This window comes from Lissotriton vulgaris, chromosome 3_1 (genome assembly GCF_964263255.1).
Source record: "Lissotriton vulgaris chromosome 3_1, aLisVul1.2, whole genome shotgun sequence".
NCBI classification, from domain to species: domain Eukaryota; kingdom Metazoa; phylum Chordata; class Amphibia; order Caudata; family Salamandridae; genus Lissotriton; species Lissotriton vulgaris.
In genome coordinates this window covers 877,084,021-877,156,109 of record NC_141689.1, presented here as the reverse complement: position 1 = coordinate 877,156,109, position 72,089 = coordinate 877,084,021, and positions in this window count along the sequence as shown.

Sequence of the window (72,089 nt, the reverse complement as noted above, 5' to 3'; positions counted from 1 at the left end):
CTTAAGAAGCACAGCCTCCGCCTTGGACGCAGCCAATTCTTGTTGGTCCACAACCAGAGCCCTCAACACATCATCCAAGGTGGCCATATGTACCCCAACCGGACCAGGCAGAATGCAATTCGTGGGTTCGTGATTCTGTCAGACCTCACGCTGCAGGATCCGGTTGTAGCACATATGACTCCACCTCCCTATCTCACCAACACGCCAGTACATATAACACAGCGGGTTCGAGTGATAGAGCGAGGGAATAAATAAGAAAACAAAACAAGGAGGGGACGGAAGGGGACTGCAGGGAAGGGATGGCTGAAAGACAAAAAAACAACAGGCACACCGGTTATAAATGCTCACTGAAAATCCCTACTCTTGTATGCCTTCTCACAACTGGTAAAAAGAGTTTCACCTTTCCTGAAGCTATGCACTCCACCTTCCCCTGTGTTTTCTGATATGAAGAACAGCAATGATTGTCCCTATGAAACAAATAACATCCGTTACTCACAGTTACTCATAAGATCATGTGGTTAAAGCCCTCTAGTATTATATACACCTACCCCGCCTTGTGTGTTTCAGTGCTCAAAGAAAAACAAGTGTCAAGTTCCAAAATTGTGAATCAAAAACCAAAGTCTGTCCCTTTAAGGCTGATTCCTTCCTTCAGGAATGCCCAAACTATAATCCTTAAGAAAAAGCGGTAAGTTGCAGCTTCTTACTACTGACTTCCGATCTTAATTATAATATCACTCTCCTTGGATAACCAGCTCCAAACACGGCAAGGTGTAGGCTTATCCCACTGCCCTCCGCTTTGGCACTTGCACAAATAAACACTAGTGTTACTCTTCGTAACGGCAGCGAGCAGGAGAAACTCCCACTACACCCCGCTCTCACTTTTAATCAAAAACACGATTCGCCGTGCACAAATGTCCCTTTAGGAAAGTCTGCTCAATTGTTCGAGCTGCGCGTTGTTTTCACACACGCCGCTCGTTAACTCACAGTTACGAAGCTGCTTTTTTGGCGTCTCTGTCCGTTGTCCGCTCTTAGCGAAATGCTCTCCTTTCTCGTCTCCGTTGCTGGCAACCCTCTGAAACTCCAAGGAAACCAAAAAGGAATACTCCAGATGCGCGTCCAACGCGCTACTCGATCAAAATTCGAGTAAACAAAATCCCAAGCTTTCTCCTCTTGCGCAGGCAAACAATAACGCAAGGGAAAAAACAAACTCTCTATAAACTCTCTCTTTGACTCCCCGAATAATCCAGCACCGTATCTCACAGAGGTGGCTCCAAAGTACTGTGGTTACAAAATCACGAACAAAATGGGGATGGTCCTCCCTACCTATATAGAACCACGCCCCTTCTAAGGATTCTGGGAGATGTAGTTCATTGGTAGGGTAGGCGCTTTTAGAGGATCCTGACATACACTGCCCATCCCTCAAATCTACCTTCTCTTTTTCAGCAGCAGTTGAACAGTGCACTTTCTGCGCAACTGCACAGTCCCCAGTGCCATCAAGCCTGCCCTGCCTGACTTTCCCCTAAGAGTACCAGTACTCTCCTTGGCCAAGGAACATTTCCGGTACTGAAAGGGAGAAAATCAAAAAGTGGCGGTACTCGATACCTGTGAGTACCGGCCCATTTAAAGCACTGGTTCTTACAGACAAAGGGTTCCTTGATGTGGAGTGTCTTCAATTCTTTTCAGATATGGAGATGAGATGGAACTTGATAAAGGTGAATCGGGATGGAGGACCCCTTATTATTAGGTCTCACTAATCAAGCGCCCATGCACTGTCAGCGAGATATTTAGTAAGCCGCTTTTGGAAGTGCTTCCAAAGCAGCGACCAGCTTAACCTCAGGCGCATAAGAAAGTGCGCGTGTGCACAGCACTTTTCTTCGTCGCACACGAGCCTGCTCACAACTCACGTTTTTAAAAATGATTATTTCATTTCGCGGCCCGGACGCGCGGCCAATGCTTGTTTGCTGTGTCCTGGCATATTTTGAGCGCTCTGCGCTCCTTGAATTCAGCTCGCCAGATTTATTTAGCACGGGAGCCGAGGCCGACTTGAACTGTAGATGTCCAAGTTCACATGCTCGTTTCATTTTGTGTAAGAACTCGCAGAGGTCTTGTTTTTGAGCTCTTTCTCTTGTTTACTTCTCCCCCCCTTTGGGCGGCTCCCTGTCGCTGTGTACTTTTCCTCCATCCCCCCACTTGCACTCGCTCATGGGCTTCTTAGTGTTTTAGCGGCCCCTAGTGTTGACTTGGTGTACCCCTGCCTCCTCAGTGTTGCTTCCGCATCTCCTTCCCTCCCCTTGTTGCTTCAGTCTCCCACCACTGCCCCCCGTATTTCTTTGTCCCGTCTGCCCTTCCCTGTGCTGCTTCCGATACCCTGTTGCTTCGCACTCTCATTGCTACTGCTTCCCCTGCCCGTTTAAAAACAAAACACTTTGCACGTTTTATTTTTAGTTACTGATTTGCCTCAAATCAGCAACTAAGGGGAAAAAACAAGATATAAAGGCCAAGTTAATTTGTAGTGGCAGGCATGTGCAGGTGCGCACTCTTGCAAAATGATAGACAGCAGTGTTTTTTTTTGGTTTACCTTGGCGATGCTGTCCAGCATGGCTAAGAGTTATTGATTTTGCCAGTGCTTGTTCTTTATGCCTCCTTTTGGTGGTTAGCCTTGAAGATAAAACCATAAAACACCACTGTGGTCTATAAACAAACCAGTGCTACCTTCTTCCTCGCATGGGCCCTGCAAATGAAGCTATATTTAAGTGTTGTCTGCAAAAATACTCTTTGTTGCTTTCAACATTGAGATTCCGTGCTTGCCTACCTGCTACAATCTCTTGAAACCTCACTCCAAACTATTTAAAACGGAGCCACCAGCCTCATATGTGGTCTCCAGTACTTCATACCTGCAAACACTGGTCTTTACACCCTGCAATAAAGGGCAAGAAGCTCCCCATGCAACTAGTCTACTCAGATGCAGACACTCTCTTTATTTATTTATTTACTTATTTATTTATTTTATAGCATTTATAAGGCGCACAGCTACCCACAAAGGGTTTCCCGGCGCCGAAATCAGCAAAGACACAAGGCACACCTGGAGAGAGAGCAGATCCTAAGGCAAAGATTATTGATCAAACAACCAGGTTTTCACGCTTTTTCTGAAACTCCTGTAGTTTTCTTCTTTGCGTATTTGGGTAGGCAGTGAATTCCACAGAGTTGGGCCCAAAAATGCAAAGGATCTTCCGCCCACTCTAGCCCGTTTATACCTTGGTACCGCAAACTTCGCAGATGTAATTGAGCGAAGATTGCGGTTTGGAAGGTAAGGCTTGGCAAGGTCTTGAAGATATTTGGGGGCAGTCCCAGCTTTAATTTGGAACAAGTAGCTCAGGGTTTTAAAACGGATCCGATTTTCGACCCTGAGCCAGTGCAGGTCTCTGAGATGTTTAGTGATGTTTAGTTCACACACCCTTCATCACTTTCACACACGCACGTAATTTGCACTAGCATAACAAAGCTCAAAACAGGTCTCTACGCCTGTCCTTTTTATTAACCCCTTCGCTGCGGTGGCTATTCCGCCGCAGCGCTAAGGGGGAGGCAGGACCGCGCGGCGGTCCCGCGCTGGTGACAGAACCGCTCCGTCACGGCCCACGGGTGAGCTGAGCTTGTGACGGAACGGTTCCGTCACGGCCCGCCCGCTCTTTAGAACGTCAGCGTAGGTGCGGAATTCGCGCCGCGCAGGCGCGGCGAGCGGACCGTGACGGACCTGTTCCATCACCAGCACAGCCCACCAGAGGCTCGTGACGGAACGGTTCCGTCACGAGAATGGGAGGGGTTAAATGCGTAAACATGAGAAGCCTTGCTTTCTCTATTTTTGCCTCTCCTCATCATTTTTGCTGGTTTAACTGTCTTGGTGACCCTTTCGTCAATCAGGTGATATCTAGATTTTCTGGAATAAAAAATGACTTATGAGGGGCCAGTGTCAACACACCCAAACCCCCAGGCCACAATGGGTGCGGTGGAGGGGAATGCTCATTGGGTCTCCCCTTAGTTGGATTTAAGAAACAAAATACATTAAAAAAGAAAAATGTTTGTGTTCGGGAGTCTGTTTTCTGAATCACAAATCGCAGCACCTAAGATGGCGGTCCAGGCCATGGTTTAAAATGTTGGGCAATCACAAGTCAAAAATCCATCTTGCAATCCTAAAAGCAAGCTTCAGGTATTGATTGAATGTGGAAAATAATATTTCAAAAAAAGAAAGTGACCAAAGTGCAAGCACCGTGGGTAAACCTTTGATAATTGGCAACGGGTCAGGCCATGCTTGAGGGTGTTGTTACCCACTAAAGGCCCAAGCTGTAGGTCCGTCCATGAGACCAGCCCCTTTTGTACTTTGTCGAATGCTGTCCACTGCGGAGGTTGGGCAGCCATGGTGCGTTGGATGGAGAGTCTGGCCGAGGTAGGCCCTGCACACTACCCTCTGCACACAGCTGTTTTTTGGAGACATTACATTTAAAAAAAAAAAATCCACAGAACAAGCATCGGCATAGCCAATAGGTCTCGCTTTTGGGACCTTATAGGTGTTTAGTTATGCAGCACAATATCCTTGGTGCAACAACATCAACTGTTGCATGGCTAAACACTTATAAGGTCCCAAAGGCAAGACCTATTGGCTATGCCAATACTTGTTTGAATAGCAAGCAGTAGGCTTGATTTCTGGGCCTTTCCTTGCTGCTTTTCCCAATAGTAGCTTTGTGGGTCGGAGATGTGGCACTTCAGCTAGAGCTGTCGACCTTAGAACAGGGGAACCAAGGGGGAGATTTACAAGCCCCTTGCGCCACTCTTGTGTCACTTTTCCCATGTTCAAAATGACGTAAAAGTGGCACAAGGGGCTTGTAAATCGGCCCCCAGGTGAGAATACAGCATCAGCTCAACATGCTGTGATTCTTGGCAAATCACACACACTCCTCATAGTCTCCAAAAAAGAAAAAACATGAAAAGGTGTTGCATATTTTGTCTCTCTTGTAGCCCAGTGCGTGCTACATGAAACTGCACTGAAGAAAAGGGGACTCCATTGCTACCTGTGTTGAGCTTTCCAGTGGACATTTTAACCTTCTCAGGGAAGCATTTTGCCAAGTTACAGTTCAATGCTTTGAAGGTTGGCACAGCAGATCTTAGAATATGGTGAAACTAGGACTGGGAAGTCAATAGGTCTCCTGAAACTTGGGGGTGACTTGATGGTACTTTTTCTGTCCTTCATTGAATCGTAATGGATACGTGGAAAGTGCAGGTTGGTGTTTGGGTAACAATCACTAGACCATTGCGCTTGTCTAAATGGGAAAGAAACAGTGATTGTAAAGCCTTTCTGAACTCGGAAAAGATGGGCAGTAACTATGAGTAATTTCCACAGATGATGTCATTACAAAAAGTTGCTTTAATTATTTTTTTCCTTTATTAACATAAAGAAATCTAAGACCCTGAACCTGCTTTCTTGTGCCTGCCCCTAGGCTCTTTGGTTTAATTTTGTTTTGTTTATTTCTGTATTTGATTCTACTTTACATCTTTGTGGTAGTAAGTCTGCCGTTATGGCAATATCATATCCTGATAGCCTTCTTGTATCCCAAATTCTATTGAACCTGTTGGGCAGTGTACTGTCTAAGATGGACGATCCCTGAGCCCGGAACCTGCCTCCTACGAAACCTTGGTCCGTCCTCTATGTCTACACCGCACTGCAGTTTCACGGTTTTAGTTCTATCACGTTGACGTCGACTGCTGTGTCACTGCCTTTATAAATTCGAGCCGTCAGAGACAACGGAACCTGATTGGCGACCAGTTTGGGACCCGGAGCAGATTTGTCGTGTTGTTGTATGTGTAGAAGTTCGTGATTCCCACGAATAACCACTGGTAAGTCGACTGAATTATCTCTGTCCCTTATATGAGGGTCTGCCTATACCCTACAGCCTTGGAACCTCTGCTTTAGACCATCCCCGACGCGGAGGGTACATAATTGATACTCGTGTGTGGTGTCTCTCCTGTTTGTGCCTTATATTATCTGCATGAGGCCAGGGGTACTGTGCATATTCTGGAGTTTCGGAAGCCCGTTTTTGGATCTATGGTGGTGCGGGGAACTAAGTTGTAATATCATTATGAGGGAAGGCCTTCTGTTCCATCCGTTCATTATCTGTAAGAGGCGAGATTTGCCGGGTTGTTTATCTTTCCCCAGGCTGTTGGGTAGATAGCCATTGTAGCAAAGTTTTTAGCATACTGACAGGCACGGCGATAGAATAATTTAGGTCCCCATAGTCTAGTGAATACAAAAAATACAGCAAGGTCAGGCACAGATGTTATATCACCCCCCCCCCAAAAAAAAACCTTGTCTGACCTTTTACAATGATTTACCTTGTTAATAGGGTTGTGTCTAATGAATTGTGCGAGTGAGATATTCTGTTCAATTTTTTCAGATATCCGCAGTGTACTGTGATTATATAATCTGACCGTGGGAATTTGTTACTGAGTTCGCCCGGCTGTTGCGGACCTACTAAGAAGTGGAACCTCACTGGATAGGACCCTAAAAATTCTCGGTGCCTAATTTAACGTATCGGCATGTCTCTCCTGCCCCATAACTGGCTATCTTTCCACAAACTACACAGTGTATAAGTGAACCTTTGGCCCTCACATCCCTTCCCCCGCTCCCTTTTTGTTTTCATTAGAGTTAAAACGGAAGCCTTTTCTTATCCGGACTGTACCGGTTGACGCCGACATCTGCCCCTGAAAAATTGAGTTGCCGCCTAAGTTTGACAATGGTATTTGCTAAGCCGTACTGAAATATCTTGCTGCATGTGGAATTAGATCACCTTGGGATGCTGAAGCGCCATATATTTATTTTTGGATTGTACTCTATGTTTGGTGCACAACTACCACTCTTCTTTTTTGGTGTCCAATCACTTCTTTCACTGGGTTTGAATCCTTGGCATTCTTTGGACTCTGTCTAAATACCTGTATTATTTACATCTGGAATGTTTATCCCGCCTGAAAGTTTTATTTTCGTAGTTTATTGTTTTCGTCTATTATGCTGAAAAACTACTTGACTTAGTAAATATGAATCATGCGGTGTCTCCTTTTTAATTAATAATGACTAGCTACCTTGATTGCCCTGAACCACATATGTTGTTCTTTGATTTTAAAAATATGTATGTATTTCTTTCACAGACATCCTCCCCCACCATGCCTTTGTATACTCCTGCCCTGATGAAGGTTGGCGTTTTTTACATCTACATCTGAGTGATCTGGGATTTTGTTCCAATTATTATCTCCAAATCAACCATTGGCAATGATATTTGTGTGGAGTTGTGTGTTGATTGTGATTAGAATTGAATGTGTGTTGGTATGAAAGTGTTGACTGGCATGTGGGCTGTTGTGAGGATGTGATTGAGTCTTTTTTATGTATAATTTCTATATCAAATGATTTACATTTTATGCAATGATTCTGATTATAATCATGTCTTTATAAAAATAACTGTTGTCTTATCTAATAAACTCTTTATAACTTTGTCATTTTACTGTGAGATTCTCATGTGTGGTTCAAGGTTCAGTATAAATATATTAGGACCTCCCTGAGGCCTACACTTTGAATTTTTCGGGCAGGTAATTCCCCTTTGCCTTGTTTCTTACTTTTCCCCGTCTACCTGCCTTTAAGTGATGAGGGGTTCCCCTTCTTTGTATTAGTGCCCCTAGGCCACAATCAGGAGTCCCTTGTCTGTCCTCTTGTCAAACAAGCAACCTTTGCACCATTCAAATGTATGTACGACATAGATAGTTTGTGAAGTAATGCCTATTGACTAGCTCCCCTCAAATGGGACCATAGATGCAAGCATCATATCTCTGAGCTCATGCCAGCTGCACAGTGGAACTCAGCCCACAACTAGGTGCACACTATACAAAAATCACCTACATATGTTACATTGATTTGACAATTTGTATAGCACTCAAATTCCCGGACGCAGATTGGTATTGCTTTACACAGAGATCTGATACCTTATGCTCCACACTGTGGCTAGTTATTGAAAAACCAAGTTCAATGTCTTGATTGCTCTTCAGCCAGAGGTAGATTTCAATGTTATCAGCTTCCATATGGTTTCAGTGGTATTGTGGCTTGAGAGTCCTATCTAACAGATTGCGTACACATAAAAGTGTAGAAGCAGTGTCATGGAGATAGGCTTTGCCTTCACACTGGGTTAAGTTATGAGGAAAAGTATTTTTCGATCAACAATCATTCTTAGCAGGACTCCATTGGTTTTTAACATTGCCATCTCGTAGCAAACACCTTCACAGGACCCCCTGGTCGTTTTTCTTTTGTACAAGGAAAATTCTATCAGCACGACAATAATCCATTTTTGTAGGCCTGCATTTCTGCCCAGGAACTGTCACCCGCCCAACCCTCTTTTCTCTGCAGTTCATCAGAAAGCCACATGGCCCTCACCCCAAGTTAACGACTCGTCTTTCCTCTCCTGCTCCCAGCCTGATAACACATCCTTGACATCCTGATCAGGTTATCTGGACAATGATCTGACTGCTGGCTCCTAATCAGGGTGGGTAAACAATGACTTGAAAGACCCGGCTTTAATCAGGCAGTTGAACAATCGCCTGAAAGAAAGAGCCCTGCTCAAAGCAGCGTGGACAATGCTCTGTGTACCAACTACAAGCATAGAGTGGATAATGCTCTGTGTACCAAGCCTTGACCAGGTCACTAACTACAAACACCACCTGGGTCCAGCTAATCAACAACAAACACTGCCCTGATTGAATAATGGACTAACAGCTAAATGAATGTACTAAGAAACATATAAAAGGCATTTAAGCTACAGAGTGAAGTAGAAGCCTCCTTTGCACTGTCCTTTGACTCGCTTGGGACTCTGTTCCATAGCCCGGGCTATTGAAATAAATCTGGGTTCCTCCTGCAGACGAAGGCTCCTGTGTCTCCTTTTTATTAAGTATGCAAGGTATGGAAGACTAGGGCGGTTCCCCCGTCGCAGAGACCCCGTGAGTGGGTTATCCTGGTTCTTCAAATGGCGCCCGAATAGGAACTCCACGAGTATGGCGGTCAGGCCCGGTGGATGTGAGAAGGTGCTCAGAGAGACTCCGACGGAGGGAGGTACCCTACCCGAGGGATTCTTGTGTTCCGGTAGACCGAACGACTCGCTTGCTGTTCCATCCCACCCGGTCTGGGCCACTTGACCGCCTTCTCGCTGTAGTCCCCTAGCAAAGAATTTCTGGAGCAGGACACAGCCTGACGTCTGCAGAAGAGAACTACCCCTGTAAGGTAAGGGTGGACTGATCATCCACCAAGTCTGTATGAATCTGTTATTGACGTTCGCAAAAGCCAAGTGGTTATTGACTTTTGCCAAAGCCAAGCAAGCGAGGTGAAGTTTTAAAAACCCGCTGGTGTCTGTTCTGTATAATTCTGCTATTATTGTCCTTTGCAAAAGACAAGCAAGTGAGGTGAGTTTTAGGAACCCGCTGGTGTCTGTTATTAAGCATGCCAGTCAGTAGTAAGTTCAAAAGATTATGTTGTTGTATGTATACTCAGGACTCCCAGCTGGAGGCAGCCTGCCCCCTCCCTCCAGAAGGAACCCCTGGCCATACCATGTATATAACATATGGCCCTTCTGCCATAATGTTTTCCTCATTTTCGGTGAAATACACCAAGAAAAGTAACGCAGAGTTACAGTGGCCACTTTATGACTCCTTTGATTCCCAAGTCCTCGCCAACTTAGAGGAACGAATAATTAAAAGAAAAACGCGTCCGTCCATGTTTGAATCTGTCCGATTTTGGAGGAAAGAGATAGAACAGAGAGCTAGAAAACAGAAGGCGCAAGAAAGAAAACAAGAACGTATGCCAATGGCCGATCACGCCAGAGAAAATTTACAAAATCGAATAACAAAATCGGTAGAAATAGCCGATAGGGAGCTTGGGGCCCGGGTACAGAAGTGTTATCCAGTCCGTGAAGAAAAAGGAAAGGTCCATATAGAGGGGGAAGAAGAAAGTGATTCATTGCTTAATACCATGCTAGAAAGTCCTCTTGCATATGCCCCAATGTATCCTGCCCTGACACCTCACACCTATGTCACCCTACCACCACCCGCTTCTGCCCACACTGCCCCTCCTACTGTTTCCCCTGCTGCACCAGCACTCCTGACCTTTCCCATGACACCGACCACACACGTTAACGCTGTCCTCGCCGAGGGAATGACAACAAGTCCCCATCAGTCCAATCCTAGCGGTTCTACCCCTACCCGTCCTCTTCTTGCTTCCCCGTGGTCTACAGTTAAGCAAGACTTACGTAAATGATTGAATTCCCCCCGATTGGCCTTCTTGCGCTCAGCGGTCAGCTTTTCGTCCCTTCACGAGAAAGACCTACAATGGCAACAGTGTGAATGTTGGATAAATAACAAATATATTTATTCCTTTAAAGAAATATGGTCCACCTTTTCTCAATGGACAATTATGGAACAGACCACCTGGGCTGAATACAAGTGTGCTTTGCTCATGCAAAAATTTGAGAATGTGTCTGTGCAGATACCCACCGGATTGATGGACCTTAGGTCACAAGTAAAAAGAGGCGATGTTCAGGGAGAGGGGATGTTTGGTGCTATATCCGTTTTAGTGGAACAACACATTTGTAGGAACAATCCAGATTCTTTTTCAGCACACATTTGAATTTCTTTACATTGGTTTGCAGTTCTGTTGCCCAGCTCACAAACCTCTACCAAATTGGGAAGGATTACAGCTGCACATATCCACGTAGGATCCGGCGTAAGGGCAGCATAACATACAAATGTACAAATGAATAGTAGTTTCCTGCGAAATAAGGTAAATGTTTCAAGGTTAAAAGATTGATTTAAAAAGATTATTGCTCGCATTGCCTATTGGCTCGGGACCTATTGGGGTTGCCACACTTGGAAAATACATATTAAACAGAAATGTTTCAGCTACCATGTTTACTGGGATGTTACACGATTCTTCCAATGAAGCCTGTAAATTAGTGGTTTTACTGGTTTATGTGATTTTAAACTTACACATATTTTGCACATCAATTAGAAGCGTTAATTGCTGATAAAAGAATACATTTAAAATGTAAGAATTTCTCGAGTCAGAGCAACGTAGGTACTTCCTGATCTAAATTAAGCCCGATGACACTAGAACCCGAGGCTAACAAAGGCGCAATCAGTGAACAATTGATGTCAATAAAGTGCTTATCGGGAAAGCTTCCCAACTCTGATAGGGTTACCAGCTACCAATGAGGCGCATGCAGGCCAGTAAGTTATCTAACAGATTCGCCGACAAGATAAACTAAATGAAGTTAAGGAGACCGTGACCCAAACACCAGTCTAGGGCGGGATCCCACTGTCTTCAGAATTGCACAGAAACTCGGAAAAGGTAAGGAAGAGAGAGGGCGGGCAAGAGGGCTCCCCACAACAACAAACATAAAACCTCAAGCTGGGAGCGCTACTAATATCGTCATTGTATTCGATGGGACTGAAGTTGATTAAGCAGGTCACCCCCACCAGACTAGCACATGTGCGATCTGGTACATTAACAAGATGTAGGTCTTGTTACGTTTTAGCCAGATTTTGAGACACAACTTCATAGAATATTTGGCAAGCGAATAAGATTTTGAGACCCAGTGGCTATGGTGTTGCCTGAGGCGCCTCAGTGGAACACTTGTGTCGAGTGGAGGTGCTGGTTATTGACTTAAGTGCCTCGTTTGTACTTTCAATTACGTTGATCTGGGTTATTCGAACTTTCCTTTGAAAAGTGAGCACAGGTTTACATATATGTGTGTTAGAAAACCTCGGGAATGTTGAGATATCCTCTTGTCTCTGAGTCAGCAAGTGCCACATGTTAAAATTACCAAATAAAGTTGCAGCTGGAGAAAGGAACAGTAAATACAGCTCTCCATGAAAAAGGAATTGGCAGCACTTTGTGTAACGAAGTTGAGTACCCTTTGAGTGTTTGGCCTTAAAGGCGCAGTAAATGCTCCAAGATGAATAAATAATGACTTCTATTGTGCTAATTCTTAATTTAAACTTTATAATGGATATCTGGGGGTACTGCAGCAGCCCCACACTTCTACTCCTAGCACCACTGACTCGCCTGTTTCTATTTACAATGATTAGCAGTTGTATGCAGGGTGAACCATACTCTAAGGTGTTGGAGCACTTTACAAATGGAACTATAAAATACAGAGGAGATAGAATTGCAGTGTCATGCAATGAAATATGGGAATAGAAACAATACACGTTGAAGCAAGAGGAAGCAGAGTAACATGGATTGTGTGCGGTAAAAAGACTTAGAACAGCAAAAATAGAATTCTAAATACTCAGCAGTTGCCATTAGTATTAACAATGACAGTCAATAGGCAACATGATGATCTCTACAAGATCATCCTCTGCCTATTATGTTCCCATGAGGAGCAGGGTCAAGACTGATTTGCGTGTGGCTGGGTCCAAACTGGGGTGGCATAGTGAGAAAAAGCAGGATGGATTAAACCCAGATCTCTTGACTGAGGGCGATTGAAAAGTTTCAGCACTCCGTCCATCACCTTGTTGTGTTTGATATTAACCTCCTGTCAATCGTAAAGCCTTTTCCCCATCTTCAGTCTCCATCTTTAAAAGTAAATATTCTATAGCCATGTTTTTATTGTGTGAGATCGTTGGTGGTTAATTTGTAATAAATAAATAGCTGGGCCACAAATATCTTGATAGGATGAATGCTGGGGATGCAGGCCTTCTCTTCCATCAACCACTTTTATGTCACGCGGTTCACTTTACTAATAGTCTGGGAGGGCAGAAGCATGTACACCATCTGGGAGAGTAAACAATAATCATTCTTAATAGAACAAGGAGAGACAGTACATTGCATGGTCAAGGATAACCATATTAGCAGTCCACGTTTTGTTTCCATGACCTTAGTGAACATAAAAGTGTGACTGATCTGTTGTTTCCTGCTGCTGGAAATTGAAGCCGCTGCAGACCGGGACTGTGAGGAAGGTAAAAAAAGAGTCCTCGACCCCTGAAACAAGTGTGGATGGTGCCCATTGGCAACCTTGTGCACAAATTAAGGAGCAGATTTACTAACTTTAATGCAAAGCAGCAAGGCAAGTTGCTGCACTGTTCTGTAGGAAGGGGAGAGAGCTACACTACACTTTGTGGAGCCTAGTTTGCAGGGTCAACCCCAGGTTTTTGCCTTCTGTTGCTGAACCTGCTTTTGTTGGCATTAGGGCTCTGTGCACTTTTTCCCTGCTAACCATTGGTAAGGTCTGTGCGACCTCTCGCTAAAACATGGTACAATTGTCATTCACCTGATTGGAATGCCTAATTTACTTTTAAAACCCTAGTAAATGGCACTATATGTACCCAGGCCTGTAAATTAAATGCTTCTAGTGGCCTACTGCACGCCTTGAGCATCCACTAAAGTTCACTTTTAAAACATATCTCAGACCTCCACAGCTTCCCGTAGTGCAGTTTTTAACTGCCATTTCGACCTAGCAAAATAAACTTTTTGCCATGCCTAAACCTTTATTATTAATAAGTCAAGCCCTAAAAGGTCAACTAGATTCCTTGGAACTCCACGACAATTCCACACTCCTACAGTATGTAGATGACCTCCTCATTGCTGCAAATTCTACCCCAGCATGTAAAGAAGCTACTCTCTGTCTGTTACGCCACCTTGCCCTCCATAATCACAAAGTTTCTTTGAAAAAGTTGCAGTTTTGTCAAGAGAAGGTGACCTATTTAGGCCATCTCCTCTCGAAGGAGGGAAGGCAGCTCACCGCTGATCGTAAAGCCATTATAGATGCTATGACGGCCTCACGAACACAGAAGCAGGTACGAGCTTTCATAGGCCTAACCTCATACTGTAGACAGTGGATTTCCAATTTTTCGGCCATGGTCAAACCTCTTCTTGCCCTCACCACTAAGGACATATCAGACAGTTCCTTTCCATGGACTACAGAGCATACGCAGGTCTTCCAAGATTTGAAGAGGGCCCTGTGTACTGCTCCAGTCCTCGGTACTCCTGACTACAGCAAACAATGTTTTCTTTTTGTACATGAGACAGACGGCTATGCATGTGCAGCCTTGACCCAGATGTTTGGAGGTCACCAACGACCATGGGCCTATTTTTCAGCCACCTTAGACCCTGTTGCAAGGGCTCTCCTAGGATGCCTACGGGCGACATCTGCGGCCGCCCTCATGATCCGTCAGAGTGCGGGAATTGTCATGAACTCCCCTCTGACTCTGATGGTCCCTCATTCTGTAGATATCCTCCTTAACAACACCAAGACACAGTAACTCACTAGCGCACGACTTACAGGGTATGGTCTGACACTCTTTGCCAGCCATATTAACATCAAAAGATGCACTGCACTAAACCCCACCACATTACTTCCACTGGACACTCAGGATGCCCGCTTAGACCCACATGATTGCATATTAAGGACAGAGGATGAGACAAAGGGACGGGTTGACTTACAGGATACGCCGATAGCAGAACCAGAAGGTACACTGTATGTAGACGGACCATGTCTCAGAAGGCCAGATGGTAACACCTCAGCTGCCTATGCATTCATGACATTGGAAAAGATAGTAGAAACAGCTCAGATTCCGCAGTGCTCTGCTCAGGCAGCAGAACTAGTGGCCCTCACTAGAGCTTGTGAGTTAAGCAAGGGTAAAACAGTAAATATCTACACCGACAGCCAATATGCCTTCGGGTGGCCCACAACTTCGGGAGGTTGTGGAAAGAAAGGAATTTCCTTACTTACCATGGGACCAAGATTCAACATGGCCCCCTAATCACCGACTGTTAGACTCCCTGACACTCCCCAGAAAGGTGGCCATTATAAAATTTAAGGCCCATAAAAAGGTAACGGATGATGTTGGGAAAGACAATGCTCTGGCTGACCAAATGGCCAGACAAACAGCTCCTAGAAAAAGGGAAGCAATGTATGTAGGAGGTCCCGCTAGGTGGGTGGCAGACGAGGGCATGGTTGAAAACACAGTACAGAGTATGATTGATATTCAGTCCCATACTACTAATATGTCTGTACAGCATTGGGTATAAAAACTGATTGTCTGTACAGTCTAACTAAGACCTTTTGTACTCTTTACAGAAACAGTCCTGACGTTTGTCCCATTCAACGATGCCAGACTGCATTCTACATCTACGGAAGCAGAGAGTGAGAGCATACTGAAAGGATGGGTGGAACCCTTCCTTAACTCTGCTCAACACCAAGAACAATTATTTTGCGCCCCCGAGGGAAGGCTTGCCCTTGACTTCGCCAAGTACCGATAGGCTGTAAGGCTGTGATCTTCCCCGGCTGAGAGTAGTGCTGGTGTGTCAGACTGAGTTAAGCCATTAGGGCCCTTGGCACATGCGCATAGTGAAGCAACCACCAATCACAGACAGCCACTAGGGGTCCCTGGCTTAGCACAATGGCTGCCATCCAAAACACCTGAATTCAGAAACAAGATGTCAGCATGAACAGTTCCAACTGCTGGGTGTGTGGACTGATGCCGCATTCCATGATACACCCTGTCCCATTCTTTCCTTACCCATTTTCCAACTCTGGGTCTTGCCTTGCATGGTGGATGTTGATGCAAGAGGCCTACACTGCCAAAGGTACTGCCCATTCTGTCCTTGGGACATTCCACAATGACTTCCGGCGGAACAGATCTGGCAATACCAGTGCTCCTTTTTGTCCAACCAGCTCTTCCACATTGCTACTACCACCAGATAAACTCGGTGAGATGATAGTATTCAACTCAACCACTTCCTCACAGGCTGGATCTGGGGTCTTCTTTCCTAGTGGCGTTGAAGGGTCCTCATCTTCCTTGCCTTGGGAGTAGCTGTCCTGGTCCCCTGCCATCAAACATTCACAACTCCAATATGATGGTGATGATCCAGCAAGAAACAGATGGCCTTATGAACATTGACATTTCCTAAAGTATTTGCCACTCTATGGCAAAAGGAGGGTCTGAGGAAAAGCATTTTCGATCAGCAATCATTCTTACCAGGACTCCATTGGTTTTTAACATTGCCATCTCGTGGCAAACACCTTCACAGGACCCACCTGGTCGTTTTTCTTTTGTACAATGAAAATTCTATCAGCATGACAAAAATCAATTTTTGTAGGCCTGCATTTCTGCCCAGGAACTGTCACCCACCCAACCCCCTGTTCTCTGCAGTTCATCAGAAAGCCACATGGCCCTCACCCCAAGTTAATGACTCATCTTTCCTCTCCTGCTTCCAGCCTGATAACACATCCTTGACATCCTGATCAGGTTATCTGGACAATGGTCTGACTGCTGGCTCCTAATAAGGGTGGGTAAACAATGACTTGAAAGACCCGGCTTTGATCAGGCAGTTGAACAATCACCTGAAAGAAAGAGCCCTGATCAAAGCAGCGTGTACAATGCTCTGTGTACTAAGCCTTGACCAGTTCACAAACTACAAGCATAGAGTGGACAATGCTCTGTGTACCAAGCCTTGACCAGGTTACTAACTACAAACTCCACCTGGGTCCAGCTAATCAACAACAAACACTGCCCTGAGTGAATAATGGACTAACAGCCAAATGAATGTCCTAAGAAACATATAAAAGGCATGTAAGCTACTGAGTGAAGTAGAAGCCTCCTTTGCACTGTCCTTTGACTCGCTTGGGACTCTGTTCCATAGCCCGGGCTATTGAAATAAATCTGGGTTCCTCCTGCAGACGAAGGCTCCTGTGTCTCCTTTTTATTAAGTATGCAAGGTATGGAAGTCTAGGGCGGTTCCCCCGTCGCCGAGACCATGTGAGTGGTTTATCCCGGTTCTTCAGTGAGCATGAGCTTATTAGAAGTTTAAATGCCATTTTTCCTTTCTGCTGCTTCTGCACATGGCACATATTGTTATTAATGCTTTGAGCCTAGCAGAATATTTAGCTTCACACGAGAATAATATGTTTTCCTATAGATCAGCTTTGCTTGGTAAGCTATGTCTGAACAGTGAGTGCTGAGGCCTTCAAGGTTATTTCATCACAGTGGTTGTTGTTCGGTCTGATCAGCGCACGTCCTAGACATAACACATATGCAGCTGTGACCAACTCTGGTTTTGGCACGTTTAATAATGCACTGCGCAGAGCATGCACACACACTTGATGAATATTTGCATGCAGAGAGCTGGTGTAGAAGATGATGTGATCCCTTTCTACTAAGACCAGATATATGGGGCCGCCCTTCTAAAACCCAACAAGACCTTCTTTAGATATACTATAATATAATATACTAGTAAGGGAGGGTAAGACTGAAGTGTTATTTAGCCTTCTTCCCTTCAGCATTTTAACATGCTTTCTCCCTTTGTATTTTATGGAATAGTAACTATGCTGATAGCCTTGTTGCTTATAATATGTTTGCTTGTATTAGCTAAGATACTGCGCCTGAGAACACGGCATTAGAAATAAATATTTCAAACTTGCACGTGTCTTCATTTACTCCTCGTTTTCGACTAGTATGATAGTATAACGAAAGAGTGTTCATGTGTTCCACGTTACCTGAGGTGTTCTAAGTTCATGATCTGGGTTGTCTGATCATTGGGGGTGAGTAAGAAACAATGAGACACTGATTGGTAGTCTGGTAGGGGATTTTGGCTACTAAGGTGAGTTTTGGCACATCCTAATTCACTGAGGTTCCAAGTCTCTATGCACAGTTCTGTGTAGGAGCAGAATCCTTGCGACATGGCGCCCAACGGTTGGTGGTCTTATTTCATGACACTCGAGTAGTACTTCATTCATTTCTTAACCCCTTCGCTATTGTTTCCGGATAACAGTGGTGTCGGAAAAACCTACCTATATTTACATAGGTCTTTTCAAGCTTGAATCTTTTCCAAAGTTTTTTTTTAATTGCTACCCAGTTGTGCTACGTAGGTTTTTATTGTACCTAGTTCTTACTGTGTCATTATGGCTGACGTTGACATACCGCAGCATAGTCGTATTGCGGTTCGCAATAATTTGCAAACTTATAACGTCGGATTGGATGGCATGGCAGTTATTATGGTGATGAGTGCGGAAGTAGCTTACACTTTCGAGATTTTCTACTTGTGGGTGACCTTCCCTGCTGTGAACGCAAATGATGGTGTGTTCGACACTTATGCTGCCACTGCCGTGCCACAGGAATATGTTCCGTATAGCACACAGGAAGTTCCAATTAATGCTTGGCAGCACCGAGTTTGGTTTAATGGCGCCCTACCCCACACTTTGTTAGTCACAAGGTTTGGTCCTTTGTCAATTCCAGGCTCTACCTGGCCTGTTTTGGCTGGATTTACACCGCATCATCGACATGGAGCGGTTCCCGTTGCAGATTTACGGCTGTCGCGATTAGTGGAATTCGGTCGTTAGTACAAACCATTACCCGCAAATCTCTGAGGTGGTGCCCCAGGTGTTGCAGCGCTTCCAGCCGGACCGAGCGGAATGAAGCTTAGTCCTGTCATGGTCAATGCAGTGATGGGCAACTGCCCCCAGGATAAGGATGATATGCCTTTCTGGCTTGCCGAAAAATTTGACCAGTTGGAAGCAGGATTTCCTAACACGACTCCTGTTAAAAAACACAGGATTCTGACAATTAGTTTTCTGAAAGACTTGATACCAGAAGCTGGTGACTGTGAGTCTTGGGGTAAGAGTTTTGCGGCGGTGTATACGAGGTGCTTCGGCACTCCATCAATGACCGTCCTACCCTCGGTCATTAAACGTGTTCAGGATGAGCACAGACCTGAGGCAGCAGTTGAATTGGGTATGCGGCTATGCAGCAGTTTTGACGTAGTTTCTGATCTCGTACTTGCGAATGTCAAGGGAGTGGCAGTAAGCTTTCAGGTGTCTAATGCTTTGCAGGCTGTTCCCGATAAACCCCGACAGTTACCGAGAATTATTACGGCGGCTTATAAGACCGTGGGCCGTAATAGTTTGGGTGTCAAGCCTTTCTCTACAAAAGAGAAAAAACAACCCCAAGGGCAGAAGTCGGAAACAGACGACCAGCCCAAGACTAAAAAGCAAAATTGGCCGAAAAAACAGAAACAGGCTAAACAACAGCAACAGAAACAGGGGTCACGTCCTGCATCACCAGTGCCTGCACCTACAGAACGTGTTTATGAATTGCGCGATCGCGCGACGATAAAATCACCTAATCGTTTTCAGGTTTCTGAACAATGCTCTCCTCGTTCTTTTCAGGACTCATCGGCCTCATCGACCGGTGGTGGAGGAGGCGGCAGATGTAGGGGGGGCCAGCAGGGACGCGGCCAGCCCCGCCCGAAAGACTGTAAAGGCAAGAAGAACGACTCGACACCGAAAAGACCCCAGTTTCAGAAGAAGAAAGTTGCTGCTTTAACAACGAGATATGCCACAGATAGTGAGAACGCAGCTTCGGATTCAGACATGGGTGCTGAGATTGTTGGACAGCGCGGTGGAGATTACCATAGTGCGAGAGGCCCTGCGTCCACTACTGAAGGTGACAACGACTGACCAATATGTTGTTGTGGAGACAGCTGATACCAGAGTAGCTCCCCCTGATAGACTTTATAAAATAGTCCTTTTATTTGAAGGTGACATACAACGTACCATAAAAGGGGTATTTTGGGAAAATCTTACAACTACCTATGACATTTTATTAGCGGAGGCTGACTGGCCCCCACCTTTTGTTCTCGCGGTTCCGAGAGAGGAGGAGGTAATCCTCCCTAGTTTCGCGCACACAATCTCGTAGGACCATGCGCTGAATTTTGCAGAAGAGTGGGCTAAGGCCCTTGCACCGGCTCTGTACCGTACACATTGTGGTTGGGATACATTTTCCCCACACCACGAGATTCCCTTGCGGTCTCTGCCACAGCCTCAACCTCAATATCCCATCCAACGTGAAGCTAAGGCTTCCGTTGCGGAAATCCTTGAACAATTGGAATATCAAGGCGTAATTGAAACTTGTGTGTCACCGATGAATAACCGTCTTTTTACAGTGACCAAGCCAGACGGCTCGTACCGTTTGGTATTGGATTACCAGCATTTGAACTTGCATTGCTGTACCTGTGCAGTACAGAATACCCATGGCTCTACTCTTGTAGATGGTCTTGGGCGAAAACGGTTTAAAACCACACTTGACATTTCCAGCGTTTTTTTTGCCCACAATTTGGATGGTCTAAGCTCCCAATGGACCAGTTTTACCTGTGGCGGCAAACAGGGCCAATTTAAACGCCTAGCGATGGGTTATAGGAATAGTACAGGCGTGTTTGCTGCCCGTATAGTCTCTCTCTTGGAGAGAGTCGACACTGATGCGTGTCCGTATGTGGATGACATATATCTCACAGACGATGAGCTTTGGTCGCATCTGTGTCGCGTTCACAGCATAATTTGTAAGTTTGTGGACTTCGGTTACGAATTCAACTTTGCAAAGGCTCACATTGCAGAGTACACAGTGTTGTTCCTGGGCTATGAGCTCAACAATGAAGGTCGAGGATTGGCTCCTCACTTCTTGGAGAAATGCACACAGTTGCGCGCTCCTACCACTCTGAAAAAATTACAGTCCTTGCTGGGATTTATGAATTTCGGGCGTACTTACAAACCCGAATATTCCCAGCGTATCAAGCCTTTGTATGCTTTGATACAACTCAATTTTACCAAATCTTGCTGGCTGCCAGAACATTCAGCTATTTTGCAATCTTTGCAGGCTGATCTCCTTGAATCTAAATTCTTACTGACTCGTGATTACCACACCAACCTGGTGATAAGAATCATCCCTGGGGCAGTGGGGTTCACTTACCTTACTTTTAACGAAGGAGACACAGTACCTATTGCTTACAAGTCACACTTGTACACTTCAGCTGAAATGCGGTTTTCCTCTGTGGAAAAAGTTTTGACAGCAGTGCAAATGGCGATTCTTAAGGAACGTGCACTGTGGCAGTGAAAACGCATGTTGGTTGTTACCCCGTATCCTGCACTAGAGGCAGTGATGAAAGCCAGTGTACCAAATTCTAAAGCTTTGCACCCACGGTGGATACAATGGGCTGCATCATTGACGTCTTCGGATGTCACATTTGTTTTTGATGCCTCCTTGCAGTCACAAGAGTTTTTGCAGTATGAGTTTGTTCATCCTGCACCATTGACTATGCGGCCTTTGGAGGATTTCCATTGTATCATTTACACTGATGGTTCAGCGCAAGTTGCGCATGGTTCTAAGCACGCATACGTTTCTGCTTGCGCCATTGTGGTAGGTACCATGGTGAATGATGAGTTCAAGTCCGATGTCGTATGGGACTGTACCGCAAAATTGGCAGAGCTCCATGCTCTGTTGCTTGCAGTGGAGTACGCTGATCCTAGTGTGACTACTCTTATTGTGAGTGACTCTTACTACTGTGTCCAGTCTTACAATGAAAACCTATTCTTTTGGATTCAGAATGATTTTCGTGATTCCAAGGGTAGCACAATAAGATATAAAATGATCTGGGTTCGAGTGGCTGAACTTAAAGAGCAGCTACCACTTGTGTATGTAATTCATACTCTTGGTCATCAAGATGTGGGAGTTCACGCTGTTGGCAATAGTTTGGCCGATGAGGCCGCAAAAACAGCAGTATCGACATATTTAGTTGCAGCAGCTACACGTTCCAAAAGTAAGATTGATGATGACATCTTGGCGGCTTTTGCCGCTACAGAGAAGGGAAGTAAATATCCTAAGGGGTTCCCTTCAAAGTATTCATATTACTTAAGTCCTATTAAAGTTCCTTATGTGAAAATACCGGTCGTTGGTGAAACATTGATTCTCAACGCGGACCGCAGGTCAACACTGATTACAGCTGCCTATGAGGGTGTTGCGTCTGCGCATGCAGGTGTTTCGGCTACTGTATCTCAGTTACAACAGCGTTTCTGGTGGCGGGGATTGTGCAAACAGACATGTGATTATGTCCTTCAATGTGACATTTGCCAGCAGATTAAGCCTTCGACTGCTACGCGTCCGCCCCAGACACAGTTGTACATTTCTAATAGACCACTTGGTTGTGTTTATTTAGATCACTGAGGTCCTTTTTCCTCTGAAACTGCATATAAGTACAACTTAATTGCAGTTGATTCTTGCACACGCTTTGCTTGGGTGTGGCCACACCGCAGCGCTGATTCGCGAACTGTCATAAGAGACTTGCGTATCTTGGTAGGAATTTTTGCCTGTGGCACTTTCCATTCGGATCAGGGTCCGTTGTTCGCCTCTAAGGCGTACAAGGATGCCATGAGTTTGTTAGGGGTCCAAGTCAAGGTTTGATCTCCAAACAGACCTGAGGGTAATAGTGTTGTGGAACGAATGAACTGAGATTTAAAGCAATCTTTGACAGCTAGGGTTATAGACACTGGCAGGAACTGGCTGGCCCATCTCAATAGCATGCAACGTTCACTTAATAATCTCCTTAGAAGGTCTCTGGGTGGGCGGACCCCATACGAAATGCTCTTTGGTATCAAAATGTTTGTCCCGGACCTTGAAGGTCTAGACCAGGTGGCGGTTGCTGCCCCCTTTGACGTAGATGAACATTGTCATATTTTACAGAATCTCCAAGAGACGAGAGACAGTCTTGCAAAGGAACACTTGCCCTCCACATGTGATGCTGCGTTGCAGATTCCTGTAGTTGGCTGGCTACCCTTAGTTGGAGAACTGGTTCGAGAGAAGATCGAAAATAAGAAAGAATTTGGTCCCTCATATCGAGCTCCAGTTCCTGTACTTGGCGTGCAGGGCACAAGAACATTCATTTTACCACCAATTCCAGGTCGTAAGGAAAAAAGGTATATCTCCATTAACAATGTCAAATTACAGAGAGTGGTCGATTCTTCTTAGTATGACACCAGCGGTCTCCTGTCCATCTTTTTTATGACATTCAGTTTTGGCCGCGGCTCCTGCTAACAGGCCTGACGTTGCCCTCGAGATGCCTGCAGTTTCCAGTCCTTTGTTGAGTTCTCCACCTGATGCTCATCTTGATGAGACTGAATATACTTACCCCACAGACTTAGCGATACCTGATTTACAAACTTGTTTGGCTACATAGTCCAGATTTTCATTTGACAGTGACTCTCACTCATCAAAGACCCCTTCAAAAATTTATGTTTTTGCAACATGGTTTAAAAAATATTTTTTGATTCCCCCTTGGACCTACATTTGGTTGGTGCTTTTTTCAATTTACATATTCATGTCAATTGGATTTGTGGTGTATTTTTTCGGTCTTGTCAACTGACACTATGTTGAAGAAAGAATATGCATTCGACATATTAATGGAACATTGGCACCCCATTCCTCATCACACAGATTCAAGAGGGACCTGGCTTTTTTTAACATTACTGCTTGGCCCGTTTTAGATGGGATTGTTTGGGATGGTATTAGATTTCAAATCCACGGACCCACAGAGGTTATAAATGTCCCAAATGTTTTAAGGGTTTCTATGGGTGATGTGATTAAACAAAATATACGTTCTGATGATTGGGATGTTCAGGCCGTAGAAGCCTTGTTTTCTGATTTGAAATATTATGCTGCCTTTGATGCTGAAGATTTGTATTTAGATTCCCCAAATTATAATGATTTCTTTTGTTATCAACACTTTGGCAATCACTACCTGCCTAGAGCTAACACCAGGAGGAATATGGTTAATTATACACAATGGGAACATTGTCCCGCTCCTGTTGAAGGCAGCTTCCCTTCTCTTTTAAAGAGGTTCACTTACTTTACTGATTTTAATCAGTCAAATCCCAATGCATTTTATTTTAAAATGACCGAGAAGTCCACTTCCAAGGGTAAACTTACACACACAAAATTATTGCATTCAAAGTCCTTTCTAGACCAATTGGCTGTTGGGGGCTATGAACTGTGGAAGGATGCTATTGATCTTAAATCTGTTAGGGGTTCTAAAAGCTGGAAAGTGCAAGGCACTGAGGCTTTGCATCGTGCATGTCTCATCCCGAACCATATGTTGTTTTTGAATTCTACAATTTCACAGTTGACTTACTTTGGATTGGCCACTACAAAAAAATTAAATGCTCCTTCTTTTCCTGAATTAGAAGAATACTCTGGTTGGGATAAGAATACCAATTTTTCAATTAGAGACTTACAGACGCTGTTGCTGAATTCTACCTTTAACATATCCAGTTTGGATCCAAAAGGTTGGTTGCTGTGGCACAAAAGTGCAGATTCTTGCCAGCATTGTTTTCTGGGTTTAGCTCAAGGCTATACACAGGTTAGAGTGGATCCCCGTTTTGAGAGTGGCCATTCTGTGACTACGTATTCTGTAGGCAAATTATGTCAGAGTTGGCTCAAACATTCCACTTTAGCGTCAGTTAAGCTGCATTTATCTAAATTGACTGACGATGTTGATCTGAATGATTTTGTCAAGGGCTCGGCTTCCGGCTGATCAAAAAGATGGATATATGCTATTTACAACAAAGTCTGGAAACTGTCCCAGATTGAGGCTGCTTCTCGCATTAGATCAATAGATCAAGCAAATTTAGAAAAAGTGCTAGCAGTTGTAGATAATAGCATTAACACTCTTTCTTCCCGCATTTACAGATTAGATAATATTGTTTCATCTGTTGTTGATATTGTGCAGGAGGATGTGTCTGTTTTGTACCATGGTCAAAATCAATTGCGCTCTATTATGCAGTTTGCCAGGACTTTGCAGACATTGAACAAAGTACAGAGTATGTGAGTGCCAAAGGGCAAACATGTTTTTATCTGCAGCTAATTTCTTTCAAGATGAGTAGCTGATCTAAACAGTGAGGTGATTGTGTTTGCCCATCCAAACTGCATGTGTACATACATTCGAAAATATGAATGTACAATGAGCTCCCAGTAGTAAGATATCTGCCAGCCTTCAGTTAAGTTTGCACTCTTTGAAAAAGCATATTAAGTTTTAATGCCACTCTTGAGTGCTGGCTAAGCGTTCACACTCAGTGAGATCAGATAAACAATGGTCAACATTGATAAAACTGTATTGATCCACTGGCTTTCATCACTGCCTCTAGTGCAGGATACGGGGTAACAACCAACATGCGTTTTCACTGCCACAGTGCACGTTCCTTAAGAATCGCCATTTGCACTGCTGTCGAAACTTTTTCCACAGAGAAAAACCGCATTTCAGCTGAAGTGTACAAGTGTGACTTGTAAGCAATAGGTACCGTGTCTCCTTCGTTAAAAGTAAGGTAAGTGAAACTCACTGCCCCAGGGATGATTCTTATCACCAGGTTGGTGTGGTAATCACAAGTCAATAAGAATTTAGATTCAAGGAGATCAGCCTGCAAAGATTGCAAAATAGCTGAATGTTCTGGCAGCCAGCAAGATTTGGTAAAATTGAGTTGTATCAAAGCATACAAAGGCTTGATATGCTGGGCATATTCGGGTATGTAAGTACGGCCAAAATTCAAAAATCCCAGCAAGGACTGTAATTTTTTCAGAGTGGTAGGAGCGCGCAACTGTGTGCATTTCTCCACGAAGTGAGGAGCCAATCCTCGACCTTCATTGTTGAGCTCATAGCCCAGGAACAACACTGTGTACTCTGCAATGTGAGACTTTGCAAAGTTGAATTCGTAACCGAAGTCCGCAAACTTACAAATTATGCTGTGAACGCAACACAGATGCGACCAAAGCTCATCGTCTGTGAGATATATGTCATCCACATACGAACACGCATCAGTGTCGACTCTCTCCAAGAGAGAGACTATACGGGCAGCAAACACGCCTGGACTATTCCTATAACCCATCGCTAGGGGGTCTTTTTTTGGCAGCAAGAACTTCAGGAGTCAAATCAGCTGAGAACACCATAAGTCGCTTATTCTTTTGGTTAGACTGACAAAATTGAATTCTGTCATTGCACATTCTCACCGGAAGAATCTTAATTTCATTATTATACACAACCAAGTGGTCTATTAGAAATGTACAACTGTGTCTGGGGTGGACGCGTAGCAGTCGAAGGCTTAATCTGCTGGCAAATGTCACATTGAAGGACATAATCACATGTCTGTTTGTACAGTCCCCGCCACCAGAAACGCTGTTGTAACTGAGATACAGTAGCCGAAACACTTGCATGCGCAGACGCAACACCCTCTTAGGCAGCTGTAATCAGTGTGGACCTGCGGTCCGCGTTGAGAATCAATGTTTCACCAACGACCGGTATTTTCACATAAGGAACTTTAATAGGACTTAAGTGATATGAATACTTTGAAGGGAACCCCTTAGGATACTTACTTCCCTTCTCTGTAGCGGCAACAGCCGCCAAGATGTCATCATCAATCTTACTTTTGGAACGTGTAGCTGCTGCAACTAAATATGTCGATACTGCTGTTTTTGCGGCCTCATCGGCCAAACTATTGCCAACAGCGTGAGCTCCCACATGTTGATGATCAAGAGTATGAATTACATACACAAGTGGTAGCTGCTCTTTAAGTTCAGCCACTCGAACCCAGATCATTTTATATCTTATTGTGCTACCCTTGGAATCACGAAAATCATTCTGAATCCAAAAGAATAGGTTTTCATTGTAAGACTGGACACAGTAGTAAGAGTCACTCACAATAAGAGTAGTCACACTAGGATCAGCGTACTCCACTGCAAGCAACAGAGCATGGAGCTCTGCCTATTTTGCGATACAGTCCCATACGACATCGGACTTGAACTCATCATTTACCATGGTACCTACCACAATGGCGCAAGCAGAAACGTATGCGTGCTTGGACCCATGCGCAACTTGCGCTGAACCATCAGTGTAAATGATACAATGGAAATCCTCCAAAGGCCGCATAGTCAATGGTGCAGGATGAACAAACTCATACTGCAAAAACTCTTGTGACTGCAAGGAGGCATCAAAAACAAATGTGACATCCGAAGACGTCAATGATGCAGCCCATTGTATCCACCGTGGGTGCAAAGCTTTAGAATTTGGTACACATAATAATGAAATTAAGATTCTTCCGGTGAGAATGTGCAATGACAGAATTCAATTTTGTCAGTCTAACCAAAAGAATAAGCAACTTATGGCGTTCTCAGCTGATTTGACTCCTGAAGTTCTTGCTGCCAAAAAAAGACCACAGGATGCAGTAAAATCTGCAGGGAGCCATTTTAATAAACGTCTTGAAAGATTTCGTTTTTGGACTTAATGACAAATGTTATGATGCCCAGAGCTCCACAAATTATGGGAGTCAACAAGAATGCTTGATGTTGTCTAAACATCTTTTACATAATTGTTTAATATCAGCAAAGCAAAACTGTTATAAACAATAGTTCTTGAGTTCGGAATAGAAGCCAACAACATTGATGATGGCTTTGAAGAGATAAGCGAAGAAGTGGAACGCAATCCCATTAACCGACAGGCTTATGCTGTGCAAATATACTATCTTTTCCAAATCATGTTTTATGAATTACATCACGGCAAAAAGAAATCTCGGCTACACACTGTACATGCAATCTATGCCAAGTGCAAAATTAGAGAGCTAATCACTTCAATGCATATTATTGTTGTATCAACAAGTTATAATGATGGAGCAGGAAGTTGTTAGCAGCTCATGTTTTAAAAACGTGTGAATCCGACAGCACACCACTTCCAAGTCAATTTATCAGGAAAGGATTTATAATTGCTGCTTTTGATAATTTAGATTTTGAAGACAGCTCTTCTTTGTCTGGAAGATCCAGCACACAATACTGCCATGGTGCTTTTTCAAGACTGTACCAATGAAGTAGCTGCTGGAAAACAAACTGTGTAAGCTGTAGGCATAAATAAACAAAGCTGCAAACTTATAACCCAACTGCCTTCCCAATGTGTGTAAAATCACTACAAGGCGTCAACATGTCCCAGTCTACCAGAAAGTGTCTATGTGGCTGAGGACTTGGATCTTCTTTTACCTGATGCTGTGGTCCGCAAAGCTGATTTAACTGAATTTATCATATTGCTTATTTGGTGCAGACTGAAGGATGAAGAGAAGCCAGTTTCTCAGTGAGATGGAATTAATGGTCTGATCTCCCATAATACCAACCCACTGAAGAAGGTTGGATTTTTACCAGTGATACCATCTCCAGTCACAAACTATGCAACACTATACACATCTCTAACATAATTCCAAAACGTGCGTGCTCAGCTTGAATACCAGCATATCCTGCCAATTTTCTGCAATGAAGGTGTTTCGCCGAATTGTAGCTGACATGTTTATGCGCAATCCAATAAAATTTGAAGATCTTTATCAAATAATGGGTGTTTTCGGCATGATAAAAATTGTGCTGCGGTGTGCATAAAATTATCTCAGTGGATGTAGCATAGACGATGCACTTACTGAGGCTGAAATCTTTGGAAGCAAAACTGTCCAGTCAGTATTAAGCGGAACTCATTATGCTCATTCCATACTTAGTATGCTCATCATGTCTGAGGCTATAGAAACATTGCATTGGAATGCTTTCTGGAACAAGAATGACAAATTAGGTTTTGTATATCTTAGCTCAGAAGTGAACAAGGCACAGGGTGCACATTCAAAAGACATAATGCAAAGCCAGGCAATTTTTGATACACTAAGTTCAAAATCAAAAAAACAAGTTCACAGAGTTTGTCAAAAAATGAGAAGAAAAGTAAGAATTTTGCAAGTACTGGACAAATGTTTTACACATGATAGCTCTAGTGAAAAACTTGGTACATGCTGATTGGCAAGGTGATTGGTAGCTGCACGTGAAGACTATGGAGTCGCTGATTACTGTGTTTCATGAATTCAATTGCATAAACTACCTGAGATATGGGTCCTGGTATTTCCAAAGTGTGAAGAAGCTAGAGGTGGACAATGCATACCTCTACAGAAAATTCATCCAAAGACATTTTGCAGTGAAAGACAGAGAAGAATGGTTCAATGCTGTGGTTCCAGATGTGAAACTGAAACAGACAATCCAAATATCACAGAAAATCTGCAAGGGAATTGATGGTCAGACATTTAAAAAGAATATGTTTCTCATGGCAGTTAGCTTACCATGATGTACTCACTTTTGCATTTGATTGGAGATGCTGCAAACAAACCAGTGAAACACAAACTCATACAAGAGCTTAAAAAAGTCTTTCACCTGAAGAATTTCATTTCGAAAAGGTGTCCTCATTAAAAACTACAGCTGTTGTGAACTATATGTCTGTCAAGGTCAGTCGGTTCCTCTGGGGCAGTGCCTCCAAGAAGCCCATCTTCCAGCAGTTCTGACCCACATTTACTTTGACAGAGGTTCAGAGTGGCCAGATAAAGGGAAAGTAATTAGGGAGGGTACTGCAGGGATGGAGATCTGGAACAAAGAGGTCACCTTTTTACTACTTTATTCATATGTGAAACATGAAATAATGATAGACGCACAGATATACATATAACTGTAAATATATGTCATTTACCTGGGGAAAAATGCTTGATTTCTATGATCAACTAGGAATTGCAGCAAGTTTAATGTGCTCCAGAGAAAAGGCTTGACAATGCACATAAATATTCATGGCATAGAATGATTTGACAACTCTCAGAGTGCTCAATGAAAGTTCAATGCACTTTCATGTGTCAATCAATGCGCCTTCGAATCGCAACTTTAGGCTGTTTATATATTGTCAAAATATCACATGTCCCAAAGAACCCTGACTCATAATCCAACTTGTCTTTGATTGTCAAGGGTTTTAATAATACCCACACTATGCCGAGTGTGGCATGCACAATTTTCACAACAAGGAATTCTAAAAACAAGTTCTTAATAACCACACCCTGCCGAGTGTTGGCATGCAAATTCCATGCTGAAATAAATGAAGAAATGTGTTTCCTACCTGATAGTTGCATGTTTACAGAAATGCGGCCTACCGCGCTGTCAGGAGCTGATCCAGGAGCTGCCTGAATGAAGCGCCCTATTTCCGTTGCAACTGTTGATAATCCACCGTACACTGTTGGGTGTGGTCTCTTTTAATTGCGGCTGGATCAGAGCAGTGGCTGCAATGAGCCATCTCGCGAAGTCCAGAACAACGGCTGCGAGTTTTACTGGATAAGCAAAATAGATAAAACAAAACAAAAAAGAATCATAACCAGAGGAACCAAAAAGGATGAAAACATGTAGGCACATCCTCCTCAGAGTTTATTCTTTACAATATCACTGTACCTTTTTATAATGTCAATGTTGCAGTGTCCTCACAAGGCCATATGCTATATTAACACTATCAATGTGGATTTAACATTGGCAATGTGCCGGCAAAATAAAAAATCCATATTATATATATATATATATAGGGGAGAGGATATGTAGCCTTATGGCTATACCCTGATCATCACGGCAGTGATACTATCTTCACGGCAGCACCCTCTATTATACAGGGTTGTTGACTTTACTCTGCACACAGGCTACAGCCCAATCGGTGAAACCACACCTTACTTTATGGCAGCCACCTCTGGCATACAGAGTCACCAATTTGAATCTGCAAATAGCCAATGATCTGATTGGTGCAGTAGCAATCTCCTCATTCCTTGCTACAGGGATCCTCTTACCAGGATCCGGCCAGCTGACCTTGCTCCCTCCAGGTTCTTCCCTCTTCCTCACAGGGCACACTGGTCTTGACAAGCAGGCAGGCATTGGTGTTCCAGGGACAGGTGTTCTTAGATTTACTTGGCTGATGTCCTCTCACCTAACTGGGAGACTGGCAGACCTTAGCCCCCAATCCTGGTACAGGCAGAAATCTTGGAGAGCGTCTCCTTCTAAAAATACAGCTAGACTGGCTTCTTGACAGTTGACAATTTTGGAAGCCTTAACCTCCCCTTCTTATTGTCCATTTCTCGACACCAAATGTGATTTAGGTTCAGAGTCTTTGAAGTTTGTTTTGGGGATCTGCTTCCTTTTGAAGTACCCACTTCTCTGGCCCGCCCTTCTTCCAGAAAGCCTTCTGTAACAGCAGGAGTGACTCCAAATCTGATAGGGCCGCAGCACACGCCATAGAAGTGACTAGAGGTTCACACCTGGATGTCAGCTACAGTGATATATGAGTCAATTGGTTACCCAAGTATCCCCAGTTCTACTCTTTATGGTGCTCTTATCAGCCCCATGGCTTTCCTGAAAGGTGCCAGGCCCTTTTCCAGTGAACAAAGACAACCCTTTGACGTGTAATAAAGAGCTTGGCTCTCCTTCCTCCAGTGTGTGCCCCATCCGGCCCTAGGGAATGAAACAATCTTCAAATCTGTTATCCCCTACCTGTTTATGGACTTCCATTCAGCCCTAGTTCTCCCAAAATGGAGCTCAGAGTCTTTCATGTATTTCAGAATCCACAGGCACATATACACGCAGCACACACATGCAACCACACGAGTGCTGCACAGCACTACATACTAACTTGATATAAGACAAGGGAGACTTAAGCACACAGCAGCAGAACTTTACATGGATGAGCCTGTAAACCTCACTCCAGTGACATAGACATGTTAATTCCTACTGATCAATACACAATATGGTGCGACCACCAGGCATGTGCTACTTAACTCCTGGCAAAGGCAGCAGCTTTTCACTACTATGAGGTTTGGGCACCCCTCCTGGTCCAACAAGACCACAATCCATGAAGCAGGTTGATGCATTGGTGCACACTCATGATCTGTGTTCTCCCATGACAACAATAATCAACACCATGGATCCCGACATTGTTGCAGCTGGGGCACTCAGAGCAGGGATGCTCATCTGTAAATTTCAGTAGATACTTGAGGAACATTTAAACACCATCTACACTGGTAACAAGGGCATCAAACAAATGTATGGAGTGTGTACATATTTTTGATTTTCATTCTGCATGTATGTTTCTGGTAGGTCTTTGGAGAACTAGGCGAGCCTTTGTAGGAGACACGGGCCACATCCATGCCCAGAGCGTGGCAGTGAGCAATGAGGCGCTTGATGTATATGATGAGAAGAAACATAACACATGGCCACAGTTCTATAACTTAGGCCTTTTCATTCAGTTTCATATTACCTCTGCTTCTGCTTCCTTGCCAAGAATATGAATTTGGAATGCACAAAAAAAGGACTTCCAAGTGCCAGTGGAATTCACTCTAGGTGAAAGAATCCTTTGTTGGGAAGTCACAGGAGGACTGGCTACGGCGGACTGATTTAGGTGCTGTCCTTGAAATCCAGACACACTGATAATTCAGCCTGACTATTGCTTTTGGTGACTTAGAACAGCCGCGCGCCTCTCCTCTCCACTCCGCTCTCCCCATAAGTTGGCTTCGATGACAGGCCATGTGTTGGAAACTGTGTCGTAATTGGGAGGTAGTGCGTAAGCAGCTGGCGCAAGCCCAAAGCACAAATACCTTCTCACACCTGCTGGTAACTAAAAATGAACAGGCTGTTTGGAAAAAAAATATTTTAGGTATTTCAACATGGAATGGGTTTATGAGTGTTATCGTGCAGGTTTCCTCAAAGTCTAACACTCTATATTGTTAGCGGAGCAGACAAGACGATTAAGGGCCTCATGTGCAGAAGGTTTAGCAAAGGACACTTGCGAAACAAGCATGTTGAGTTTAAGTGTGCACTTCCCATCACTTGTCTCTTGGCGTTCACGACAAGTGAGGAAAAAAAAGAGGGTTAAAGGAGACATTTCCTGTCACTGTGTAGATGACTGGCAATTTTTCATTTAAAACGCTATTTTCTTTTATTCCCCCTTACTCTCTCCGTCTGCTCCTATGCGCAAAGATCTGAAGATGTTTTCTCACATTTATCAGGAGGTTCTATGCTAAAGTTTGAAACGTCACAAAGTTGATACATTTTGCTCTTCCCTTCCATTTGTATGAAAAGTGTGACTTTTATGACAATTTATGTCACAAAAGGTAAATTTGCTGCATACAATCTCAATGCGTTTAGCATTGCACATGGGAAAGCCTGCGCACATTTTCTACTTTAGCTACTTGTGAGTATCACCTTCGAGTCCACTGGTCTTTAAAACTGCATCCCTCAACTTATTCTCCTCACATGGGTTTTTGCACACTAAACACAGACTTTGCACTTGACTGCGCTGAAATTGCTAACCTGTTTTCATACCCTCTCACTTCTCCAATAGTCTTACACCCCACGGGGCAGATTTACAAGCCTTTCGCCACTTTTGCGTCACTTTTACCATGTTAAAAGTGACGCAAAAGTGGCGAAAAGGGCTTGTAAATAAGACCCCACATTTCTAAATTAGTTTGATCTTTTCTATTTTTATTCACTCTACTTGAGTTATTAAAATATGTATCTTTTTGTGCCATTTTACCTAGACAATTTTTCCCATGCAATTGTGTAGAAAAACAATGTACTCAGAACAGGTACCTGCAGTACAAGAGGTCCAATCATTGTGTCACCATCTTTCCTCAGTGTGAATCCACAACTCAACTGTCCTTACTCCTTTCACACTCTTCCTCTAATGTTAGGTCGACATCAGCCTGGTAGAATATCTCGGTGTTGGTTGTAAAGCATTTTTACTTTCCTACCCAGGACCTTAGCCATCTTTATATGATGACGTTAACCTAAACTTGTCTCTTTGCAGATATCAGTGCTAATACTAGTGGTATCAGGTTGGTCAACACCCTCTAACTTAAGGGGAAGTTATTCACAACCACAATTTAATTCATGTTACTCTCATTTTGACACTTCTGCTTTGTAACTAGAGTCTTTCTTCTTGTTGGAGGCCTGCACCATGGCCCTTTGTATGGGGTGTCAAGGCCCTACCGAATACCAAACAGTTGAAATCCATTGCATATTCCTGTTCAGTTTCAGTGTGCACCAAATCAAAGAAACTACCCAAAAGTATGACCCGCCCCCTCACCCCCAGTGCTCAGGGTCTGCTGGTGGTTGCAGGCAGTGGGCACCGATACTCATTTCTAGAAACCAGGGTTCAAATTACCTAGAGTACCTGTAACAAATGTGGTTTTTGGTTTCGTGGGAAGAAACTCAACTCGACCAACAGCTGCTTTCCTTGTATGGGTGAATCACAAAAAGTTATTAAAATAACCTGTGTTTAACCCTCTGATAGCTCGGCACAAAAGCAGTGTGGCTTAACTTAGAGGCAATGTGTAAAGTTTTTATGCAGCATTTAAACAGTTATAAAGTCAAAACACAACTCAATATAAATCCTACACCAGTTTAGACAACTAGAGTAAACTGTAATAAATTATTTGAAACCACAATGACAAAAATCAAATTATTAGAACCAAAGTTATGAATTTTTAAAGTTTAAAGTTTAAAATATTGCCTAAACGATCAAAGCACAAACCATGGACATCTAGTTGTGCAAGACTGGGGCAAAGTTGAAAGTTATGGTTGACCGCAATGGATGGACTTAGAAGGATGTTTACAAAAATGTTTCTGAGAAAGTAACGTTAAGCGGGGTAAGGCAGCCGGATGTGTATGAGGAGGAGGAGGCGCTATTGTCAGAGAATAGCTATATTAGGCTGTGGTAAAGATTTCTACATTTGTACTTAGTCTATTTTTTGGAAGTCATAAATCTCCAGCAGACGAAGCTGCAGGCTGTAGCAAATGAAGGCTACACGACACCCCACACCTTTCTATGGCGAGCCATTGAATAGGATTGGCTGCTGCGGATTACAGAGCAGGAGCTGCTGCGGAGTCAGGCCAACCGGCGATGCACCATGGGTGGATAGGGGAGCAGATAGGTGCCCGTCTCCTCTCAGTTCTCAGAACACTTTTTGACAGAAAAGGCAGACAGTCCCACTTTTTGGATTTGGGATATTAGGGCACCTTTATCAGTACTTCAAAGGGCCCAGGTCCGCAGGGTCACCACTTGGAAAGTCAGGAATCACTCAGACTGGGTCCAGGTGCTGGTTCAAGGTGGTTGGAGCCTTTTCTGTCTCTAAGGCTCTGATCAGGAGGCCAGCCAACTATCCCTTGGAGTCCCTCTATGAGTTTTGGGTTCAAGCAGGAAGGCACAATCAAACAACAGAAGGGCAGTCCTCTGAGAGCACAGGGAAGGCTTCAGGCAGCTGGGCAGTCCTCTTGGTGCAGCAGGATAGTCCTCTGAAGTACACAGCTGGCCAAAGGGAACAGTAATGTCTTTGAGAGTCTTTCCACAGGTCCAGAAGTGAGCTGAAAAGTGGGTTTGAGGATCCCATTTTTAAACCAGGTGCACCCTTTGAAGTGGAAGAAACGTCTGGAGTTTGCGCTCTAAAGAAATTACTGAAATCTCCTTCCTCCCAACACTAACCCCAGTCTGTCTGGAGGCACAATAGGCTAGTGTGAAGTTCTTTGTGGGTGAGGGTCTTTGAAGTGGGCATGGGGCTGTGCAGAGCTCCGTCCCACCATACTGCTTTTCTGTCCGCTTTTTAAGGGGTAATCTTCATTCAAACGATACGTGGAGTTTTTATGTTGTTTAGCTTGGTTCTATCATTTGTATTGGGGCGTCTGCCACGCAGCGCACGCCGCGCTTCGGTTTAGAAACACCTCCTGGCGCATTCAACGCTCCCCAGTCCTCCGTAGCGGTATCTGAATTACTGCAGCCTCTCCGGAACGAATTCACTCATTACTGATGTAATGAGTGAATTCGCCCCGATACAAATGATAGAACCAAGCTAAACAACATAAATACTCCACGTATCGTTTGAACGAAGATTACCCCATAAAAAGCGGACAGAAAAGTCGATCGATAGCCGCAATTGAATTTAATCCGTTGACGAGAAAGGTTGGGACCATCCTCTACCACAAAATAATACCACAGGATAGAATTTTCCGACCTGGAGAATACCAAGTGGGGCCAGGATTTAGAAACGGACAGATAAGTGACAGAGCCCTGATGACAGTCCAGAAATTGAGTTCTTTGGACTAGAAACGCATCGGCAAATTGGAGGGAGTTATTTATAACATTCAAACAATAAGTTATTACTCCTTCCTCCATTACTTTGTCTCTTCTTTTTCTGTATGAACATTTATTTTATCATTTTGTATAACAGTATTCTGAATCAATTTTTGTTTGTGTTTTGTATTACATGTAGAATGTTTGTCAAGTGTATAATCGAATTGTATATATTAAGTGTTTTGTAGATAGTATTGTACAGATTTATTGTGAACAAGTGAATGTATTTTTTCCTTCTTTTATAAAAAAAGTATAAAATAATAGCAATACTGAAGTTGATGGGTATAAATAAATATACCAGGTCAAATATAAAGAAACTGTGTTTGTCCTATTGCTCATAAATAATTGGCTTCTTTCTAAAGATATAGGTGGGTGTTGGCAAATTGTGTTTTGTCAGTTCAGGCTTTCTAAAAGTGGAATTTTTTGAAGTGTGACTTAAAATCTGACTTTACCAATAAAGAGGATTTTAGATGACTCCACAGTACTCCTCCCCCAGCATAACTCCCTGTAAGTCCACCTGTTAGAATCGTGTTTATTCAGAAAGGCAATCCTTTGCCTTTTCCTCTCACTTGTAAATAATACTCCCAACCCCATGGCTACTTCTAGGGAGAGAAAGAAGGAAATCTGGGCCCCTTAGGTGTCAAGGACTGGGTGGAGGCTAAAATGGCCCTTAGATATTTGGCAAAATCGATGAAACTCCATCTCATCCAATAGATCTCCACCGCATATACTACAGCCTCTCATGGTTACATAGGAAGTGAGATGCCCTGCCACCTTGCTGCTTGGGGTGGCGACACCCAACAGTCACCTTCTTCCATATGGTAAGATGGGACTGCCCAGTCATCCAAACATACTGGTCACAGGTTTGCACTACCCTTTTCCAGATGTTGAGCAGGGCAGTCCATCTTGACCTGAAGTTAGTCGTCTTGGGCCTGCTAGATGCATGGGGTGGGAGTCTCATCTTTGCAAAGTGGGACATTGCCCAGCGCTAGCGCTCTAGACCATTCCTGCCATTCCTCGAAAGAACAAGGGTAATTGACTTTGTTGTTGCTGCAGAAAAAATTGACTGCAAATCCAGAGGGTGCCCGGATAAACACTATAAAATATGAAGGGAATGGTTGACATACTCAAAATTCCTGTCTTCTGTGATTTAGTTACTTACAATATGTCTTTGTATCTCTCCGAGCTGGGCATTGCGAGGATACGCTTATTGCAGTACTGTTGTGTTTGCTTGTTGTATGCTTTTTGTTATGTAATCTGAAAATCAGTACAGAAATGTATTTAAAAAAAGGATTTTTTATTCTCTAGAAACTAAACCTGATAATGCTACATGCTCCCAACCAAAAGTTATCACTTACTAACTGTAATAAAACCCAGAAAGAGAGGTAGGCCTCGCAGTAGTGAAAAACAAATTTGTGAGTTTTTCACTACCGGGACATGCACATGCAATACTTAAAAATACATGTCCAACTTTTTCAATAGAATGTATCCTACCCTATGGGCTGATGTGGGCCTAACCTAGGGGTGACTTATATGTATTAAAAAGAAAGTTTTAGATTTGCCAAACGGTATATTTTGCAACGTTGAATTGGCAGTTTAAAACTGCTCACAGGCTGCAATAGGTGCTACTGAAGGAAGTGGCACAATAAGTGCTGCAAGCCTACTAGTAGCATAGAATAAAGAAGTATAAGGAAGCACAAAAGTGCAGAAAGAACAGTGCAAAGCTCGCAATGAGGTCAGGCAAAGCCAGAAGACCAACAGATGACGTCCCGGTCAAACGGCACAGGGCCAACAAGAGGAAACTTAACATAGACACAGACATAGATTCAGATGCTGTGCTGTCAGAACAAGGAGAGACCCTACTACTAGACCGGCGCCAGAAATGACGGAAAACATTGCCTCAAACACCAGCAAAACGGACAGAAAGAACGCTCAACCAAAAATGTATTCCATTTTCTCATTTCTGAGAGAACCTGGCTCCTACCTAAGCTCTTCATACAGCGATATTAAGGGCCTGCCCTCCCCAGTGGAACCGGAAGGGAGTCTGCAAAGTAATTGTTCTGAAGCCGCTGTATACAAGGAAGGCAGCAACGCATGGAATTTTGACATACCAAAGGAACGTAGCGCACAACCAGATATTCCCAAAGAAAAGCGACGGCAGAGGAGACAACATCATGATCACAGATACTATCAACAAAAGGGGTCATCCCCTGGAGCCTAACATTGTAATCCACGTAACCTCACAGCACCAATTCACAGCAAGAGCGGCCAAGAACAGCTGCGAGGAGATAAACATCATGAGCAAAATAGATCCACTAGGAGCAATTGAGCAAAAAAAAACAACCAAGCAAGATTTTGAGTCCCCAAAGGAGACGGATTCCAAAAATAAAACAGAACCCAACCAAGGGAAAAATACTAGCACCGTGAGGACGGTTCAGACTCAGGCCATACATCGGGAACCAGACAGAAACCTGATGATTCAGCAAAGCCAAGAACATGCCCATATGGGGTGGGTCAGCAAGACAGAATCAACGACGGAAGGTGAAGAAAATCAAGCCACCAAAGATATGGAAAAATCCCTATTACTGTACCAGCCCATCTGGGGTGGGCAAGTGAGGCAGAAAAAACACAGGGAAGGGAGCCTATCGAAGCTATCGAACTCACTGGAAAAACCAGCACAATCGATACAACTCAGGCTCTAAACCTACTGGTATCCTCTAACCCTGAAGAGAACTCCCAGCCAACAACAGAAGAGTGGGAGAGACTGGTAGCATCATACTCACCAGCTACCTTTCAGCCCGACCACAACACAACAGAGAGCAAGCAAGACCACAAGAAGGATCCACCAATCGACAATCTCCCAAAAAGTGCTGAAGTTCTATGCTCTTCCTTGCTAAACACACTGCAACTATCCATAAAGGCCATGCAGTACCACTCGGAAAAAACTGGACATCCAACTATCCCTCTTAAACTTCATGGCCATACATGTAGCCAAAATTGACAACAAGCTGGCAGACATGAACAGTATGATAAAGAGGGTGCAAGCGGAAACCAAAATAGAGCAGCCGAGTTATGCATGCCACTCAATAGTGGACAAACTCATCACATCCCTCAACTCCTGGGAGGCATCCTGGCGGATCTAAAACAGAAAATGGAAAAAACCAATCCAATGAAACAGAAACAGAAAACGGAAAAAACAACCCCAAGTAAGCCAGGAACCGGAAAAGAGAGCGACAATCAACATCTCACATGCCCCAGAGAACATCTGGCTACCCCAAACTTACAGAAACTTTTAACTACACCAACCAGTCGAAGAGATGAATCCGAGCCAAATAGCACAACAGGGCTAGAAGCCCACAAATCGACTTACGACACCTACGTGGACGCCCTAGGGAAAACCTCAAGGCAGCCTCCCGCTAATCAAAGGAGCGAAGACCTGGCACAAAAAAAACCACTCGGACACTTGCAAAGGCCAGAACCTGACATAGCGATAACTATTCACAATGATTCCATCAGAAAGGAAAGCAAGGAAGAAGCCAGGGCAGAAAACAAAAGACCACGAAAACAAAAAAGGAAAGGAAGAAAAAAGATGACCAACACAAAAACATTCTTCCACAGTTCAATCATGGTCCCTGACACAGTAGCAGTAGAAGCATCAGAAGAAGAAGCAGCAGACGAAAGAGAGAGCCCGCTTAAGAACATAAAAACACCACCGGCCAGGAAGATGGACAAACCAACACAAAGTGAAAAACCCACCAAACAAAAATCAAGGAGGGGTGGATCAGCAGACAGAAGCAAGGGCTCACCCTTGAAACATGACTCGAGAGCAATACCCAATATGACACATTGGGAAAATCTGGGGGAGGACCCAAAACCCGACAAAAGTCACAATAGCCCACAGTTTGAAATGGGTATAAAAGACCACAATAAAGGGGTGATTGGGTGAGCGGAAGTCGACAGCAGCATCATACTGTTCATTCCAGATTACAGGTCAAGAGGGAGAGGAGATACCCTCAACAGAGGAAACATCCTACTCCTACTATCAACCATCAGCAGTCTGACAGACATCAGCACCAAAGATCTTGTGGCAGTGGAATTCATCCACAGTAACCACCTGTCAGACGTGGAGATCACAAAAACAACATGGGTCAGGAACGAAACAGCGACTAGAATCATGGAATTTGAACCTCATTTTCTATCTTGGAGGATACGCCTAAAAAGATTGGAAAAATCCGGATACCCAGATCCCCTATGCCAGGCATACAAAGAGAGACAAGCCCATAAGGCTACGAGCAAGCCACTTCAAGGAAAAAACAGGAAGTGTATTAAAGGGGGCTAGAAGCTTATCAGTATCAATGATGACCTTTCAGACCAAAGGGCCGGAGCAAGGTCTAACTGAGCAAGAAGATTGGAACTGGATAGCTAGGACAATTAACACAAGAGCCCCAAAGTTATGACAAAATACTCAACAAAATACTCAACAAAATATCGCCGTAAAGCAACAACTAAGAATATGTTCTTGGAACATAAATGGCCTAGCAAACAAAAAAGACGATGTCCAGCTATTTTCCTACTTCCAAAAATTTGACATAATAGCCGATCAGGAGACCTGGCTAGAACAAGCACATCATATTCAAGGCTTCAGAACATACCATCTCCCAGCAACAAGAAACGCAAAATACGGCCACCCAAAAGGTGGCCTAACAATATACACGGTTATAAAGAGTTTTAACGAATCAAAGTATACAAACTCAAAACAGACAGGCAACATTTGCACCCTCACAATAGAACTAGAAGTGAGGGGAAAAGACCTAAACCAAAAACTAAGGCTGATAAATGTATACCTTCACCCCCGGGGAAAAAAAACAGGAATGAACCACCTGGTGGAAGAGATCTCCAAAACACTGACAGAGACAGCAATTCCCAGTCTAGTAATAACAGGGGACTTCAATATGTTCCTAGGAGAGCCCCAAACAAGGGACACAGCGCTAGAAGAGCTGCTCCTGGCTTGGGACATTCCTCAACTAGCAATAAGCAAATGGGGCAACCAAAACCGGTTGGCAAGGGCTAGCATAAAGAATCTAGAAGACCTCAACCTGGCAGCATTAAATGGTTGCTTCCCAAACGATAGCCCCACGTCAGCTACTTTTCATAATTCAACAGCTAGCTCCACCTTAGACTACACATTTGTATCCCTGCAACTCTTCGCGCAAGTCACGGACTTCCAAATTGGCACGATGTCAGCAAGCGACCACCAGCCTCAAGAATTCGGCCTTAACTTCCAGGGGGCCATGCTAACTAGGCAGCAACAAACCTGGGATGTTCACTGTCGTGGCACAGAAAATAATTAAATGCAACACGGCTTCATAATCGACGCAAAAAGCAGGTGGGAAGAGTGCATCACAAATAAGTGTGAGTACCTAAATGCCTGGGAACAATTCACGAGGAGCCTGGGACAGGCTCACGCAAGGAAACCCAAGATCCATCGTCAAAGCTGCAAAAGCCGATAAAAGAGAACCGATCCAGCTGGTAACTGGGACAAGCCACTAAACCAAAACATCAAGTTAAAACTCTTCAAAAGCAACATTAACAAAATGGTGCGGAAACTACATCGCGACGGACCGGACGCCGCAACACAATTGGAATTGCAAAACTTAAAACAGAACAAAAAGAGAATAATCTGGCTAGAAAAAAGGAAAGCAGAGGACGACCTATGTGTGCGACTCCCACACGACGCTAAAGGCACCAACACAAGCGGAAGATTCTGGAATACAATCAACTCTCTCCAGAACCCCAGGACTCCAACCATTGACTCCTATGTAGCTGAGGAAGTCTGGGCCAACCACCTCCAGATACACTTCAACACAGCACTACAGTTTGCAACAACCAGTGGACTGAATAAGGTTAATAAAAATCCAGCAGTGTCAACAAAATCGGTCAGTACCTCACTTGACCCAACTGAAAAACAAATAATAAGCAGGATCGCCAAGGGGAAAGCGGAGGGGGCGCCATGCCCCAACGGGATTCCCCCAATACTGTACAAACAAAACCCGGATTACTGGGCAGCGGCCCTATTGCCACTCTTCAAACAGATAACAGATACTGCAACAATCCCAGCGTCATGAAAAGGCTCGATAATTGCACCAATACACAAGAAGGGCAATGTAAATGATCCAAAAAATTACAGACTAATAGCCCTAATTGACAACGACGCCAAGTACTACGCTGGTCTCCTATTAGAGGAGCTCTTGGATTCCACAGAAGAAAATGCAGTAATCCCTATCACCGCAAACAAATGTGCACAATATCAAATATGTTAGCCCTCTTGCTCCTCATTGATGCCACAAAGGCAGCTAATCTGCCCCTGTACGTATGCTTCATCGATTTTACCTCAGCTTTTGACACCATCAACAGGAAATTACTATGGTCAAAGCTGGAGGAAAGGAACATTCCCTTGGGCCTTCTCAGACAGCTGATCTTACTGCACACTGATACATGGGTCCAAGTAAAGCTAGGGCCAGGGGATCTCCTGTCAAGAAAAATAAAGACCACAAATGGCTTAAAACAAGGCTGCGTGCTGGCGCCAACACTATTCAACATCTTTATGTCAGACCTTGCACAGCAGCTGGATGATACTATCTCCCATGCTCCAAGCATAGGCAGACTCACCCTATCCAATTTAATGTACGCCGATGACATCGTTCTAATCAGTAGAACACCGATAGGGCTACAACATCTGATCAGCACCACGTTTAAGTACTCGACAGAAAACAGCCTAAGTATTAACCTCTCAAAAACCAAAGTAATGAGGATAAAGGCAAAAACATTGTTTGCAGGGTTTCACTGGCATATGGGAGGGGCCACACTGGAAACAGTAGAGGAGTATAGGTACCTGGGAGTCATTCTTGACAGAAAGGGCTCTTTTTTCCTGCAAAAGGAAGCAATAAAACGGAGGGGTATTAGCATAGGGATCGCACAAAAGAGCCTCAAAACAAAAGCAGTCGGCCAAAGCTTTACCCCCCTGCTTCAAGTGCTTCAGGCAAAACTAACATCGGCTTTAATCTACGGAAGCGAATCCCTCCGAGGAAGGGACGCCCAGCAACTGAACAGCACAATAGCGAAGGCCATGAGAATGATTTTCAGCCTGGCCAACTATACATCACAGGCACAAATAAGGCTGGAATTTTGCCTGAGAAATCAAACGCTGGAGCAAATGGGTGCCTGCACCAAAAGATGGCATAGGATCCAGAGAGGAAATGCCACAAGCCTAAACCACCATCTATGGAATGAGATGGAAAGAAAGAGCAATAGTCCAGCCGCGAAATACCTCAAGCACTCAATAAATTCCCTGTGCCTACAAGAAGCCTGGAAGCACAGTGGAACTCACAACACTTTTAAACAGCTAGTGAATAAATCAGTCAGATCAATGTCGCTAATCGAAGATAAAGCAAGTCTAGCAACCCGGGCCCATGGCTGGACGGTAATCCAAAGCTACACAAGCAGCCTCAGCCAAAGCTAGCTAGGAATCGGGTTCACTAGGCGCACAAAGGAGAAGTTCCTACGCTTACGACTGGGCCAACTTCCAGTACAAAACCATCTCCCCCCATGGGAAAGGCCCAAAGAAACAATCAATTGCTGAGTATGTGGGAATACAAAAAAGACATCCTGCACCTGATATGCACTTGTAAAGGCCTGGACACAGAGTATAGATTCCATCTAAAACAGCATTTCAACCAGCTGGGTATAAGAACACGTCGGCAGGCGATAATAGCTTGCTTTGATGGAAAGAACATTAAACTAGCAAGCCATGTCGTCAAATTCTTGGAGGAGGCAGAAAAGAAACAAGAGCGTCAGAGGCCCGAAACAGGATGAGGCTAACCTAAGAAGCAAGCCTCAAATGGTCACTGAAAAGGGTTCAATCACACAACATGGGCAACAGACTGTCTCCTGATGGACCTCTAACACACAATAAAATAGTAGGGGACCCAGAAAGAACTAACAGACTTCATAGAAAAAAATTACGCATTTTTTACGCTTGTAAGAGTTATCACAGTTTGGTTCCTATTGTGGAGCCACACAAGTTACTCACTCTCCTTTTAAATTCAACGCTCAGCCCGAAAGAAGTATAAATCTTTTTGTACTATTTACTATTATTATACGAAGTTATTCTCATTTTAAACCTTTTTATAACAATTATATTTAACTAACGTTTTCTTTTTCTTTTTTATTTGCGAATATCTGCAATGGTTTTAATTAACTGTGCAATAAAGATTTACTTACTTACTTTACTAGTAGCACTTAATTTACCTGCCCATGGTATATGATATACTACTTTACTAGGGACTGATAAGTACATTTAATATGCCAATCTACTGTTGTTCGATTTTACCATGTTGGACGGTAATCCAAAGCTACACAAGCAGTGAGCACAAGCACTTTAGCACTATTTAGCAGTGGTAAATTGCACAGAGTCCTACGGTCAATAAAAACTTATTCTGCAAAACAGGAGGGGAGAAGGCAAAAAGTTTGGGGGAAGACATCCCCTAAGGCTGACAGGTCTAACAGTGCCTCAGGAATGCAACAGGCATGTGCTTCCACGTTTTCTGCCCCTGGAGACCTTTGGTATTGCGGAAGCATAATTTGATATGATTTGAGTAGAATGAAAACTGCTAAAACTATCTCTAGCATCTACATCCCCAGTCCCTCAACACGCCCTTTACACAACATCATATTTTAAATCCTTGAAGACTGAAGTCATTATTAATCTTGTGCAATTCCTTAACAGGTTGTGATCAATATGGTCATGTATACTCAATGAGATATTTGGCATGAATGAGAAGCATTTGGATCCTACAATAGCGCTGACTCCACTCCTGGCACCAGTGAAAAATCAAGTTGTATTCTCTTTTATTAAAAAGTAGCCCTTTGAGCTTCTAAACAATCAGATATTAGCCCCAAGGCATTGTCAACTTCTTCTAAAACCTTCCCCTTCCCCTTCCCCTTCCCAACCCCTTCATAGGGGTTGGGAAGGAAATGGGCAGTTGCTGATATTTCTCTTGACTGTCTTTTCCAATACAGGGACCTTGGTGGTGTATACCATATGGCTGGGATGATGTAAGCAGAAGAAGAGGATCCATGCTGTTCCTTGTGTCACCCGATATAGGCTTCATTACGACAGACAAAGTAAGTACTGGTTTGGTCTACAAACTAGCAGCGGGAATAAAGGACTCCTAGTGGAAATTAAAAATGTAAAGGATCTATCATGGAATCAGATGAGGCCTCAAGGATGACAATGTAGTTGCTGCGGCCCACGTAGATGCTGACATTCAGTGTTTCACAAACATTTCCATGAGCATTGTCAGCGATGTGGGCAGCCAAGGGCATGATGTCTTGATTAAGGATACAGCAGTCATTGATGACTATAGGGATAGGGATAGTGCCAATCTCACACTCATTGGGAAATCGCCCCTGTAGATACAATTTGATGCGTAGTTCTTCTTCATCAAAAAATGTTGGTTTACTCCCTAGAGAGCCAGTAGGAAAGTGGGCACAAATGTCGCATGGAAAAAGTTTGAAGCTGATGGTATTTTTCTATCACAGTGGTTCTTAACTTTTGACTTCTGTGGACCCCAATTAATAATTACTGGAACCAGGGATCCCCACTGAATCATTAGTGGAATATTGTGACCCCCCCAAGTCATTACTGAAAGACAGGGACCCTGGCCTGAGCATTTTCTATGACCTGAACCACAAAACAATACAGAAGCAATCATTCATCAAACAAGTACACAAATTGTGAAATATTTAATTTAATTCACAAACAAATATAAATAAAACCAGCCTTTTCCTTTTAATAAGAAGGCTGCAGCTTTTCTAAATTTAATTGATGCCACTCATCATCCACACTATATTCTTTTTGATGCACTTGCACAACTCCCACAAATCAATCTGAGGATACTAACTTAATTTTTAGACTCCAATTTCAAATTCCTTAATATTTCCAGAACGTTTTAAAAATTTAAACTGTACATTTTCATCATAATTTATATACACTTTATCAATTTGTTAGTAATATTTATTTTCGAAGTAGTTTTGGACCCCCTGAATAGGCTTCGCAAACTCCAAGTGGTCCCGGGACTACAGGTTAAGAACCACTGTTCTAGCAGTTTGAAAAAGGTGTTCTCACTGTACAAGGAGCACCAGTCTCAAGGTTGGGCAGCAGGCAAGGTACTGTTGCCTTCTAGACATCTATCACTTAGTACCTTTAGATAGAACCATACAATGAACCAGACAACAAGGCTTGCAGCAAAGAAGGGCAGCGAGATTTCTGGGGGATCAAGTAGCTGGGAGGCTTCCAACTCCCTTGACTGGAGGTGGTATCTGTGAAAATGAGTAGGAGCTGCCTCATGGTGAGAGCAAATATTGGGGGGCGTGGCTATGGAGCCGATGAGAATGGTCAGGTGAGCTGAGAGCTCTGCGCCGACCCCACTGTTTATCCTCGAACGAGAGCCGGTTCGGTGTCCCTGTGATCTGGAGAAGGTGCCCACAAGCATCGAGGCCCGAAGTATCAAATTGGGTGCTCTTTGGCCCTCTGGTGTTGCACTGTGAACCTAGGAGTGGAGAGGCCCGGCCTGTGCACAAGCAAAATGGTGGCCGCGTCGGCCGTTTGCTCCTCTGGCTGAGCCCAGAGTGCCATACTTGCCTGAGGCCCGGATGAGCGGGAGATCATCCTCGGAGTGCAATGAGCATCACAAGTCAGTTGTGCGGACCTGATCTTCCCCGCGATCCGAGGGGGAGACAGTGCGATTGTTGGCATCGTGGGCCCTGCGCATTCCCGGGGGAGCCCAGCAGCAAGCAAGGACATGGGAGACCATCGGCGGGAGAGAGCCAGAGATAACTGCAATTGGGCCGGAGGAAACTGGCGGGTGCTCCCGCCGCTGCGGCCCCTGAGTGAGTGTCTTTACAGTGAGGAGCTGGCTTTGGGTCGGTGAACGGCCCCCGGATTTGGCAGCGTGGGCCTGGTATAACGCTGCCGTCTGGCTCGTGGAGCAGAGACCCATTGTGGTTGTGGGACTGCGACTGGGCCCGGGCCGGGAGAACTGCAGAGGCCCTGGACACCTGTGGAGAGCTGAAGGAGATCGGCATTGGAGGTGAGGGTGACCGGGTGACTAGCGGCAGCCTGATAGGTGTGCCTCCAGCGGCCAAAGCGCACATACTCTGCTGCATGGGGGCAGGCTTCACACACTGACTGGGAACCCACGTTCGGTGACTGCCTGCCGGGCCCTTTTTCATAATGGACGCTCACCTTTGGGGGAACTGACCCGGCGGAGACTGTTGGGCCACATCGGAGCGCCAAGGAGCCATTTGTGGTAGAGCTGGATTAGGGCAGCTTGGACAGCCTTTGCCTGATCAGTGACCGCCTAGCCTGGTAGTGGACTGGCTCACCGGGCAACATAGGAGAACAGATGAGAGACGTGAAGCCCCGGGGAGCACAACAGACAGTCAGCTGGTGATCCGATGAAGCCCCTTGTCCACCTGCAGGAGGTGTTCTTGATCGCTGAAGCGAGGGAGGTGCTGAGTGGTAGGTCCACGACTGGGGCCCTGGTAGACTGACACTCATGCGTAAACCAAGAGGCCGACATGGGGGGGATCCTTCTGGAGCCGGAGGATAAGCCTGCGGAGCAGCGGAAGCCTGATGTGGCCACCTCGCCCCGGGGGGGCTGATGCAGCAGCAGGTGGACCAGATCCTTAAGGCTATCATGGACACAAAAGTAGCGCTTCAGCAGGATATTGCTCAGGTGTCACTGGGGCTGAGCCTACTAAGGGCGGATCACGCAAAGCTGGTCGATCGGGTGAAGCAGGCAAAGTCCACTTTGGAGGTCCTAGAACCCTCTCAGAAAGCACTGGACATTCAGATGGGGGAAGTCACTCACAGGTTGCAGGTACTGGAGAGGAGGGCCGAAGATGCCGAAGGGCGTAATAGGTGGAACAACATACGGGTGGTGGGCCTGCCAGAAGGGGGGGAAGGGAGCAACATGGTGGAATACTTGGATCAGTGGCTGTGGACTGAGGATGCACCAGAGAGCCTGTCGTCTTTCTACTCCCTGGAAAGGGCACACAGAGTGCCGGCTAGGCCGCTGGCGCCTGGAAGACCGCCCAGGCCGGTGGTGGCCTGCTTACTCCACTATAAGGACAGAAATCTGCTCCTGAATAAAGCATGCACTGCAGGTCCTTACAGAGTGGACAATAATAACGTGTCGCTATTACCGGATTACACCTTTGACGTGCAGCATCAGCGAGCCTCGTTTCTGGCAGTTAAGAAGGCCCTACGAGACAAAGGTATTCAATACTCACTGATGTTCCCGGCACGCCTCCGAGTGACACTGGATGGCAAAACTTTTTTTATAGTGACCCTGAGGAGGCGTGGAGTTGGTTGGAGTCCTACCGTGCAGGGTTGGGCGAGGCAGGAAGCGGCCTGCGACAGCGGATGGAGGTGCCACAGCCGCGCTAAACAAGGCGCACCAGACGATATCACCCTGGAGCGGGGAAACCCACTATGACTCAGACGGAGAGCGAGAGGTCGGCAGCGCTGCAGGCCATGATGGAGATTTTCCAGGCGAGCGGAGCGGTGTCGCTGGGCGCAAGAGATTCTGAAAAAGGGTCAGCTGAGACTGACTCTGATGGGACAGACACGGGGAGGGTTCCTCTGCCGCATGTCACACCGGGGACAGCAGATGAGCTTGTTAATGCCTGAACTTGTACTGTCATTCAAGTAACCAGTAAGAGGGGTAGCCTGGCCCTGGCCTCTCTGTTCCTGGGTGGTATTCGGGTGGAGATACAGTTGCGATGGTTGAGACAGGGGGGTGTTAGTGTTGTGAAGGCACCTCCGCCTGGGGACCTTCTGGGGGACTGAAGATTCTTTCATAGTGGGGAACGGCGCTAGGACTCGCTGGGTTTGTGGACCAGATCTTCTCGGCACTAGAGGCCCCCCTTATTCTCGCTCTCTGAGTGACTCCCTGGTAGCTACCAGAGGTACAGTTAGTGGATAGTTTGGATGGGTACTAGCTGTTTAGAGCCTGTTCTGGGGAGGGGACGTTGGGAGAGTTTGAGAGTTGTTTTTCGGGTTGTTAGAACCACCGGTGTGCCAATGAAGGGAGTGCAGTTGCAGATGAGTGATAGTCAACACAATGGGGACATTGCCTGAGTTAAAGTATATTATGTGGAATGTGCGGGGGATGCATACGATGTTGAGACGCCACAAGAATCATGCTTATTTGGTGCGTAGGGAAGTGCAGATTGCTTTCCTCCAAGAAACCCATGTCGATCGAGCTGAAGGCCAGGCATTCCAGTGCAGGTGGAGAGGGCAGCTTCTTTATACGACGTACTCTGCTTTTGCCCCGGGTGCATTTATATGGATTAGGGCGGGGGTTCCCTTCCAACCGATTGAGCATTTAGTGGACCCTGAGGGGGGGTTCGTGGCTGTTAGGGGACATTTGGATGGGAAAAATGTGATGCTATGTAGTGTGTATGCCCCTAATGCGGAACAGGGGGCCTATTTTGCTAGAATATCTGGGAAACTGGCTCCCTACTTGACTGGTTCAGCGATATTGGGGAGTGGTTTTAACTCTGTCACAGATACTGGGTTGGCTAGGTCCCACCCGCCACTGCCTGAGGCGCCAATCCATAGGCTTTCGAAACTATGTCAGGATTGTCAAGATGAGTGGGAGTTGATAGACACCTGGCGCTCGCAACATTTAGGGGAGAGGGATTATTCCTATTTTCTGCCCTGCATGACTTACATATGTGGTTGGACGGTATACTGTGCACCCCGGACATTCATATAATGGTAAGACGCAGCGAGTATCTAGCGAGGACGATCTCGGATCATAATCCGTTGTTGCTGGCATTACATTGGACTCAGGAGAGGCCTGTAATTCCTACCTGGTGATTACGCCTGGAGGCTTTGGAGGACCCTGTGCAGAGGTGCAGGAGGGTATTGAGCATTATTTCCTTGTGAATGAGGGTACAGCCTCGACCTTGGCACTGGAGTGGGATGCTTTTAAGGTGGTGGTACGAGGCTTATGTATAACTAAATTGGTAGGGGTGCGGAGGACGCTTTTGCAAGATATAGAGAAGGAGGAACTGTGGCTGCATCAGGCGGAGAAATCCCGACCAGAAAACCCGGGAGTGCAGGTCAAGGTCTTAGCTGCGAGAGAGGGAGTAGCGACACAAGTGGAGAGGTTGCTTTGCTTTGACCATAAAGCGTACTTGGTGAGGCTCATGCAGAAAGGGATAAGGCGAGCACCCTCCTGGCCTGGTTGGCCAACCAGGCTCGAGGGGCATGCCTGTCCTGGCCTTGGCCTCCCCTAGGGGAGAGCTGGAGTATACCCAGCAGGGGATTAATGGGATGTTCTTAGCATACTATGCAGATCTGTACAAGAGTAAGCTCCTGGACACAGGTGATGGGTTGGAGGAATTCTTAGCTGAGATACGGCTGCCACACCTTGAAGAGGACCAGGAGGACGCACTAGGTCAGGAGATAGCAGTGGGGGAAATACGTAGTGCAATAAAGCATATGGCGTGCAAGAAAACCCCAGGTACTGATGGGCTACCGATTGAATTTTATTCGATGTATGTTGACATTCTGACCCCCAAACTGCTGGTGGTTTATCACGAGGCCCGGGACTTGGGGAGGCTATCATTATCCCGCTGTTGAAACCGGAAAAAGACCCTTAGCTAGATCGGCCTACAGCCCGTTATCAATGTTAGCGACTGATTATAAGGTATGAAGTAGGATTCTTGAGACCCGGCTGCTTTCCTATATGACGCAGTTGGTCCATAGCGACCAAGAGGGCTTTATTCTGAAAACGCACTATGGCAACTAATGTGAGACGCCTCCTCCGCATTTTGAGAGAAGATCATAGCTGGACCCCCACAGCAGCGATTCTCTCTGTAGACATTGAAAAGGCATTCGCCAGCTTAGAGTGGCCATACTTGTTCCGGGTCTTTCGCGCGCTTTGTGGGTTGGACAGAGATCCTTTATAGATTGGCGAAGGACAGGAGGGATGATCTCCCAATTTTGCCTGATTGGGCGGGGAACGCGACAGGGATGCCCGCTTTCTGTGTTGCTGTTGGCCTTAGCCATTGAGCTACTGGCAGCCCGCGCCAGACTGGGGAGGCATTATCCCGGACTAGATCTCTGTGGCAACAAGCAGTTTATCTCTTTATATGCTGATGACCTCTTAACTTTTCTGGCAAACACGGATACAGCTTTAGAGGGTGCAAAGCGGTTGCTTCATGCGTTTGGCAGGCTCTCGGAATGGGTGTGAACTGGGCGAAGATGTGCCTGTTTCCGGTGGTTCCATCAGAGGTGAGCCCCTGTCAGGTGGTGGGCATTCGCTGGGAGCCCGCTGTTTGCCTTACCTTGGCACTGATATATATATTATGACCCTCAGGATTTGCTGGAGGGAAATGTGGTTCGGGCAATACGGGGACTTAGGAGCAGCTTCGCGTTTTGGAGTACTTTGCCGCTCTCTGTGGCGGACTAAGTGGCTCTCCTGAAGATGGTGAACTCCCCCGCTTATTGTACTATTTCCGGACACTGCCTGTCTAGGTGCCGGGATCCGTATTTAAGCAGCTCCTCTCCATGGCTGGGGGGCTTCTCTGGGGTTCTGGGGCAGACGGTTGGACGGGATGACTACAATGATGCGTCCAGGAGCAGACGGGGTATGGCAGTACCGGATTTTGAATGGTATTAGTTAGCGGCACAGCTACAGTGGCTCACTCAGGCGGTGGCTCAGGAGTACCGGGGTCGGGAGGGACCTGAGGGACGGTGGGCCCCATGCTATATCCTGTCCTTTTCCAATTATTAATTTTGGCACCTGCAAAAACAGACATTTATCGGTTTATGGCTCCACCAGATTACCTAATTCTTTTCTACTTTTCTTGGTGTGTAGAAAATAATTAGGTAATCTGGTGAAGCCATAAACAGATAAATGTCTGTGTTTGCAGGTGCCAAAATTAATAATTGGTGAAGCAACTTGTGGTTCTTCTTATATGAAATAATAGGAAGATTCGCACAAGGCTCAACAAAGGTATAAAACCAGAGCTCATAGTGCGAGTAAGGGGAATGTGTGTGGAAAAATCTGTTTAAGAAGTGTAAACAGTGAAGTATTGAGTATGAATGTATGAAATTTGAACTGCACATAGTAATTATGATGTAAGTGGGACTACAAACAGCATAAGAAAACAGTGTAAGAATCAAGAGAACATGTGGTACAACTAAAATGTAATTCCAAATGTATTTGAATTTTTATATTTTTATATTTGAACTTTTATATTTACAGATCATTGTGTTTTTAACTGCCCTGAGCAAGGTGGGGCTAATAGCTGAATCCACCGAAACGCGTCGACAATAAACCTCTATGGTTTTTTAATTTGTGGTTGTATAAAATGTTTTTTATGTGAAGTTGTATATTGGCATTAGACACTGTATAATATATAAAGTGTATATGCCAAGAAATTTGAATATGATGAGTTGTTGCTAAAATCAAAGAATATTTCTCAAGTGACAAACTCAAAAGCGAATTTTTAAACTATTTGTTTTAATAAAAGTAAATGGAATGTACATTTGTATTTATTGATTTGTTTTGAATTTCATGCCTTTGTGGTTCTACTTATACGTGTGACAAAAGCGCAAGACAGATAGGTGAAGGAGTTGTAAGAGGGAAGGGATAAGTGATGAACAAGAACGTTGGGGGGATGAGTATAGAAACATGGCACAGGTGTGCTCAGTTATGGAGGCACAAGAATGGGAAGAAGGTAAAAGAGGTATAGGGGACTAAGGCATGTAGTGTTGGCGATGGGAGTGATACACAAGAGAGAATAGAGGAGCAGCTTACTAACGTGATGGGGACTGTTCCACAGTAATGATGGCAACTGAGGCGAAAGAGGGAGAGGGCTGAGGCATGGGACAAATGTGGAAGAGATTAAGTAATTATCAGGTTCTATAAAGATCGCAGCCTTTGTTAAATTGCGGCAGGTCAAACCTACTGAAATTTAAAAAGGTGAAAAAGCCAGGACGTATGGATTTTGGTGCCATAAGCACCATAATTTGCATGTTATTCCCTAAAAAGTCATAGACAGACAGAGGGACCCCGGCACTCAACAGTATTACTACAACATTGATTTTTTTAAATTGAAACACAAGATCTATGTATTCTATCGATCGTTTAAATCACAGTATAGGACAATATTTGGATTTGTACTGGGTTTCTCTCAAATGTAATAATCAGTGTGACATTTGGTCAATACATACTGTACACATTTTCATTCATGAAAGAGATTTTTTCAAAAACATTTCCTTTTTATACAGTTTTTATTTCAAGGTCTAGTTCTTGTTGCTGGAAGAACATAATAGCATTGTGAAATAGAGACATGACAGCCGGCACGTGTTTCGTTACATTCGTAACTTCTTCAAGGCTTAGCTCGGTAAGGGGGGCGATCCTCAAATGCTCAGAGAGAATCCACCAATATTGTGGCGTCTTTAGAACAAAAAAGAGTAGCCAAAAAATATCTTTATATGAGCTGTTTGAAATCTGTTGATGTCTTTCAAACATTGTGGAAGTGCCACAGGGAGAAACTATTTCAGACGTTCATGTGGTCTAGACTTCTCAAGCATTAAAGTGCTAGTCAGAGAGAGCATAGGATATGGGTATGAGCTCGTCACAATTCATGAGTCCATTCTCCAAATAGGTAGTCCTCCATTCCTAATCTATGCAAGGTTGTCGTCAAAATACGTTGTATGCCTGTAAGTTGCATGATTAAAAAAGTAGAGTTACACACAATTTGCAACTGAAGGGCAGTTATATGTGCTTATATAATTCTATTGTTTGTCAACTCTGGGCCAAAGTATGCCCCTGTAACTATTCAGATGAGTCCGATGTCTCGTGATATATTGGTCCAAATTTGGGGTAAAAAGTCATAATAGGTAATAATTATTGCATTAACTAAATTCTGAACACCTCGGTGTTGGCATTATATAAGATGCATTCATTATCGGTGTAATACTAATCAGGCCCTTACTGTAAAACAGCTGTCAAGGCCACTAAACTGTGAAACTGCACCACCAGTACAACTATTTTCAAGTCCTCTTTCAGTATGTTTTCCCTATTTACAAGCATCAAGTCTGCATTGCTATCACTAGTGATTTATGAGTACTTTAGGTTTTGGTTTTGATAGCTTAGCTGTGAAGTGGACCAATTGTTAATTTCCATAGTGTTGGCTTTGTGTCCACTCCTTTCAGCGTTGGCCTTCTTCGACTAGCCTTTTTCAGCCATTGGCTGGAGACTTTGTCAATTGCATTTTGGCTCAGGCTAGTGGATTGTTCATCTCTCACCTTACACTACTGGCTGATTGAGTATGACCTTCCAGTTGCACTCAGGTGCTTGCATTGTCCTGATTGGGGGGCTGATGTACAACTATTGCCTTCTATGTCTGCCTCCATTGCCTCCCCTTGTGCCTCAGCACATAAAATAGGACCTAATGACTTTGCTAATGCTTGTAATTGTATCCTATTTTATTGTTATTATCAGGAATGGTCTGGCGGCCCTTCCGGCATAGTTTGAGCAAAGAAGAAAAAGTTGGAAAGGCAATTAAATAACTACATAGTTCGTGTAATATTAGTAGTGCTTCCTTAACTGCATTTCTGAAGCAGTTTGTTTACTTATATTTCTGAGATCCTCAGCGCCAAAAAAGATGTTTTTACTAAGTCTAAAGACTATGCTCCTCGTGCCACCCCCTCGCACACACTAACCGGCTGCATCACGTCGTCAGTGGAGTTACATAAAATGTCACTGACTGGCCCTGCTCCAGTGTGTGGACGCGTGTTTCAGCCGGCTGAAGATCATCCTATCAGTGTACGCCAATGATAAGTGAAGCAGGGTTTCTCTAATTTGGCAAAAACATCGCGGAAAGACGCTGGGACATTTTTTATACATTTTTGTCTGGTTCTTCCAGTCTATCTCTTGTCAGTGTAGCAAAAGCCAAATTCGAGAGACGTACTGTACTTTGTTGAAATATTTTCTAATCTCTTAATTGTTCCTGATTATATTTATGTACAAGTTGCTCGGGTTCACTTGTTCCTAGTACCTCATAGTAAGTCATCAGCTGTCCTCTGAGAGATTCGAAAGCAACGAAATGATGTCCTGTTACTGTCCATTTATTGCTGTTGTTTCTTCGCTCCTCGTAAGCAGTGTGAATTGACTCTAACACAATTTATTCCATAAAATGTATAGCGCCAATTTTTATTTTTTTTTATTTTGTTTCTATCTATTTTGTATTCACTTCTGTCTAGATTTCATTATCCCTTGTTTAGTTTATTTTTGGTTGTAAGTCTAACTAAAAACTCTTGAACAGCAGTGGTAATTTCTGTTTCTATATAAAAAATTTAACTATCCAACACATTATTTGTCTTTTTCGCTAAATTGTGAGCAGAATAGTACAGTGCATCCTAAAAAAATTGCCTAAGCTATGATGGCAACAATCCCTTATATACAGAACGTCGTTTCTCCAATAATTCCTCTCAGGAAGGGAATGTTGGGGCCTATTTACAAGCCCCTTGCACCGCTCGTACATCATTTTTTTCCATATTAAAAGTGACACAAGAGACTTGTAAATAAGCCCCGTTGTTTCTATGTCTGCAGGGCAGACGTGTGCACATGCATGAACATCTCTATTTCCGAACCAGTGTACTTCTGCGTCCCTATCAAATTCCACTTGGAAATGGGTAAAGACCTACAGATTACTGAACACAGCACTGGTATGACCCATTTGCTTAGCAGTGATGTATGGAGAAGGGGGTTGCATGTTTCCTGCACACAACTTTGTTACTGAGACATACCTGCTCATTCATGGCGAACATGACTAGGGACAGGATGCACAACTACTCACCATGATTTCAAGTGCACACACACACTGTGACCTCCAGTATCTGTCCCATCCTATACTACCTTTCTGTGGGTATAAAACACCAGACAACTAGGTGAAACCCTGCTCTGCCCTTCTCTAGGAGCCGTTGCATGGGGAAAGGTTGCATGCTTTTCACAGACTAATTGCTCACCGCCACATACCTAAGCCATCCAGATTGACGATGTTTGGATAGAAGATATTTAACCACTCACCTGCACTAAAGGGTGAGTGAAGCCCCACACACAACCAATCCAATCAAAAGGAGCCTTGTGTTCCCCACATCTTCTTGCTCTAGCAAAAGCTGCAATTGACCAACTTGCACCTCTGAAAACCTCCGTGGGTAAGTCAAGACAGGTTCAAGCAGCTTGGTTTACTGCTGAATTACGAACAGAGAAAGGACACTGCAAAAATCTTGAAAGGCGGTGGAGATGGTCCAACGATACAAGAGATAAAGAACAATATAGGACTCTCTTCGCCCAATACCATAAAACCATCAAAATAGCCCGGAAGACTTTTATTGCTCTGCAGCTAACCCAGGCAGGGAGTGCCCCAAAAGCACTATGCCAGATTCTTAAAACCTTCACGAACCCCAAAGCTTGTGATCTGGAAGAACCCCCCTCCCAGGCCTTATGTGACACTGTTGGGGAATACTTTGAGCAGAAAATTGATGTTATCTATAACAAGATCCTTACAGCTGGTAACACGAGATCTGCCACAACATACGAACACCATCCTGATGTAAGGGGGACACCTTTGATGAGTTTCCCCCCTTGACTTGTGAAGAGGTAGAAACCTTATTACACACTCTTAGATCAGGTTCCCCTCTAGATGTTGTACCAGCCAAAATGTCGGCAAACCTTGCAAAACAACTGTCTGCTCCTATCTGCTCCCTTCTGAATGCATCATTAAAGTAAGGTCATTTACCATCTGAATGGAAGGCAGCACAGGTCACTACCCTATTCAATATCTATATAGCTCCCTTGGCCAATCTTATGAGGACATATGAATTTGTACCAATATTCTATGCGAATGACACCCAGTTTCACTTCTCTTTTGATAAATCTTCCACAACAGCCCAGACCAACTTCTCTGCCTGCATGCTAGCAATTTCTCAGTGGATGTGTACTATCTACAAATAAATGTTGGGAAAACAGAGATTATGCTTTTTGGAGAGGCGCACTGCTGTGGACACCAGAGTAGTGGCCTGGGGAGTTGGGTGCCCCTTCCCGCCTCGAAGGCACCAGTAAAGAATCTAGGGGTGCGCATTGAGCAGAGTCTAAACATGAAGGAGCAGGTGTCTCAAACTGTAAGCTCATGCTTTCATGTACTGAGTCTGCTGAGACGAGTATTTCCGTTTCTCCCAGACCATACACAGAAGATCTCATCCAGATGTTAGTCGTTTTGACTACTGCAATGCTTTACTGATATCGGACAATGAGGCCTTGCTAGATCACTTGCAGGTAGTTCAAAACACAGCAGCGCGGTTGGTACTGAATACTCACTACAGACCTTCGTTGAGTCCGCTGCTGTGGCAGCTGCACTGGCTTCCGGTGCGGAAGCAAATACAATTCAAGGTTTGCTGCATCGTCCATAAGGCAGTGTATGGCAATGGGCCAACATATCTGGCGGAGAAGCTTAGTCAATACATTCCCCTTAGAGACCTGCGATCCAGCTCTAAATCCCTTCTTAAAGTTCTTCCTATTAACAAGGCTAGGACCGGGGGGAAGGCCTTTTCTTACCTTGCCCCACGGTACTGGAATTCGCTCCTGCTTACATTAAGGCAGTGTACCAACCATTTCCACTTTAGAAAGTCCCTGAAAACATTTCTGTTCTAGACGCTTCACATAGTATCAGCATTTTCGTATATGTCCGCAAGCACAGAGATACCCCTGTGTGGGTGATTCAGGCGCTATATAAATAAATAAATAAAGAAGAAAGCGAGGTACTGCCCATGTGTGTTGCTCACATTTATAAAGGAGGTATTGTATTGCAACATTTATTTAACAATTACTACCCCTATGTGTGATGCTGAAGTACTTGCCTACATGCCTACATGTGGTTGGAAATATGTTATTTTTGTTAGGATCCTTTGTGGGAAGTGTTTCTCTTTTGTGTGCGCTGATCTTTTTATGGGATGCAATGCTTAGCAGTGTGGTGGATGAAGAAGTAAGAGAGAGACAGGTGCGCAGTTTACGTTTTTCAGTAAGCTGGCAGATTTGAGCAGCTCTGCAGGCCGCTTTATGGTTTTTCTTATGTTCATGGTCCACTTAGGTTGTTAGTGGACGGGCTTGTTCATTCTTAGATAGTTTGCTTTAAGCTTAGGGTCCTGAATAGGAATAGGTTAAATGGTAAATGGAGGAGAGGTCTGCTACGATGGTCTATGTTAATATTTTCCCATTTCTAATTGTCACTGTGAGTTGTTGAGAAGCTGCTGCAGCATGTAGCTACTCCGGTACTGCAGTGGTGGTCTAAATTAAAGTTCTCTGTTGGCCAGTGGCATGTGGCAGATCTCTTCAATTATTCCACGCCTGATCAGTTGGTAATGAGTGGTTTATTGCTGTTCACTGGTACAGTACTAGGGGATGGCCATGACTCTTAGCAGTGTTGTCTTATCAATCAATCAATCAAAGACATTTATAGAGCGCACTACCTACCCATGGGGTCTCGAGGCGCTTGGGGGGGGGGGGTGCCGCTACTGCTCGAACAGCCAGGTCTTGAGCTTTTTCCTGAAGGAGAGGTGGTCTTGGGTCAGGCGCAGGTCGGCCGGGAGGGAGTTCCAGGTCTTGGCGGCCAGGTAGGAGAAGGACCTTCCTCCTGTGGTGGCTCTGCGGATGCGTGGGACGGCGGCGAGGGCGTGGCTGGCAGATCGGAGGTGGCGTTTGGGAGCGTAGAAGTTGATGCGGTTGTTGAGGTAGCTCGGGCCTTGATCGTGGAGAGCTTTGTGTGCGTGGGTAAGGAGGCGGAAGGTGATTCTCTTGTTGACCGGGAGCCAGTGTAGGTCTCTTAGGTGTCCGGAGATGTGGCTGTGTCGTGGGATGTCGAGGATGAGTCTGGCTGAGGCGTTCTGGATGCGTTGGAGTCTCTTCTGGTTCTTGGCGGTGGTTCCGGCGTAGAGTGCGTTGCCGTATTCCAGTCGGCTGGTGACGAGGGCCTGGGTGACGGTCTTCCTGGTCTCTGTGGGGATCCACCAGAAGATCTTCCGCAGCATGCGCAGGATGTTGAAGCACGACGAGGAGACGGCGTTGACTTGCCTGGTCATGGAGAGGGAGGAGTCCAGGATGGAACCCAGGTTGCGTGCGTGGTCCGTCAGTTTGGGTGCGGTGCCCAGGGCGGGGGGCCACCAGGAGTCGTCCCAGGCGGAGGGCGAGGAGCCCAGGATGAGGACCTCCGTCTTATCTGAGTTCAGTTTCAGGCGGCTTGTCGTCATCCACTCGGCTACCTCTTTCATCCCTTCGTGCAGGTTGGCTCTGGCGGCGGCGGGGTCGTTGGTCAGGGAGAGGATCAGCTGGGTGTCGTCGGCGTAGGAGATTATGTTGAGGTTGTGTTGGCGTGCGATGGCCGCGAGGGGGCTCATGTAGATGTTGAAGAGAGTAGGGCTCAGCGAGGATCCTTGAGGGACGCCGCAGATGACTTCGGTGGCCTCTGACTTTTACGGTGGTAGGCGGACTCTTTGTGTTCTTCCGTCGAGGAAGGAGACGATCCATTCCAGTGCCTTCTCCTGGATTCCGACGTTGCTGAGGCGCTGCACTAGGGTGCGGTGGCAGACCGTGTCGAAAGCCGCGGAGAGGTCTAGGAGGATGAGGGCCGCTGTTTCTCCGTTGTCCATCAGGGCTCGGATGTCGTCAGTGGCGGCGATGAGGGCGGTCTCGGTGCTGTGGTTGGCACGGAATCCGGACTGCGATGGGTCGAGGGATCCATTTGTCTCGAGGAAGGCGGCCAGCTGTTTGTTGACGGTTTTTTCGATGACTTTGGCTGGAAACGGGAGAAGAGAGATGGGGCGGTAATTCTTGAGTTCGGTGGGGTCTGCTGTAGGTTTCTTGAGTAGAGCGCTGAGTTCGGCGTGCTTCCAGCTCTCGGGGAAGGTGGCGGTGTCGAATGAGGTGTTGATGATGTCCCGCAGGTGGGGTGCGATGACAGCGTCTGCTTTCTTGAAGACGTGGTGAGGGCAGGGGTCGGTCGGAGATCCGGAGTGGACGGAGTTCATTATGTGGACGGTGTCTTCGGTGTTGACCGGGGTCCAGGCGCGGAGGGTGGTGGTGGGTGGCGTTGCTGCGGTCGTGGTGTGCGTCGGTTGGGTGCTGAAGCTGTTGTGTATGTCCGCGATCTTGTTGTGGAAGTAGGAGGCGAGGGAGTTGCAGAGGTCTTGCGATGGGGTGATGTCGTTGTTTCCGGCGTTGGGGTTGGAGAGCTCTTTCATGATGTTGAAGAGTTCCTTGCAGTTGTGTGCTTTGTCGTCCAGTCGGTTCTTGAAAGCCGTTTTCTTGGCGGTGCGGATCAGTTGGTGGTGTTTCCGGGTGGCGAGCTTGAGGGTGGTCCTGTTGTCCGGCGTGGGTTCCTTTCTCCAGGCTTTCTCGAGGGCTCTGCAGTTCTTCTTGGAGCTCTTGAGTTCGTCGGTGAACCAAGGGGCTCTCTTATTGCCGGGTCTGCTGGGTGGGATCTTCAGAGGGGCGAGTTCGTCTGCGCATTTGCCGATCCACTTCGAGAGGTTGTCGGCGGCCTGGCTGGGGTTCGCTGAGCTGGCCGGAGGGTGCTGGCTCAGGGAAGCGGCGAGCTGGTCTGCTGTGATCTTGTTCCAGCTTCTTCGGGCAACCTGTTGCTGGTGGTGGTGGATCGTCGTTCTTCTGAAGGTGAAGTGGATGCATCTGTGGTCCGTCCAGTGGAGTTCTGTGGCGTGGATGAAGGCGATGTCTTTGCTGGATGAGAAGATGGCGTTGAGTGTGTGTCCGGCGAGGTGGGTGGGGGTGGACACCAGCTGCTTGAGTCCAAGGTTGGCGAGGTTGTCGAGTAGGGTGCTGGTGTTGCAGTCGTTGTTGTTCTCCAGGTGGAAGTTGAAGTCCCCCAGGAGGATGTAGTCCGCTTATGTGAGTGTAAGATTATCAAGCAATAAATGGGAACTATTATGCAAGATATATGAACTCCAATCGACTGTCTGGCTACATTTGTATTAGTGTGGGTTATATATTGTATTGTAATTACATTTATACAACACTTGCTATCCATGACTAGGTGTTGTGGTGATTTATGCTGTGCAGCATGCTGCTCCCAAAAACAAGGCTAATGTTTTTTTGGTTATTGTTGGTTATTGGGATGAGTCCTGATCTCTAAATGAACCCATTCCATGCCTTTACTTCAGCGTCTATGTAGTAGGTTAAATTAATTGGAGTTAGGTGGGATCTTTTGTGGAATAGGGGTGAATTCATGCATTGGTAGGCAACATTAAGGGATGAGCTACAGGAGATTAGGTACTGTGAGATTGCAGGGTATGACCTTTAAAGGAGAAGCTATGATCTTTGAAATTTGGTGTTGGTAATTTGCAGAGATACAATATTATGGATTAATCCAAACAGACATGTGACTTAGCGAGCGGAGGAATCGAAAGGATGGAAAGAAAGGGATTAATTAAAAAAAAGTAACCCCGGGCAGAGACCTCCTCTACGCCCGCGGAGTGTGCAGAGATTTGCCTTCTCCGGGTTCCGCGGAGAACGTGGAGAAGGCAAATCGAAACACACTCTGCAGTGGAGCGGAGCGGAGTTGGCAAGCCCCCACCTCAACCCCCTATTAATAAGTCAGTTTACAGGAATTAAAAATAAACTTAAAACCACTTACCTTTTTACTGCGGCATCCCCGGGCTGCCCTCCTCCTCTTCCTCACCATACCGGTAATGCTTCAGAAAACTGCGCTTGTGCGCAGTTCTCTGAAGCATTACCGGTATAGCGAGGAAGAGGAGGAGGGCAGCCCGAGGACTCCGCAGTACAGAGGTAAGTGGTTTTAAGTTTATTTTTAATTCCTGTAAACTTACTTCTTAATAGGGGGGTGGAGGCGGGTGGCATAGCGTAGCGTAGCGGAGTTTGTTTGCAACTCCGTGGACCTCCGCATAGCCCCGCTACGTTAACTACGCCCGGGGTTAAAAAAAGTTTAGTTGACAATTCGAAGTTCTCATTCAAGGTCTCAAGGTCACTTTTTATAGGGGGGTGGAGGCAGGTGGCATAGCGTATCGTAGCGGAGTTTGTTTGCAACTCCGTGGACCTTCCCATAGCCCCGCTACGTACACTACGCCCGGGGTTAAAAAAAGTTGAGTTGACAATTCGAAGTTCTCATTCAAGGTCACTTTTAATGACAGGTTTTTAAGAATATTGTCGAGGCTGTCTGAGAAAGCATGCAAAACCGTAGAAAGATACAACACTATTTGCTTGTGTTACAATACCACTGTGGGCCTTGAGAACCACAGCACTCACACACCAATATCACCCAATGAGTAACTAGAATTAAATAAATATGGTTTAATTTCTCCATACAATGTGTTGCAAGGCAAATGAAAAAAACAGAAATGTTGTATTTTACACGATGGTGTTAGAGATGCTCCTCTTCTTTCCCTCTATTGATCAGGGTAGGATGAAGAAGAAAAGAGGCCGTTTTAGTAAGCTAGCATAAAGTAATGACAGGTAGCGGTGGGGCTGTCTCCAAACTGAAGAACCCACAACATAAGCACACAGAAGTGGGGAATCATGCCTTTGGTTGTCATACTGCCTTCCTTTAGCAGTAATCAGACAAACAAAAGGAAAGGTTCTCATTAGAAACTTCCTGAACTGAGCAATGGAAACTGCAGTCCCACCCATCAAAATTACCATGTACCAGACCTACAGTGCTCAGGAAAATCAGGTAATCAGCAATCTGCTTCCAAGCAAGGCCCTCATTGAATTTCTAATGCATGACCTATTTCAATTCTTTCTTATTTCAGTGTGTGGCCTCCACTCTTAAATCATAAGAATGCAGGCAATAGACTTCCGCTGTCTGGGGAGGTCGAACCCAGCCCCATTCATTGCCATGCTACAGCAGAGGCATCCAAAATAGACCCCATTAGTATGCCACTCTCTCATCATTTCAGTTTTCATACCAAACATCACCTACATGGCTGAATGGGCAAATGAAGTTCGATTCCATATGAAATACTCCTTAGGGTAACCCAGTAATGTTTCCACAAATTAATTACACTGTTGGTCCCTCGTGTCTGAACTGGCTAGATATTGTGAAACTTAACACACAATACCAAATGCCCTACTTTCTCTGTACGGTCGATTCTGAAACTATTTATTGGACCAACCTGTTGAACCAGGGTGGGCTACCAAAAGACAATGCATTTGATTTGGATTAAGGATGTTAAAAAGCAGTCATATTGTTAAAGCTATGTCACACTTAATGCCACAATATTGTGAAATGTTTAGCGCTGCAGCCATTAAGTTTCAATACTGTAATGAAACTCATTTTATCAAACTCGTAGGGTAAAAAGCTAACCTGAGAATATGATTTTTGAACCTGTACATTGCATATATAATTTAGCAGTAGGTGCATTGACCCATATTAAGCACAGCAGGCACCCCTTCATAGTCTAAGGGCCTGGTTCACAAAGGTAAACCTATACTGTTGTGTAAGTGTACTTTCTTTCAAGTGACAGGTAGAACATTAACACATTTCACACATGATGAGCAAGAAACTGCTTTTCCTTTACAATGACTAATGGGACTTGTAGAGTGATAGAGAGAATGAAAAATATTAGAACACAATTCAGAATAAGGTAAACAACCAGCATGGAGTCGCTTTTATAGTCACGCATTGTACTAAGAAAACTTTTTTTCCCCATAGCACATGTTGTTGCTTAATGTATTACCTAGCACCACAATACATTCATTTGTAGCATGCAGCCCATGTAGCAGATGGGGGTGCGTAGTGGAGAGGACATCCTTCTCAAGAGGGGTGAGATGAGGACAGTATTCAGCTGGTCCACCAGGAAGCTCTCTAGACGCCTCTATCCTAGTGAAACTCTCTTTCACCTGTCTTCTCTCGTCCTGGTGCTTTTATTTTCTATCACACACCGTCTGAACTTCCTTCTCCAATGCATTCACTCCATCAGCCAATGGCTGCCTTAAGGCTGCCTTGTGTGTGGCATTAAGAAACTATGGGGGCAGCCCATGGAGTTTTTTTGTAGTTAGCAACTACTAATGAGATGATCATCCTGAACTCTCCACCCCAAGTGCAGATTCTGTTGCCCGAATACAGGAACTCCACCCAGATTGTGGAGACTCCGCAGTCGTAAAGATACTTCTCCGTTGTGAATAGACTTATGGTCTGCCTCATCTAAATCGGGTGGGCAGGCACCCCATTATCTTGGCGGTATAAATACTTCTCCATTGCAACTTAGTCTCTATACGGCCAAGTTATAAATTATCCCCAGAGTCTCAAAGGTGTCACTCAATAATCTGAACAAGTGCAACATGGTAGCTGGAATCACAAGGCATATTGTGAGTAGGCATTTCAAATCTTTTCAAAGAGGTTGGCACGGTTGTAAAGTTTTGAGGTGGCTGTATTGCTCTAAATAAAACTGACTTAATAGGTTACAGCCTCTGCTCAATACGTAGAAACCCAAAGAATCAACAGAAAGTTCAGGAGCTTGTAAAAGCCAGAAACCTTAATATACTTTATTATGCTTCTTTCTCACAGCTAAATATCCATGTTTCATCTTGAATTCAACATTGCGTTGATTTAAGTCTTCAATCACACATATGAATTTCTCTTCACATGGCACCAGCAGGCCATCTAAGCGGATATTGCTTAATCTTGGAAAATACTATTTCGTTCACAAGGTGTATATATGTACAAGCATTGGCAAAGCTAATCAGTCTCGGCAATGCAAGTGTTATTGACTTTGTTAATATCTTTTAGCCATGTTATGTAGCAGCCTGAAATATAAAGCAACATTTAGAGTTTTTACTTAATATATATTGGGTAAATTGCTGTGAAATGTTTGACTAATAAATAAATGCAATTACAAAATAATACAACACAGTACCTGGAGGCCTCCAAATATAGTACTTCTTCCACGCCAGAAAACCCTACTCCCAAGAGTTTGGATTTGCCCATCAATCCTCCAAGGAGCTCACCTGCATATCTGATAAAAGAGCAGTGAAGAATGGTTTAAATGGTCTGTTCTAGCCAAATACACCAAATTTCAGTGACTAGCTAATGGCCACTAAAAACAGAAATATTCACAGGCAGACTCGCTGTCAGTGAAAGTGCTCTCCCTCCCTCGCAGCTCCACCATTAAGTGAGGCCTTCCCCCGAGCTCCTGCACTCTCAAGTGTTGGTGTTCGAGGCCCTCCTCCACCTGCAGGTTTCACCTGCGCCTCATCCCTGGTGGTCCATTGGACCTCTGTCTCCATTCTCTTGCTCTGCTTTTTCTCTCCTTTTTCACTCATTTTTTCCCCTCACTTCTATCTCCTCCCTTCACTCTCCTTCTGGGTCTTTCCTCCGTTTTCTGTCGTTTTCCCCTCGTTTCAAGCTCCCCCCCTTCACTCTCCTTCTGGGTCTTTCCTCTGTTTTTCACTTGTTTTTTACCCTCATCTCAATCTCCCCCTTTCACTCTCCTTCTGTTTCCTCTGTGTCTTTCCTCCACTCTTTCTTGCACTTTTGCTGCCTTATTTGCACTTTTCTCTCTCTTTTTGCCTTTTTCCTGTTTCCTTTTTCAGCCCGTTTTCCCCGCCGCTGCTGCCCCCGCAGCCCTTTCCCCCAGCACGACCAGTGCCGCCGGGCCATGGCGCGCCAAAGGCAAGCCCATCTGCGCCCGTCCATGACCCGACTGCGACCAGTGCCAGGAACCCCGGATCCCTGCACCGCCAACGCTACGACCGAGCAGCACTCTACACTCTCAACCCAGGCCTCAACAACAACTGCAAGCTAGCATCATCAGCCGACACCCACGGACCCTTCAGCTGTCACCGCTGCTGGCACACCTGCAGCACCGCCAAGACCATGGACCCAGAGCAACCTGCCCGCAAGAACTTTTACTCATTTCAGGTTGGCTTGAGTTGGTATTTTACCAATTCAAAGCTGTAATATTGTGCCTGGAGTGATAAATGGCTTTTGTTATTTTACAGCTCGGCAAGGACAGCACTGTACTAGTCCTATGCTTAAAGACTTTGCTGTATAAATGGCAAAAGACTTTGTCATTTTCTATCTCGGCGTGGAAAGCACTGTGCTAATCCTATGCTTAAAAACTTTGATAGAAAAACAGACATTTGAGGTGAGCAGATCTAGAGTGTCGCTGGTGTTGAGAGTGCTCTAACAGGAGCTGGTTTTCCCCTTCTTTTTTGTATATATATATATATATATATATATATATATATATATATATATATATATATATATATATATATATATATATATTACCTACTGGCTATCGCCAGTAGGTATATATAGTTAGAATTTTTTCTCTATGGGACTTTTGAAAATTCTATGTCTAATAACTTTGGCGTTTGTGGACGGAATCGGCTGAAATTTTCAGGAAAATGGCACATTTTGATTCTGAGCAGCCCCTGAAAATTTAGGGGGGTTTCGTCAAGGGGGGGCTGAGAAAAAAGGGGGGTCCCAAAACGCGTTTTTCCCATTCATTTTTCCATAGGGCGGTTGGACTCACTTTTAGCTCGAATGGCTGAATGGATTTGCACGAAACTTGGCAAAATTGTAGGGACTGTTAGCCCGATGTGCCTTTGCTAGGTCTCAATATATGTGCTCCAGTAGTTTTTGAGAAATTAACGTTCAAACCAAGATATATATCTGTAACAGCGCTCTGGGCAGCGATCCGGTCCGCTTACTTTTCGCTTATCGGAACTTTGCGCGCAGAAAGCTGATTGGCTCTCCGGTGTCTGTCAACATTCTAAACAGTCCGGAGCGGACGCCATCTTGTCTCTCGGTAGGATCGAGAGAGAAGAAGAGGTGGAAAACGAAAGGGGAATTTAATGAAAGGGGGCAAGGTATCCCCCTCTTGACCCCCTAGGAATGTTGTTGGGGTTATTAAAGGGTCCCGTGGGGAAAATAAAAAAAAAATGATTTTTCACGGTAGAAGCGCGGCCGCGAACTGGTAGCGAAACGGGAATTCGCCATTTTGTGCTTCGTTAATTAAATTACTAGTTATAAGTGGGTGCGGGAGACGTATCCTAATCCCCTATGTTTCCTGAGGGTGGCTGAGGAGGCTGATATATGTTGATACATCTCTTCCAGCGGCTGTGCGTGAGCTTTTTTTTTTTTTTGCTGCGTGACAGTCCGGAGCGGCCGCCATCTTGTCTCTCGGTAGGATCGAGAGAGAAGAAAAGGTGAAAAACTAAGGGGGAATTTAATGAAAGGGGGCAAGGTATCCCCCTCTTGACCCCCTAGGAATGTTGTTGGGGTTATTAAAGGGTCCCGTGGGGAAAATAAAAAAAAAATGATTTTTCACGGTAGAAGCGCTTCACGGGCCGCGAACTGGGCCGCAAACTGGTAGCGAAACGGGAATTCGCCATTTTGTGCTTCGTTAATTAAAGTACTAGGTATAAGGGGGTGCGGGAGACGTATCCTAATCCCCTATGTTTCCTGAGGGTGGCTGAGGAGGCTGATATATGTTGATACATCTCTTCCAGCGGCTGCGCCATCTTGCCTTTTTTCGAATGCCACAATTTTGTCGTGCACGGCAGCCATTTTAGATGCCAGGCTGGTCCCAGGCTATCACCTAACCCTGCGGATGTAGTTTATGGCCCCAGCTGTAGAGAATTCAGACATGCCAATCCTCCTGATTCAGGCGTGTGAGTACTGATTTCAGTGCTAGTCTCCCGCCTCCCGATTTCTGCAAGCAAAAACCCGGGGGCATATTACGAACAACTAGCGATAATTTTTGTCTCTAACTTGTTTAGAGACAAAAATTATCGCCGCACATCGGCGATTTTTATCGCAGATAAACCTTGCTATTTTCGCAGAAAAGTCAGCGATATTCATGTATTATCGATCTAATGCTCTTAGCCATGTTATCCACCTCCCATTGGATAACATGGCTAAGAACTGCTCAGGGCAGGTGAAAAGTCAGCGATATTCATGTATTATCGATCTAATGCTCTTAGCCATGTTATCCACCTCCCATTGGATAACATGGCTAAGAACTGCTCAGGGCAGGTGTTAGATTTTGGAGATATTCGCGCTTAGCGCGAATATCTCCAAAAGTTGGTAATAGAAGGTAGCGATGTTAGGGACTGTTTCCAGTCGCTAACATCTTGGCACGCCACTTTGCATGTCATTAGTGATAAGTATCACTGACATGCAAAGCGGGGCCCAAGATGGTCGCTATCTCCTTTTAGTTGTCACTAACTGGTGTTAGCGACAGCTTGGTAATAGGGAAATAATTTTATCTCCGCATTCATGGCTTTTAAAGCCAAAAAAGCGGAGATAAACCCCCTTGATAATATGCCCCACGATTCCTTGGGGGTTTCAGCTGACAGGGCTTGGTATTGTGTTACATGGTAATTATATTCATGTATTATCGATCTAATGCTCTTAGCCATGTTATCCACCTCCCATTGGATAACATGGCTAAGAACTGCTCAGGGCAGGTGTTAGATTTTGGAGATATTCGCGCTTAGCGCGAATATCTCCAAAAGTTGGTAATAGAAGGTAGCGATGTTAGGGACTGTTTCCAGTCGCTAACATCTTGGCACGCCACTTTGCATGTCATTAGTGATAAGTATCACTGACATGCAAAGCGGGGCCCAAGATGGTCGCTATCTCCTTTTAGCTGTCACTAACTGGTGTTAGCGACAGCTTGGTAATAGGGAAATAATTTTATCTCCGCTTTCATGGCTTTTAAAGCCAAAAAAGCGGAGATAAACCCCCTTGATAATATGCCCCACGATTCCTTGGGGGTTTCAGCTGACAGGGCTTGGTATTGTGTTACATGGTAATTTTTCCATGAAACGTCAGAGGGTCGATGCAGGGGTTCTAGAAGAGGTGATAAACCATTTAAGCCTCATGAACAAGCGCATGGTCTTTTAAAGATTTGTGAAGTACTCGGGGGGGCGGTGTGTGTGTGCCCTCTTTCAGGAGCGGGCGGGGGGGCACTGCCAGCAACTTGCCAGGTCAGGTAGTGTTCAACACGTGCATCACCCTTTCTCTGCCTGCTATTGCGCTCCATGCTTCGGAAAGGTAAGAAAAAGAACGTGCATTTGAGTTTGAAATGTCCGATCCTGCAGCAGCACACTTCCAAAGCCCACACATGACAATAACCCGATTCAAGGCCCCATTCACCCGTTTTTAAAAAAATAGATAACACTCCAACAAAGTAAGGTTATAAAACTTTATTAACTACTAACTTTAACGAACGGAACAAAAACTAAAAACATTTAAACATTTCTCAACACAAAAAGCAACAATGGTTAGAAGCTGTCTTTTGTGCGAATAGTCCCAAGGCAGCACAACGTGCAGAGTTCTGGACGGCACCCAGGTGATGTCGCCTGGGTGCCGCACTGGTTTAGGGATCCTACAATGCTGCTCCGAAAATTGGCGTGGGGCGTCCCGGGTGGGGCGGGGGGAGGCCTCGTCAGTAGCGGTCTGTTGTGCGAATAGTCCCAAGGCAGCACAACGTGCAGAGTTCTGGACGGCACCCAGGTGATGTCGCCTGGGTGCCGCACTGGTTTAGGGATCCTACAATGCAGCACAGAAAAACAGCGTGGGGCGTCCCGGGTGGTGCGGGGGGAGGCCTCGTCAGTAGCGGTCTGTGTCCAGTGTCACATGGCTGACACAACATGTACGACAGGCACCCAGGTGATGTCCAGTAAACTGCCGCACTGGTTTTGGTATCCTACAATGCTGCTCCGAAAATTGGCGTGCGGCGGCCCGGGGGGGGGGGCGTGGGGGAGCCGGCGTGAACGGGCCTCCCCAGGTGGCGGCCATCTAGCTGAGTTGCGCTCGCTCTTGCGGCCACAGCGTCTCGCTCACCATGTTGTTGAGTTGCTCCCACTCTTGCAGTGCAGCGATAGGCGGCTGCCACATGGCTCTTAAAATGGCGGACAGCTCCTCGGTTTTAGGCCTGGTCCACTGAAATGGTCCTGGGACACTTTGGAACTCGGACGCTTGCCTGCTAGGGCTTGGGCTCCATTCTCGAAAAGCGTCCCCTCAGCCGTGAAGATTGTATAAAAGTCTTGGGGGCCCCCGACTCCCGCAGGCTTCCGGTGGGGAGCGGCTGCCATGATTGCTCGCGGAATGACCACGACGGAGCCACGAGATGGTGGTGCTCTCATGCTGACGCCAGCTTCAGTCTGAATGATCCAGAAACAAGGTGGGGCTTTCATCGTTTGGGAAAAAAAAATGTTCTAAACCAATGAAAAGTGTTATTTTTAGGTCATATGACCAAGCCTTCCATCTTTAGGAAACCAAAAGTAAAATGAACCAATGAAAAGTTTTATAAACAAGTCACATGACCTGTTATGCGGCATAGGGCTACAAAAAGCGTAGAAAATCCGTTGGCACGTGAGGCGGCGTCAGTAGCGGACCGATGTGCGAATAGGCCGAAGGCAGCACAACGGGCCGAGATCCGGATGGTACCGAGGTGGTGTCCAGCAAATTGCCGCACTGGTGTGGCCATCCTACAATGCTGCGCCGAAAGACGGCGTGTCCAGCTGAGTTGCGCTCACTGTTGCGGTACAGTGACTCGAACGCGCCGAGATCCGGATGGCACCGAGGTGGTGTCCAGCAAATTGCCGCACTGGTGTGGCCATCCTACAATGCTGCGCCGAAAGACGGCGTGTCCAGCTGAATTGCGGTCACTGTTGCGGTACAGTGACTCAAACGCGCCGAGATCCGGATGGCACCGAGGTGGTGTCCAGCAAATTGCCGCACTGGTGTGGCCATCCTACAATGCTGCGCCGAAAGACGGCGTGTCCAGCTGAGTTGCGGTCACTGTTGCGGTACAGTGACTCGAACGCGCCGAGATCCGGATGGCACCGAGGTGGTGTCCAGCAAATTGCCGCACTGGTGTGGCCATCCTACAATGCTGCGCCGAAAGACGGCGTGTCCAGCTGAGTTTCGGTCACTGTTGCTGTACAGTGAGTCAAACGCGCCGCGATCTGGATGGCCCAGATGTTGTGTCCAGCAAGTTGCCGCACTGGTGTGGCCATCCTACAATGCTGCGCCGAAAGTCGGCGTGGGGTGCCCCGTTGGCTTATGAGGTGATGTCAGTAGTGGACCGATGTGTGAATAGGTCGGAACCAGCACAAGGCGCCAAGATCCGAATGGCAAGTCCTGGATGTTGAGTGCCTCAGTTGAGAGTTCTGAGCAGTGCTTGTAAGACTGTCTGAAGCTTATTTGCACCTGCTGCAGCTTCACTAGGTCCGGCGGAACTTTTTGCCTTTTCCTTTCTGCTTCTTTTCCTACAATGCGTTTCATCTGAAGACACGACCAGGTCCCTGAATGTGTGCAGGGGGACGCTATTGATTGAATGAAAATGGCGGCTTGACACAAAGCTGACTCAAGCGTTACTGTTGGTGCTATACAGACAAAAATTGGTTTTCAGTTCGTACATTCTTCAGGTTTTTTTTTTCCATCCAAGTCTGATTGAGAGTTTGTAGAAAAATGGCTTCAGATTTTCCACATACTACTCTTCAACATTCTTCCTAAATGTAACAATGTGAAACTCACTAGGAGAACGGCTGTTTCTGTTTCCTTTCAAAATGCTGCCAACAATATTTTCTGAATGGAAGACACCATCTTGTAGCATAAAGGGCCGAAAGGGGTTCTGGTCTGGCCGATGGTTGGTGGAGACATTTTGACTATATCTTGGACCTGCCCGGCCTCGCCCAAAATGGCGCCGGTATAAATGGGACTCGTAACTCCTTGCCCGCAAATGTATATCTAGAAAATGTTATTGTAAGTGGCCCTGTCGTATTTTAATTACAAAATGTACGTCCACCGATTCCGCAACTGTTAGACACCTTTGTTCTTGTCACCTAATGGCCCGCTCGTTACGTTCTTCTACAATGTAAATGTCTCCTCATCATATACGATTTCAGTTTGCTCCGTGGCCGGCCCACGTGGTTATAGGCCCGTATTTGTATACTGACATTTTCACAATAAAGGTTTTTAAAACAAAACACGGTAGTAGTATTTACATTTGTAAAGTTTTTACTTTTAGTGACTGTTTTCGAATCAGTAAAAGGCAAGTGAAATAAAGCAGTCCAATTACACGACGGATAAA